General features: G+C 35.4%; 2 protein-coding genes across 3 annotated transcripts; both read right to left on the bottom strand.

Annotated features, from left to right (window-relative positions):
- Positions 1-20,091: 20,091 nt before the first annotated feature.
- LOC123530598 (uncharacterized) lies at positions 20,092-25,717 on the bottom strand. The gene is made up of 3 exons (XM_045311379.2): positions 25,104-25,717; positions 22,986-23,117; positions 20,092-21,398 (listed from the first exon to the last, which is right to left on the bottom strand). Exons 1-3 carry the CDS (start codon positions 25,561-25,563, stop codon positions 21,214-21,216), a joined length of 777 nt encoding a protein of 258 aa, XP_045167314.2. The 5' UTR covers positions 25,564-25,717; the 3' UTR covers positions 20,092-21,213.
- A 14,647-nt stretch (positions 25,718-40,364) lies between these two features.
- LOC123530144 (uncharacterized) lies at positions 40,365-44,945 on the bottom strand. 2 transcript variants are annotated; one of them, XM_053522196.1, is made up of 3 exons: positions 43,972-44,945; positions 43,153-43,260; positions 40,365-42,746 (listed from the first exon to the last, which is right to left on the bottom strand). In XM_053522196.1, exons 1-3 carry the CDS (start codon positions 44,354-44,356, stop codon positions 42,568-42,570), a joined length of 672 nt encoding a protein of 223 aa, XP_053378171.1. In that variant the 5' UTR covers positions 44,357-44,945; the 3' UTR covers positions 40,365-42,567. The 2 variants fall into 2 exon arrangements, with proteins under 2 accessions (XP_053378171.1, XP_053378170.1); XM_053522195.1 differs by having other exon boundaries at positions 43,891-44,941.
- Positions 44,946-61,558: the final 16,613 nt, after the last annotated feature.

Genomic DNA, 61,558 nt, shown 5'->3' with positions numbered 1-61,558 from the left:
TCGTCCCAGAAGTATATACATGTAATATTTACTTTCCTTCAATAGCAGGGTTTTTCATCATGAATTTATATAAATAACATTGACAATAAAATAACACATTAAGCAAGAAAACATCTGCAAAGTCACAGAGAAAAAAAAAACAAATAAACGCATCAATATGTGTTATACAAACCTTGTGCACATGTACCATAAAACAACTGAAATTATACAAAGCCGATTTTAATATGCACGTTTTCTTTATTTGAACATTCTGACCAGACGGAGTAATTTGTTGCACCATTTACACGAAAACTTCTTGACCCGACACTACCAAAACCTTCTCTGCGGTTATAAAAACCGAATCACAAAGGATTATGAAATTCGTCACTTACAATTTTGCTATATAGGTAACATATCCGCCGCTTAAAATATTCAAAAAGTTTACAGTTAACATTACCACTAAATCAAGTACACAGTAGGCCGAAATTAAAACAACATATTTGTAAATCCGTATTAGCATATACCCCTTAGCGTTGATGAACCTTACATGTCAATAATCTTTGTAAAAGTTATTCTAGCCAAAATCAAAACTTTAAGCAATATGAAATGTCTCATTTTGTGGAAACAGTATGTTTATAAATTCTAGGACATTCCCGTTATACGTGTCAAAATTTCAAACTAAAAATATTCATTTTGACAAAACACTACGGAACATAAAAAAGTAATAAATCTTTACCTTTCAGAAATTGCTACCTTTTCCGCTGAGTATTACGTTGAGTAATCATTTCCAGATGCAAATGATGTCCAAAAACTGAATACTCGTCTCAGAAGGGTTTGTCAAGTTTCTTACGAGAATAAACAAATAATCAAAATACTTGTGATGCTGTCAAATATTCAACCTCGACTGAAGAATATCAGTTAACAATCACTTATAAAGTGCACTGAAAACATGAGAAAATCGTGAATTGCAAGCAGAAAACGCGGTAAAATAACTACCGGGAACTGGAGACAAAAATAGTTAGCAGACGATGAAAAAACATGAAAAATTTAATGTCTTTTGGACACGGGCGAATGTCTCTATCTTATGCGCACATTTAACAAATGTCTTAGTCAGCTGAATGTTCCAATACGGAAGGCCCAACGACAGTTTTGTTTTTTTCTGGGTTTTGAGCTTGATTCTCAAAATGTGCTTGACAGAATTTCTTTAGATAAAGTAAAGGATATATTAAAGCGTACTGACCATATCCTAAATAAATGTAGCAAACGGTTCACGTTGAGAGAGATGCAGAGCTTGATCGGTACACTGAATTTCGCATCCCGGAAAACTCTTTTGCAGACGGCTTATTAATTCCATTTTCGGTCTGAGCAAGCCTTGTCAACATTTACGTATACATAATGGCGTAAGACAGGATTTGCTCATGTAGAATTAATTTTTACCAGGAGTTTAACGGTGTTGCAATTTTTCATGATAGGTTTTGAGTGTCAAATGATGAAGTTTCTTTGTTCACAGACAGTGTGGCAGGTGAAGACTTAGGTTTTGGTATGTAATTCTCTGGTTAGTGTGCACTATATGCGGAGTGACCACAGGAATGGTTTTTAGAAGGCTTTACGCAGGATATTACTAGATTAGAATTGTTCCAATTACTCTGTGCTTTTAATTTGGGGCAAGGAATTAAGGAATAAAAAGATTTGTTTTAGCTGTGATAATTTGACAGTAGTGCACATTTTAAATAGCATAACCTCGAAATCAGATAACGTGATGGTCCTTGCACGTAATTTAACAATCAAATGTATGAAGGAGGATATTGTAATTAAGGCTCAACATATAAGTGGTGTTCGTGACGTTTTATGAAATGCGTTATCTCGTTTACAAATTTCGGATGTTGGCACTGGAGGCAGACCCAGAACCAAGTATGGTCCCAAGCCGTCTTTTGAAAGTATTCAAGCACGAGTTAATTGTCTCATAAGAAATAGCTTGGCTGAGAATACACGCATTTCTTATAGTAACACAGTGAGACATTTTAATAGGTTAGGGACGAATACAGTTTGAGTCATCAGCGGCCGGTTCCATTGTCTCCTGTTGTGTTGTGTATTTCTTTCTGCTTTGAATCTGACTATGCGCCAACAACAATTAAATTTTATGTCGCTGGAATAAGCTTTGAATATAAAATTCATAACTGGCCAGATCCATGTTTTATTGTCAGAAAAATGCTGTAAGGTTGCAAGTGACTGCGTTCTAGGAAAGATTCCTGTGCTCCGATAACCCTATCTATATTAGTACGTGCCATGGGTCTTCCTCCACTATCAAAGCAGGAAAGTCGCCATATTACCTATAATTGTGTCGGTGCGGCGTTAAACTAAACAAAAAATATTAGTACGTATCTGCCAAGCGTTGCCGCATATTTGTCATTCTGACTATAAGAGCAAGTTATTTCAAGCCGTATAGACTCTTGCATATTTTGCTCTCCTCCGAGTAAGTGAGTTAGTAGCAGCAACCGCACAGCGTCGAAGACGAGGCTATCAGCGTGATCAAATATTGGTTGTAACATTCGCGCAAAACGACATGTCGGATTATATGAGCTCAAAGTTCGCATTCGATTACGGGATGTTGTTTTTTTTTTGTTTTTTGCATACGAGGTTCTCCGTGACACGAGCTCAATTTTCGGGGGTTTATCTAAGGCATTTATGTTTATGGATTCCACATGCGTGAAGTATCGCTCACACAGTTTTCGTATTGTTAGAGCTAGCGAACTGGCAGTGCAAGGTGTATCCAAGGTAAATATAAAACATCGGTCGTTGGTCTTCGTGGGCTTGCAAAACCTATATTTAATTATAATTAAGCATCCGTACATGTCATACAGGGGGACCTCCAGGATTAGTGTAAATGGCCCAAATTAGCGCTTATTTTAACTTTGCTGTAAATGAAATTACTTTACAGAGGTATATGGATCATTGGTGACTGTATTCTTTATTGGGCTGGTAAAGGAGCATCTGAACGAGGCAAGAGCAATGTGAGAACATGAGCATTCACTGGAACGGAATTTCGAGAATGCAAATTCAGCACCTTCATGGATGCATACAGTACGGTTTTATTCAAGGCAAGAATCCAAGTATTATCATTCTTCATCTGGGAGGAAATGATATTACTAGTTCCAAGATATGTAAAATTACAAGACAGTTGACAAGCAATTTTGATTATTTATTTAGATATTTTCGGGAAGCGTTAGTTGTCTGGATATACATTTTGCATTTGGATTTTACTGCTCGGACGGAACGCATTTATCGCCAGTTGGAAATGACATGTACCTATTAACACTTTTTGAGGCTATCGCTACGTTTCAGGGTAAGCCGGGCGTGAGATTAATTGGAGATGATAGTTGAATCTAGCCAACCTTTGGAGGACAAACCGCTTTAAATGTCGACAATAGTTTAAGGACAGTTTGCTGTGGCGGAAAATTCTAGTCAGCTGTTGGTCGATTCGTCATTTGTCCCATAGTTTAAGGAAAGTCTCGATAACCAAGGGAAATGATTTAGTCGGTATTTATTCTTTTATGATTTGGATGGGTTACTTCCCCTGATCTTGGTTCACTTAGGTGAAGTATCCGGAGTGGGAAGGAAATTCCATATAGCATCTTCAAATTCAATGGTAGCAATTAGAGGCCAGGGTTCGCTCGATCAGGTATGCTAGGAGGTTATCCCGTGTATTCTCTAATTGTTGGCAGACATTTTAGGGCTTGTTTATGACTCTAGCGATTATAACAGTTATTTTCATGTACGTCTATGATTCTAGCGTTCATAGATATATACGTTTATGGTTATTGCGATCATAATCATATAACAGTTATTTTCATGTTCGTCCATGATTATAGCGACCATAGACATATGCGTTTATGATTATTGCGATCATAAACAAATATATGTAATGCCGCGCGTTTATGGCCGTTGCGACCATAAACAGAATGTTTAGCGATCACATGCGTTTATTTTCATGTGCGTCTATGATTAAAGCGATGATAGACGTAGGCGTTTATGGTTATTGCGACCATAAACAACACAATGTCTGCAAGGTATAGATGGGCATGACCTTTCGATCTTCGGTTGGCTTTGAGTTTTCATAAATCTCTACTCGGCAAAATCTGAAAACCGAGAGAGATGTCTGCTATCAAATTTTTGTACATATATTTCTGTTCGTTTATTTGAATTCCCGTTACAAAAATATTTAATTCTTGTCATTTTGTATGAAAATATACATAATAACAATAATAAAATTATGAAAATTGTTTATTGTTCATTGGCACTTATTTGTAATAAAATAAGTGTTATTGCAGTTTTCTTATGGTTGTAATGACGAAAAAATATACCTTAATGTCATTTCTCCGTGTAATATGTCCGGCTTACGGACTAATGACATCATATTTAGAAAGCCGGCCACGTTGCCATTTTTCTAAGGATTAAATGTAACTCAGGAAACACTTCATTGTTTAATAAGCAGTCCATCGTATATGATGCAATTACCTGCTGTAAATATTTGTATTTTATTGAAACGTGTATATATTGACTAAATTGAATGTGGATCTCTGTGCTATTTAGAGCATCCAAACCAGCAGTGGAAATAACCAGAGTGCACACACGCCAGATAAACATACAAAATAGCATTTTATGAATGTGCATCAAATCTTGAAATGAGTGTATTAGTGTAAGACAGATAAAAATCTTGATTGTTTTTTCATTTACGCTAGTTTCTTTTTTCTCTTCTTCCCTTTTAATTGTAAGCAATTAACAAACTGAAATTAATCTGCGTATGAACTAGACGAATACGTGTAACAAGTGATACCCGAGTATTTTTCTGTTTCTTTGCAATGTACGGACTGATTTCGCCAAAACTAATGACTTACGGCAGTGGACAATATATCACTTCACTAGGTAATGGTATTTCATACTTTTACATGCGAAACATTAGCGTAACTATGAAGTGTCGATTTAAAAAAAATGTTGACAATTGAAAATATCAGATAATACCATTAAAACATCTAGAAATTTGCGAATCTACTTAATCCTGGTCAGATGTCTGAAAATAATCATTGTATTATACCATATGATAGAAAATATATTAGTTTATGATAAAACTCTATACTCAGCAGAAGTTCTAACGCCACACCAACAATTTTAGATATATCTCTCTAACCTTTGGACATATTTCAACACAATATGACAACTATGTAGATAAGTAATTCATGAAACAATTGCGTAAAATGGTAAATTCATTGAAGCGTGAAAAATTTAAACACTACAATCCCCATAATGAAACGTCACATAATCCGATTGTAAGTACCATAAATAACCCCGGGCAATTACTGTTCGAAGAGGCCGAAAACGGTTCCGTACCGTGATACAGGCCCTGTATTGCACCATGCTTACGACATGATGTAATTCGTCGACGGCGCGCTGGAATTTTGCAATAAGGTTCGTAAATGTTTTGACGTCTCCTTGGAATATTCATGCTACCTGGAAAAAACTTCGTGTCTATGCATACTCAAAATTATTGTAGCATACACCAACTTCAAGACATAGACTAGTTTTCGAATATTATTTCATATTAAACATGTTGTTTAAGCGTGTACCTCTCGGTTTGGTCTACCACTCTGGACCGATCCGTCGGCGCGCACTCTCTCATCTAACGTCATCCGGCATACATGCGGAAACAGCAAACTTTTCATTGTGGACTGATCACACAGATTTCATATACACATATTTTGGACCGTTTAGGGTGACCAGTAGATATTTAAATATTAAAAGCAATTAATGCACGTGCACGGTGGAAATCAATGAATGGGAGGTTATTTGTTTAAAAAAAATATCGGTTACCTGTAGGACGATACGTAGATACTTAACATACGACATATAAATATATTACCGGCTATAGCAAAATAAATATTCAAACTTATGATTTTCCCTTTGAGTCCCATTCTAAAAAAATAAAATTTAAGAGTATACTTCCCGGAAGCACAAAGCACCTCTTCCCATGTGTTGTAATCGAGCGCCATGTACAAAACCGAAACTCATTTGCATATGAACTGGACTTAAACACGATTTGTAATAACGTTTTGAAACAATAAGGGTTTTCATTTTTTTGTTTTACATGCCATGCCTTTTTGTTTCCATTACGTGTGTAAGATATTCACCTGGAGGGGATTACTTTTATTTACACTGTCCCATGTCTTTGGAACATGGTGGGGGTAAGAGTGAGGTTAGGTGCACCATAAACCGGTTTAAGCTTCCCAGTGGTGTTTTTGCCACTGACCGTTCCAAGGCGGTGCCCCACTGTGTTCCTTTGTTTGTTCGTTTCGTCTTATGTGTTGGCTTTGTGTGCGTGTGTGTTGTTCGTTTTTTCCTTGTGTGTTGGCTTTGGGTGTGTGTGTGTGTGTGTGTGTATGTGTGTGTGTGTGGTGCGCGCGTCTGCGTGCTGGGGGTTTCGTTTTGGGGGGGGGGGGGGCTACGTTTTTGGTGCGTGGCATTCCCTGTTTGATATTTTTCTTTGTTTTTTTTTACTTGTATATAAATTAGTCAAGTTATTTATAATCTACTGCAGTAAGTTGAAAATGTTCAGTAAATCGGTATGTTACTTGCAATACTACTGGAGAATACATGTACATCACAAATCAGACGTTAACGCCCAGCTCATATGAAATTTAGTTTCGGCTTTGTAGATCGCGCTCGACTACAACACAGATAAGAAGAAGAGAACAGAGCAACTAAAGGTAAATGAAACATGTAAACATTTTTCATAAGTTTTACATATAAGATCAATAATATCCGATTTTATTATTAATGGTTTAAACACACATTCAGGGGCCTCCGTGGCCAAGTGGTTAATATCGCTGGGTCTATTTACTTGCCCTTCATCGATGTTGGTTCAAGCCTCACTCGTGGCGTTAAATTCTTCATGTAAGGACGTCATGCAGCCTGATTACGGAAGGTCAGTAGTTCTACCCAGGTGCCCGCTCGTGATGAAATAATGCACGTAGGGGCACCTGGGGTCTTCCTCCACCATCAAAGCTGGAAAGTAGCCATATGACCTATAAATGTGTCAGTGCGACGTTAAACCCAACAAAATAAAATAAATCACTCTGGGCGTTGAATTCTTCATGCGAGGAAGCCATCCAGCTGGCTTACGGAAGGTCGGTGGTTCTACCAAGCTGCCAGCCCGTGATGAAATAATGCACGGACTAGCAATTGGGGTCTTCCTTCACCATTAAAGCTGGAAAGTTACCATACGATCTATAATTTGTCGGTATGACGTTAAATACAACAAAATAAATAGCATGCACACTTTCATATAACACTGTCCGTTCTCATGGCATGTGTGAACTCTCAACTCCGGATGTGTCGGAGTTTGGCAGAGATCTGTACCAATTTCACTCAATATTTTCAAAAAAATAAAATGTTTCAATATATTTCCTGGGGAGGACCCTAAAATGTTGGAATAACTTTTGGCCTAACCCATTTGTATGTATTTGATTTAATGCTTGTATTAAATGTGATGTATACATGTGTGCATATATATATACAATAAAATATGATTAAACTAAACTTAAGGCGTGCGCTAGATTTTCTATATATGAAATGGGCGAATTTTTTCCCAATAACAGAATTTCTTCCAACTTGCAGTTTTCAAGGACAGAAAAACTCTTTTTAAATACCGGTGACCTATGACTTTTATTGCATATTTTTGTTACTTAGATAATTGTACATCTGTATCAAAAGTTGAAGAAATTCTGTTACTGGGAAAAATTTCGCCCATCTCATACAGAAACTCTAGCGACCGCGTTTTTAATAATAAAATTTGTGACTAGATATGTGCTTTTTTTTCAATACCTATATATGTTTTGACTAATGCTGCCGAAAAGTCGATAAGGGAGTTAACAATTAATGTCCTTATAATGTTCCTTCCTCCATAATTTATGTTTGTTCTGAATGTTCATTTAAAAAATATTTCATCAATGTCGAAATTTCTTTATAATTTATCAAATGTCGTATGTGCAAGTAGCTGTATCGACAAAACGTTTAGCTGTCAATCTCGGGGTTGTTGGTTCGAGGCCTGCGTCTGAAAAAATTGTTTTTATCAAATTTTGTCTGCAAACTTTACAGGTAGATTTACACTTATTTGTTTAAACTGTATGGTCCATTTCTTGAAAGAAATTCATTTTTGATCAAGATAATCGTTGTAGAAAATGTTTAATAAAAATCTTCAAGTATCTAAGATTAAAAAAAACATGGTACTTGTGAAAGTTAGTACTACAAGAGAAATCAATCAAATGCTACAAGAATAAAAGCAATATTGATAATATAACATTTCACTGATTTTAAAATGAAAGCCAATGGTCTAAGGTAATTTTGAACTCGTGGTACCGTGCTTGGAAGTCAGACACCATCACAACTACACCACCATATCATTGATACAGGTTATTGTAGTAATATAGGTCGTAACCAAATGAAAACCCGCTAAAATATTGGCGAAGATTAATGAGTGCCAGGTCAGTACTTACAAACATCACGTGATAGTGAGAGGAAATAACACCGAACATGATAATCACGCCATAATACGTAAGTAATTTATTTCTAGGAAAACAACGATTTTATACAGAAGTAGAATAAAAAAATATTTTTGGAACATCAAATATGTATGATAGATGATTTCTGCCATTTTGCGTTTTCGACCCATGACCCCGCCGAACGAAAACACGAGAATTAACATGTTAAAATGACGAGGGCGCGGGGCGAAACTCGCTATTTAGAGGGGGCGGAGCGAAAACACGATAATTAGCGAGGTCGCGAGGCGAAAAGTCGACATTTAGTTACTGCAATGGCGGGGGCGCGGTGCGAAATCTCGATTTTTGAAGAGCGCTAATTATCGTGTTTTCACCCCGGGCCCTCGGCATTTTAGTTACTAAATCTCGAGTTTTCGCCAAGCGACCCCGACAATTAGCGAGTTTTGCTCAACGCCCTCGCCATTGTTATGCTTAAATTTCGCCTTTTCGCCCCGCAACCTCGATAATTAGCGGGTTGTCGCCCCGCGACCCCGCCGTTTTATTTCTCTAATTTCGACTTTTCGCAACGCGACTTTTTGCATTTTTCTTTTGTAAGTGTTACATGTTGCAATTATCTGCGTGGCTGAACTGTGCCATTTCGACTTTTCGCCACGCGGGGCGAAAACTCGCTTTTTACCGGGGGCGCGGAGCGAAAACACGATAATCAGCACTGCGAAAAGTTACCGCCATTAGAGTTGCTAAATGTCCACTCCCCACTCCCCTCGAACCCGTTAAATATCGAGTTTTCGCTCCGCGCATCCGCCATCTTAACTTGTTAAATCTCGTGTTTTCGCTCGACGGGGTCGTGGGGCGAAATCGCAAAATGGCACAAATCAGCCACCATAAATATGCGACATAAAGTTGAATATAGGAAACGTTTAATTTTGTAAAATCTCACACCACGATGTGTGGGATAGTCGCCTTAAGAGTTAATAGATTAAAACAAAATCCGATGGGTTAAGGACATCTTTTCATATTGCATTCTTAACACGGAGGTCACATTATAGTCTTTTATCTTGACAAGTTAATGCATTGCTTAAGACATGCGATACGAAAAATGTATTAATCTTACGATTAAACAGTGACAAAATGGCAACTGCAAAATTTGTGCAATGTGAATGTTCTGTCGTAATTTCACTTTTTTAAGTCGACTTATTTAATATCATATCTTTTTTTGCAGCTGTAAAACAAGGAGTGATCTTTGCATTATTTTATACCTGTGTAAATTCACCTATTTTGATACTTCAAAGTTAATGACGATAAACGATGAATATTTCTTCCTAAAGTGAATTCCTTGAAATATACAACGTACTTTTCTTTCCAGTGTAGATATACGATATGTAACACAGTCACCACATGGTTGTCATTGTATCACAATAACAGAGGCTGTAGTAGACTTTGATTTTCAACGTTCCTGCATTTTAGCGTGGATAAAAGATATAAAAAGGCAGCTATCTAAAAACATGAAATAATAACGCTAAATGTTAGGGAAAAACCTTTATTTCTTTGAATAAACTAATTAAAAACTTGCTCCTTCGTAACTAGAAATTAGCTGGTCTGTTCCAAATGAGTCAGTCGTAGCCGTATTAGAAATGGGACTTCCGCACTTTGATCTACGGGAATAGAGAATCTAAGGAAGTTATAGACCATCTGGGAGTTCGAACACTCATGCAACACTGTATCGGTATCATAAACACAATTTAGCAAATGTATATTCCGTTGTTGCGTAATTCTCGTAAGTGCAAATAGTTTACATGACATAACCCTTAGGATCAAAAATTGGAATAACGCCAGGGTTTTAAAATGATTGCGGCGTGTTTTATCAAAAATATAAAAAATAGTTTACTTGTAATTCCTACTAACTTTACTTAAACCGTACTGTTGATGAATACAAAGACAAGCGTCTACAGTCTTTTACGAAAATTATTTTAAGCAAGACGTTTTCAGCATCAGAACAGCAGACGATCCGGTTAAGTACCCGATATATACTTAAAAAATCCGGACAATAAAATTCAATCCAGTTTCAAAGAATTTCATCGCAGTTAAATACCCGGATCTGATAGACCATATTTAGAGACTCTCAAAATCTTGAAAATCGCTGATATCTTGTTTCCGTACTCGGCTACAACCATACAATAATCTATATGTTTATTTTTTACTTAGTTAAAATTTGTTTGCAGTGAAGATAACATTTCAAAAGCATGAGTATATATACAACTGAAAAATTGTCATTATTAAGATTTTTTCGGCGAACACCGTCTAAGAACGAATTCGTTACCTATGCCACGTGACTTCAGTTTGCAAATCAAACTACTTGATAACGCATTATAGATAATTTATCAAAATGGAAGATTTATGCAACACTCTGCCTGATTGGACGAGAGTGTCAATTTCTTTCACTCTGTTGATTGTTCTACGCTGAGTGAAATGTAGACAAAGCGTTTATCCTAAACGACGCTGTTCACAGCTTTAAAGCTAACTTTGGCTCAGTATATTTAGCAAGAATATTGATATATCTCAAAATGATAAGTAAGTTTAATAAATATGATAAAAACCTGTTCAAATACCAACATATATCAAATTAAAGAAAGAGCTGAATACGGTCTGCGTATCACATGAATAAGGGTGTGATAAGAGTCTTTTATGTAGAGAAGTGCTTTTTAAAAGATTTTCCTTGTTACAATTGTCGTCTGTATATGAAAAGGTTTCTTGCTTTTGTGACTTATTCAGATTGTATATTAAAATGAGTACTTGTTTGCTTTGATATATTTGTTATAAATTATTTAACTGATTTATTATATATGAATATTTTTCTTTAGTATGGTATGCAAATATTGAACTCAGTTGAAATCTGTTTTATTATGTATATGCTATATAATGACTGAATCTTATTACACTGAAATCAAGGTACGCTGCATACAGTTTATCTATGTGATATGTCTACGGTCAAACTTTGCTTATGAAACAGAAATATTGAAATAATTACAATTGTATGTTTTGCTTGACCTTCACTTTTTTATAGGTGTGACGTCATTGTCCAAAGATTCATGAATAGCGAATATGCATTTGTGAAAGCGGGATCAGTTGGCCTATTTTAGAAATAAATAAAAATAATAAATAAAAAAATCCTTTAATTGATTTTTTCTCATGTATTCTAATCAAACTTGATTTGTAGCATCTTTATTAGGCCCGCAGCCAACTTTGTTCAGCTGGGACATTTGACCCCTTTTAGGGGCTGCTAGAGCTAAAACTAGAAATGCCTTTATACAGCGTCTCATGAACAGCTTGGTGAATCTTTGTAATACTTAGTCTGGAGCATCATTATAAGGTCCTCTTCCAAATTTATTTATATAGGAACTTGGGCCCTATTAGGGACCACTATAGCTAAAAGTAGATATGCCTTTCTTCGCATTAACCACTAAAATGTAATGGATTTTTATCAAACTCGATTGTGTAACAATATCGTAAGGTCTCCTGCTATTTTGTTACAAATGGGGATAGGGACCAATTTAGCTAAAAATATAAACACGTTTAATGACCTCTTCTCATGAACCGCTTCATGAATCTTCATCAAACTACTGCTGTAATTATTCGTCTAAGGATAAACGAAACAAAATTGCAACCCTACGAAACCTTTGCGAAAAATTAAAAGAGAACCATTTAAATTGTTAAAGTGCGCGGTGTTTAGTTTTGCAATTTGAAAAATGTTAGATGAAAGATGAATGTTAGATGAAAAGTTCATAAACTTCTTTCCTTATTACAATTCGCCGACCATCATTTTTAAAGATATTTCTTGTTTCGAAATGCAAAGTGTTTAAACCTGTCTTTCAGTTTCTTTTGTCTGTGTGAAATACAATATTAACATAATCTAATTTGGCGTTCAAGCCTCAAACATCACAGCCTTCAAATTAGACATAAACAATAACCTGAATTCTGATATTCTTCTAGATTTAGGGTCTTCCTTACTCAGAAATTGGTAAACGCTTACTAACGTTACGTTGATACAGTGTATATACTATATGAATAGTTCCCATTTTTATAAGATTGTCATGCCTTTTCATACTTACTTATAAATGGATGTGATATAGAAAGAAAGATAACAGCCTAGATAATAGTAGATTTTTTTTTTTGCTATGTATCATTTGTAGCCCTGTGCTCATTTTGCTTTAAATGCTCCTGCGTCCTTTCCTGAATGTCTTTTTTCTTCGACCCTTTCTTTTGCATCTCCGTTTCTTCAAAGTTGACTTTCTTCTCTACCTTAAGCTCCCGAGTTAACGAAAAATGTTTTTTAATTAATGTAATTGTCTGCAAAGTCCATAAATTGTTACAATCAAACAATACCTACTTAACCATATGCGTACACAATCTGCACCATAACAATGTCTTTTCATGTATCTAACAAATCTTTCTGGGGTAATTTATCAGAAACCTTTTTATTTTGCTCAGAAGCAATTATATTTGTATTTTCACTTAAATGAACAACAAAGTGTTGTTTATTTATAATAACGTTGACTACCCTGGACATTTAAAGCTCTGAGATATGTGTAATAGAGTTCCGCTTAGGCCGATGCTTGGGGGGACGGGGGGGGGGGGGGATGCGCATGAGAGGTGTTGCGCGTTTCATTACCTCTCATGAACGGACTCAATCAAACCGAGTCTGCTGTTATTCTTTTTGGTGCATTCTTTGCTTCCAAGGGATCTTTTTACAGATTTTATTATTTGTAAATATTTGTTACATTTGAAAGAAAAAAAGAATGAGTTATGTTGTATCGTGTTAGCTCCATTTGATAAAATCATGCCACCGAGATATGAATTATGTCAATTATATTCACAATTAATGAAAACTGCTTTGGACACTTTAAAAACAATAATGAGCAATGTTTTCCTTCTCTTGTTGGGAGTTATTATATGGTTAGTCATTCTATAATAAACTTATTGTCCAACAGAAAAAAACCCACATTATTTACGTATTCCAAATACATATATATAATTTATGTAACACAAATTTTAAGGTAAACAAGAGCAAATTTGCTTTGCCGGTTTAAAAAACAACAACTGCACTTTTCTCTTTAAAAGTTTTGATTAAACAGCTTGTAATAAGAAACACATGCATTTTGTATTTTGAAATAAAAACGTAGACTCTTATAGTCCTAGAGTCACTAAGACATTGACCTTCGACTTCTTGAAAAATAAAGGGCCATTTACTGACTATATATAATAAGGTTAATGTGAAATTTGATGTCTGTAGGCACAAGCATTATCCGTATCATTTATGTCACGGTTACTGTAATCTGCACGGAAAATCTCAAAAATTAAAGTAAAAATCCTAGAGAGTTTTAGAGAATCCTAAATGTGAAAAAGGTTAACAGAACTAAGGCCAAGCTTGAAGATTTGTATGAATACTTTAAAGAAATGAATTTTGTACAAGACGCCGATGATAATGATAATGTTGATGCTGTATTTGTTGATGTAAACAATGTATTGAATCAACCAATTACTTTGTTTGAAATTGACAAGGCAGTTAGGAATCTTCAGATCAATAAATCCAGTGGTACTGATTGTATGTTGAATGAACATATCAAGTATTCTTTTCCAAAGTTAAAATATGTGTTGCTTAAATTATTCAATATCATTTTTAATACCGGAATTGTTCCAAACTCCTGGACTGTAGGGAAAATTATACCAATTTTTAAAAATAAGGGAGATAGTTCTAATCCATGCAATTACAGACCAATAACACTGTTAAGCTGTTTGCGGAAAGTTTTTACACTTATTTTAAACACTAGGTTAGAAACATTTACAGCAGAAAACAATATAATAAATCAATTTCAAGCAGGATTCAGAAAAAACTACTCGACAGTTGATAACATGTTTGTTTTAAATACTATAATAGAATTATTGAGACATAGTAAAAAGACCTTTTTTGTGCCTTTTTAGATTTAAAAGGGGCCTTTGATACAGTGTGGCGAAACGGCCTGTGGGCAAAACTTATTCTAAACAATATAAATGGAAATCTTTTACGTATTATTATGAATATGTACAACAAAAGCGAAGTCGTGTATTTTTTCTAATCGTATGACATCTGATTACTTCCCTTGCAATGTTGGTGTAAGGCAAGGAGAAAACTTGTCTCCCCTGTTATTTTCACTCTATTTGAACGACTTGCCTGAATTTATATTAAACAGCAACCTAGTACATGGTGTTAGATGTGACAAACACATATTAGATAATAACCTTGTAAATTTTGTTAAACTATTTGTACTTTTATACGCAGATGACACTGTGATTTTATCTGAATCTGCTTCAGATTTACAATCAGCACTCAATGTTTATGCGACTTACTGTGAACAATATAAATTAGTTTTAAACACGAGTAAGACTAAAATCCTTGTATTCTCTAGAGGAAGACAAAGGCATTATAATTTCACCTATAATGGCGAAAACATAGAAATAGTATCACAGTTTAAATATCTTGGTGTTTTATTCAACAGATCTGGTTCTTTTTATAATACGAAAAAAGAAATTGCGAAACAAGCAACAAAGGCTATGTATAGTCTTATTAAAAAGCCAAGTCCCTTTGTCTACCTATCGATACCCAAATCGATCTATTTAGTAGCATTGTTAAACCTATATTGTTGTATGGTTGTGAAATATGGGGATATGGAAATATTGAAGTTATAGAACGTGTTCAACTTAAGTTTTTAAAAACTGTTTTAAAGGTTAAATCTAGTACGCCAAATAGTATTGTGTATGGTGAAACAGGTGTAAAACCTATTGCAATTGATATTAAGACAAGAATTATTTCATTCTGGGCAAAAACTGCATCATGCAACGATGTAAAACTCACCAAGGATATGTATTTATTACTGTTCGGACATTATAAGTATTCAAACCCAGTTGCAAACAATTCAAGAAAATTTCTTTGGATTAGAATTGTTCAGAATATATTTATAAGCTGTGGAATGTCGAACATTTTTGAGTCCCAGTCTTTTCCGAATTTTAAATGGTTGGTTAAGTCTGTCAAGCAAAAGCTATTTGATCTTTTTTTGAACGATTGGCATTCAAATTTAGAAAATTCATCTAGCTGTAGGACATATAAACTTTTCAAACATGAATTTTGTTTTGAAAAATATCGTACCTGTACAGATCATAGATATCTTAATTATATCATAAAATTCAGAACAAAAAAAACATAAACTTCCTGTTGAGACAGGAAGCTGGAATAGAACTCCATATGATGAGAGAAAATGTACCCTATGTAATTCAAATATTGGTGACGAATTTCATTACTTACTTGAATGTTCTATATTAAATACGCTAAGGAAAAAATATATCAAACAGCAATTCATTCGTTGTCCAAATATTATTACATTCTGTAGAATTATCAATACAGATACAAATAATTATGTTCTTTATAGAAAGTTTTGTCTATTTGTAAAAGAGATTATACAGATGTTTCAACATTGACATTTCATATGTACAAATATTCAGATTCGGGTCCTACTCCCGCTTTGTAACGATTTACTATTTTTAAAACAGTGAATAACACATGCCTCACTATGTATTTGTATAATTTGGTGCCTCATATTGTCATGTATACCATGAAATGAGAGAAATAAATATTGTATTGTATTGTAAAAAAAAAATCTAACCTTATAAGTAAAGAGGTCATTTACTGACAACAGATAATAAGGTTATGATGTTTGACGGGCGTATCAATTGATCGAGGACCGTTTTAGTCCCGAGCACACTATGACGATAGCCTGTGACATACTGACCCCTAAAACAATCCTAAAACAATAAAGAGTATCTACTAAACAGAGGCAACCATCCTGAGAAATGTGATAATCCAAGAGCACAGAATTCGCTTTCTCCACTTATTCATTTGAATCTATTTTCAGTTTTGAGATCACTCTGACCTTGAACATCGATTTACTAATGCTAAAAGCAGTAGGTGTTATTTAATGACAAGACACTTAACTTTGAAGTTGGACTACTGTAGCCCAGAGCATTGTCTAGTTATTGATTTAAACTCGTTACAGTCTCAAGGTCGGTCATTGCTACCATGACCTTTAACCTACTGAACCAAAAAAAACACAGGGGTTATATACTGACCAAAAGCAATTATTCTATGAAAAAGAAAATGTGATAACTCCATAGGTCGCCAAACACGACAAAAATGAAAATGTTGCAGGCTTGGTTTGACGGTAATGGAAAATGCACGCTACCGTTTATGCTATCTAGTGCTTTGTTGAGCAGAAGTCAACATATCAAGCCGACCAGGCCATTGCATTATTTAGTTACTGGTGTTTCTTGACGGACCGGCAAATGAACCGACAAAACAAAAATCCCACAAGTCTTCTTCCAGGGGAAGTTTATGTATATGTTATATCAACATATTTTCAAAATTTAAAAAATGTTTCAATTGACTACTGATATCAGTTTTTGCCTGGTCAAGCACCTTCGTAGGAGTCAAGATGAAGTAATGAGAGGTTTATTTATGACCATTAGTTTTTCAATATCCTGGAAAATCCTCGATTTCTTATCTGTCAAAATTTAAAGTAAATAATCATTTTTTTCAATATAATCTGATGGTGTTTGTAGAATAAAATATATATTTTCCTGTCATTGACATAATATCTTAAATCAAACAAAATTGTTTCATTCTTAGTACAATACTTCTTAGAACGAAAAATTCAATAATTCTCGAAAATGAAATTGATTAAGCCATATTAAATATGATTGACGTACACTTGTATGCAAGAATGAGACGTAAATAAAGATTATTGAGTTTAATCGCTCAAGATTAAACTGTTTATCTAGCACAAAAGAATAATTAAGTTTGTTAACTGGTTTTTAATTAGATGACGTAATATAATGAGAAGACGAGCACGCGCTTAGAGCGCCATCTATTATGAAAAGATAGCACACGCTTGGAGCGTCCTCTTTCTCGCTGGCTTCCAACGAAAGTAGACACGCTTTTGGTGCTATGTCAAAAATTTTAATTTAAGTCTCTAAAAAACACCACCCACCCTCCCCCTCTTATTTTCAATAGTTTGTTGTCCTCTTTTTTGTATATTTTCAGCTCCAACTCCAATTTGCCATGGCTGTGGATGCGTCATGGAAATGCATACTTCCTGAGAAGATACATACATGTACTTATGGAAGAAATGGAAACAATATATACAGACTATACACTATATAGTTTAATTGTTTTGCTACCGTTGCCGGAGCAAAAAGCTAAATCTTAAACTCGAAGTGTGGAAGTGCTTTTACATAAGAACAATAGCTGCAAGAATTATGACATTCGTTGGCCTTTTTAAACGCATAAAAATTCGCTCTGCTACCGTTGCCGGAGCAGAAGTTTTACATAAAAAGACTTACGAATTATCATCAATGCATTTATTTATAAATTTATCAAAAATTAATATATATTCACAGCCATGACCAATATATGCCACTGTCTAAAAAATAAATTTCATCAAACTTTATTATCTGTAGTTTGTTTCTTTTGTTGCTGGATAAATAAAACTACACAAGATCACAAAGCATGACAGGTATGTGAGGTAATTTCGTGATCTGTCTTTCTATTGAAAGTTGAGTTTGATTCGGAGGGGATTACTTTTATTTACACTGTCCCTTGTCTTTGGAACATGGTGGGGGGTAAGAGCGAGGTTGAGTGCGTACCATAAACCGGTTTAAGCTCCCCAGTGGTGTTTTTGCCACTGACCGTTCCAAGGTGGTGCCCCACTGTGTTCCTTTGTTTGTTCCTTTTGTCCTCGTGTGTTGGCTTTGTGTGCGAGTGAGTGTGTGTTTGTGGTGTGCACGTCTGTGTGCTGTGGGTTTCTTCGGGGAGGCTGCGTATTTGGTACGTGGCATTCCCTGTTTGATATTTGTCTTTGTTTTGTTTTTTTTACCAGCCCAAGCCTGTGATTCGTACGTTGGTGTGAATTGTTAGTAAAAGCAAATAAAGGCATAGTCGTTTTATTTTACAAGATTGTAGACTGATTTATTATCAAAATGTTTTATCTATAGTTATTTATGCACAAATCAAAACTTCTAACGCCACACCGTCACTCCCTCAAGTTTTAAAAAATATCATTTATTTTACTACATTATATAAGATGTAGTACATCTGTGATATTTCTTAGACGTTTAGACAAACATCTTGTAAAAGATGTCCAAAAAATCGAGCAAGGACCTCTGCTAAGTTTTTAAAAAGTCACAAATATACAGATGCAGGGTTTATTTTCATTCAACGACCAAACATCTCATTTATAACGGATGCAGAGTTTTGACGTATCAAAAGAAATTCAAATCTTTATTTCAAAATGTCAAGATAAAATCTTAGTTTTTATCATTTATTTAAGTGTCTTATAACAAAATTCGCTCCTTTGAAAAATGTAAAACTATAAGTTTCTTACATTTTAAAACTGAGTACACAAAACGATGCTGAAGCATCACTCGATTTTATTGATTTTATTTTTTCAACATATACTTTTCTACATATGTTAGAAAATTTATAGATGTATTCTAATATTTATAAGGACATTGTCAAAATATGTCGGAGGAAGTTAGAAGATTCGATAAGCACACATGTATATTGAACTGTCTTGTTTTAATGTAGATATATCATCTGTTTTTTGGTTCCTTTTTAGCAATCTTAATGAAGCCTTTAATGTGTTATGAATTTTAGTTTTAAGGTACTGCTGCGTTAATTTTGTAATGTATATGCTAGTGATGGCTAATAATTAGTAATATTATAATGACATTGGCATATGAAAAAATTACTGGAGTGGCTTTAGAATAGTTTGCACCTATGTAGCACAGTCATGACAGAAAAAGTCTTAACTGCTAACATAAACTACAAAAATAAGAAAATGCAATTTAAGCAGATGATACGTGATAAATTACTTCAGCATAACTGCAGGTAATCATTTTTACAGTGGATGAATACTAAATCTGCAACAAACTGCGAATCTTTACCTTTTGGTTTTAGTATTTTATACATTTCGAAAATGAACTTATCAGATAATGAGATTTATACCAAGTTTAAGGTACGAAAAACATGATCAAGGTTATCAGATAGAAAGAAAAAAATGAAGTTTTCATATTTTCTAGGTTATCTTTATGTTATTTGCTCTAAGTGGTTGTAAATATTTTAGAAGACATGAACTTAGCCTGATTATAATGTCATATCTGACTTTCCTTAACCGTAACACGGTTACCTTAAGCCATTGTGCTCTTATCTTTTGTTGCGTCATTTAATTTTATTAAACGTCAATGAAGATATTCGTATCCGAATTGCATTCCTAAAGCAAATTACTTGTTGCTTTTTTTCCTGGACAAGTACGTATAACGTACCAACTAAGGAATGTGGTTTTGAAATTGCATTACAATAAAGACTCAGAAAACCGGATCCTGTCCGGACCAAGTCAAACTTTTTCTTATTTTAAGAATATGTAGATTATTAAATTCAAAACGGAGATATGTAACTGTGAGGTTTTAAAGCACTGAACTCTCCGAAAGTGTGATCCCTTTATTCAGTTCGGAATTCATTCTATACATCAATAAATGCACAATTGTTTTGTAGAGAAATATACATGTTTTATATGCTGCCCAATGTTAATGTAAGACAACTCTCTTTCTATAATTTGATGTTGTTTGGTTTGTTTTCAAAATATGGAGCTATCAAAATGGTAATAAAGAAATTTCTTTAAGTCTGCTACGTATGGATTTATGTAACATAACGTGACGTCTACGGTTTGGAATGTTACAATGAAAACATGTTTATTTCTCTAATTTCATATTTATCAGGTTTTACTGTTTCCGTGCATCTTTTGTTATCAATAATCAACGCATTTCCAATAAAACATGCCTGCCGTTTTGACATGCCCGCATGAAACATTCACCCTGCATGTGCTCGTGGCTCTAACAAGATCCGTGATTGAGTCTTTCAACATTTTTAAGTACCTTTTTATGTATAAAGTTTAACAGTCCTGTGTGAAACATTTAGAATAAAATATTTACAGATGAGATTAGTGCATGAGGAAATCGGGTTAATCGTCCTTTTCGTCACGCCTCAATGATTTTGACACCGATGTCGAATTTTCTACTTTTAAGTTGTCGGTAACGATGAATTTGAAGAGTAAATAATGTCAAAATTGTTTGCATAGATGGAACTGACAAAACATTAAATCGTACCCATTAAAGTTTTCTTAAGTTTGCACAGTTTTAATTCAGTTCTGTTTTAAAAAGGTAAAAGACCAGTATGTGACATCATTTTTATTTGAAATTTTAAGTGTTCAAAAACAGAATTATTATCCGATTAATCTTATCAGTTTTCGAACCAGCATATTTACACTTGTTGTAACACGATTACGGCATAAACTTGATAAAGTACAACAAATGTGTGATTGGTCAATATATAGGCCTAATTATTATATGACCACTTAATAACTCATAAGCTTAAGATAAAAATTAACAAACATTTAAATATGCAATTAACGATGTTCGTAAATTTTTGAAATAACATCATTTGCCGGTGCAAAAGTTCTTTTTATACAAACCCGTATATCAAACGTTCGGTGATTGTCTGTTATTTTTTCTACAGTTGAGGTAATTCTTCCAAATTTTTAATCACATATTAAGTTCTATTATACTTTCTTTCCATAATTTGTTCCCAAGATTCCGTGTTTTGCATATTACGTCGTTGATTTCTTAACCTGCGTCTTTGTGCACGTGACAATGATCTGTGCCGAGCTCCTTCGAGAATGATACGCTGGCGTGAGACAGGTTCTAAGGATACATTGTTCGTAATATCAGTATCAACTGCAAACAAAAGTAATCAACAATATTAGAACTACACAAAATCTGTTTTAAAATAACAACAAATTACGTTCCCGTTACCATTTCTGTCCATGCGCAAATGAGGATGCGATTCATCAATCTGTAGATAGTTGTTATTACCAAGAACGCTTAAAACATTAAACCTTATATCAATATTAACACGGAAAACAACAGTTGGTATCAAAACTTAACTCCATATTTTCAAGTCAACTATAATTTTTATAATTATTTTTATCAAAGTAATACAGTATTACATATACTCCAAGTGCATTTAGTTTCAATTTCCTGTGGTATTTCTACTAGTCCTACCTACTTATCTACCTATCTATCTATCCATCTATCAATCTAGGTGGCTAACATCGGGTCTGCTTTGCAGATTGTCATAGTGTCGAATTTCGAGCTGTCAAAATAATTCTCGCAAATGGCGAAATGGCTTTTATTTCATAACTTTATCATATAACTTTTGGGGTTAAGCGTAAATGATTTGCAATGTTTTGTACATTTATATTTTAACCATTTTGTTTTCTGTTGATTTACTTGCTGATCTGAAATTCGTACAGAAAGCAAGCTCCAGAAATCTGAAATGCACTGTTGAACATTCAGACGTGTCATTTACGTATAACAAGGTCAATGTTTGAACGGAGAAAATTCAGGAGATCGTATTAGTCACACAGGTAATCACATAATTCAAACAAGTTGGTGCTAACTGATGTGAAGAGTTTCCTAGACAATTTGCTTTTAATACTAAAGTGTCATTTATGAATACCACAAAGTTTGTTTAGGGACAAGGATTCAAACAAATGCAAGAGTGAGAGTTTTGTACACCTGCAGGCCATATAACGAACTTTCAGATATTTGGAGACTTCATTGTAACATTCAAATGACTGAAATCAGATTATGCATAAAGATGAATAAGACTACAATTAAGACTCTACACTGTATTGTTGTATTATTGATATGGCATAGTTTTTAAAGGTGAACCAATGTTTTCAAAAAGAAAACTTATAGATAAGGAAAATCTGCCCTCTAGTCAGCTACGGTTCTTGAAAGATCATGTATCCTTTGGACTTTCAGATACATGATCATTCAGTCTGTCTTTGAATGCAATGTTACACTGGTCTAAATTTCTTTCGTATGCCAACTCCACGATGTCAAACACTCTGTAACCTTGGTCTGAATTCCTTCATGTATCACGACGTCCGCGTTAATCAACCTCTTACCTTTGTCTGAATTCCTTCATGTATCACGACGTCCGCGTTAATCAACCTCTTACCTTTGTCTAAATTCCTTTCGATGCCCACACAATAGTATTACGACGTCATATTTATCATTCCCGGACCTTAATCTGAATTTAATGCCCAAATAAAAAGTTATGACGAACTTGGAAATTACTCATGTTGATTCGAATTCTTCTTGGAAGCCCAAACAATCAAACGGCTACATCCTGTTTTGATCTATATTTCTTCCCGGACACGGTAACAAACGTATGACAACCTCTTATTACGGTAGGAATTTATGCTCAGCTCATCCTTAACCGTAAGGCGACGTCAATGACAGTCAATCTCTTACCTTGGTCTGAATGTCTTCCCGGATGTCTTAACTGTAATGAAACGTCCGTGTCAATCACCCTCTGCGTACAAACACATGCAATAGGCCAATCTGTCAGCCATTTGTCTAGACCGTCCTCAGTCACCTGGATGTCTGAATATTAAACAGAAGCAGAATATGTTGTATGCTTTATTTTAGTATATAGAGCCGACTTGTATCAGGCAATGAAAAACTGGTTTCTTCAATTGTAATTGTCGATATAGAGCATTTTATCCTACCACTGCGCATTTATCAGGCCGATATCAGCTTGGGGTTTATTCAGTCAATAGAGGTTTATACGTTCAATGCAACTTACGGACTATCTTTTTCAAGTATTTGTACTATAGGCTGTGTAAACTGGGTCAAGAGTTAAAAGCTCAAATATTTTATCGTTTCATGAGAACAGCCACGGTAAAAAAAATTAGTACACACTTTTCTAGTACCTCAATACGGAATGGTACGGTGACAGCTTTTGTCTGGATGAATAGACTAAGACTTTGTGTATAGTGGCTTTTTCACATCCAGTTTTAAGCAGTCGTTTATTGTAATTATTCGTGGTGGAAGGAATTTCATGTACCTCACATTGTCTTGTACGGAAATAGCGTAAGTTAGAGACTGCGGGCATTTTAATTCATCCCAGGCTTGGTTTTCGGCTGTATTTTATCCGAGTCAAAACCACTTTGCTTGTTTTGTACACGAATGCCCTGTGGTTTATGATACACAGAAGGCAAAGTATGAGGTGAGGGTTAATGCTTTTATTGTAATCAATCCTGTGTAACTGAATCAAACAACACAGATTTTATTGACTGCGTGATAAATAGAATATTGTGTTACTGCCTTTCGGCAAGCTTTTCTCCAACTTCGCGGAGAAAGACAGTAACCTAATATTCCCTACATATGTTTGTGATAATTATTTGGTTGCATACCATCGCACCACCAACTCCTTCAAGGCTTTTTCAAACATGCAAATGTATTTCAAGGTTGCGTAAAGATAAGCTGTCTAAATATCATTACATGCGCAAAGACTTAAGGCTGATGTTAGTAATTGTTTGGTAAATAAGGAGACAGAAAATCTCTGCATAAAGGAGTCCATATTAAAATGAAGTGTCTGAAATATAACAAGCAAGTTTAGTATATTTTATTCCCCGCCGAATATGTTGTTCTGTGAATGAGGGGACAAATGTTCGAAAGATGTAACAATTAAAGGACAATTACTCTGCATTTACTGAAAAGATCAAGAAACAATTTGCGCGTGCGTCACCGCCCTATAGAATTTGTATTAAGATTTATGGAGTACCAGCAAGAGGTGTTTTGTTAAAGGGGAATTTATAATTTTGAAAACAATTAAAAGGCAATAACTCTGGTTACTGTAGCGATGCTGACAATAGTGCCCGCATGCATTACAGCCCTACAGTGATAATTACAAAAGTGTTGATACATCAAGTGATCCAAACGTGTTGGGGTCTAGTTTTTATCCTAGAATATATCTAAAAACAAGCATATTAATGAAAACATTTCGATGTGGTCAAATGACAAAGAAATGGTAGGAGTGTCACTTTAAATTTCTTAAAAATCTTTCGGTTCATATTTTGTTAATACTGATTTATTTTAGCTCGATTTGACGAATGCTTGACGTTCATCTCGAATCGCACATATCTGATCCTGGTAGGGTTCAAACCATAGACCTCAAAGTTTACCGACCGACACCTTAACCACAAGACCATGGCTGATCTGCCTTGTCACTTCGTATAATCAGGTCAGAAGAAATCAAGTACAAAATCCTTTATACTCGTACGATGCTAACTAACTGAACTTTCTAAGGATACTTGGATAGTTTATTAAAATAGGGGTTTAATCAAACATATTTTGTTCCGAGCAATAACCTTGGGCGATAATATATTTTACCCTTTGTAGATATTTTTTGCACAAAGCAAAAGAAAGTTTATGTCATAAAATACAACAGTAATTTAAAACGTACCTTATCTTATAGCTGCCAAATGTATTAAGCGATCATCGTATTAAGCAAATATCAACAACCAATCTTTTAAAAGATAACGAAAATAAAAATTCGAATGTTTTAGATCAGAAAAGTCAACATACCAATTTTAACAAGATCACAATGTGTGCGCATTCCAAGAATAAATGCTGAAGCAAACTCAAGTCCAACGAAGGCAAAGTTACAGGTTGGATTCTCACAAACAGCATATTTAATAAATTGTGGAACTCTTGTTCTTTCTTCGTCCCATTCCTCTCTCCACGGACAAAGCGAGTGTTCACATTGCCCTAAGCAATTCCTGCTTCGTGATCGTTTCTGTCGCGAATGTCCGTCATTTTGTATATGCACTGCTTTTAAGTATTCAAACAGAGATGAAAAATTCGAAAGAACGGGGTCATAATATTCATTATGAGTTTTTCCGTTCGTTGCATTTGCTAATTTCACCGGCTCAGTGTTCTTCAAAGAATGTTTGTATTCTAGCGCATTTATATCCACGATGCTGAAAATGCTTAGTCCGTAAAATAGCATTACATATATGATGCTTATATTTAATATTCCCCGCATCGTATTAATAAATTACTATCTATATTCTTTCAAAAATAATTTCATACATTATAGTTAATAGACATGTGATTTAAATCGTTCATATAAGACAAAAATAAGTGAATACATGTCAAATTAGCTATGCAATGAAATGTTGGTATGTGTTATCAAGTCAGCAATAGATAATACAGCCATTCATGTATACACTTTCTTTATCACAAACAGGTCAATTGCAATACAATTTATACCCTCATATAAACAAAGAAATATTATTTTTTTAAATATGATCAACTTTCCTTAATGATTCGCTTTCAAGTCTTGTAAAAACTTATTTCTTTTTCTGAAGTTGGTTTATTGTGGGTTTAATTCATGTCGAAATGATTTAATCGACTTTTTCCTTTTCCGACTTAAACACTCTTCCTAAATTGTTCTGTACACGGTCGGACAGCTGGGTACCAAAGTGAGCTTATATGTCTCCCGTCAGTTCGATAAAAAATCAACAAGTGTTCTCCCTTTAATCGCAATGGATACGAAGAAAGAGTTCCAATTCTACCTTGTAATTCGGTATTAAAAGGAGAGTAGTATGATAAACGTATTCACATAAGGCAACTTTGTATGTTTATTGTATGAAATGTTAATCGTTTAATTTGCTGTACCTGTTAATTTCAGTCTCATTGTTATACGCTCTTCTCCATGAAATACTAGTACGTTACTCATTTTGCGTACACCCCAACCTGAGAAATCAACCACTGAATACGTTTGTGTATTTGTTTGATAATATATCATTTAATTACTTTATCTATCTGGAATTATAACGTCATATAAGCGACAGCAACGCATACATGTCTTTAGCTACCTTGTTAACTGTTATCTTAATCAAAATGCACAAATGGGCCAAGAGATCAGTTTGTCATATAAGATATATACAGTCAAATTGTCTATCAAGCTAGTTTGTTGCCGATGTTTGGTTTTAAATACGACCGAAATGATGTTCTCATACCGCGTAAACTAATCAATTGTTCTGCTAACCTAATTTGTCTGGCTATTAAACTTAACATTTACGCTGCCAAATATCTACAAATGGACTTTCATTCAGTTTGGGCAGTACCATTTATTATTTGTGGGGATGTTCACTGAAATTTCACTGACTTAATAGCAAACAGTGCAGACCGTGCAGGCTGATCTTTGTCTGCACTGGTCGCAGAACCAAAATCACTTGCAGCCAGCAGGCTAAAGGTTAAAATGGGAGCTTAATAATCTGTGCAGTGCCGGTGTAATGAAGTATTTCGACCCCCATAGAATAATGACCCCCCGGTCATTATTCTATAGAAAAAGTGACCCTCCGGTCATAGTATTATGACTTCCAGATCATAGTACTATGACTCCTCCACGTGAAGTAAACTGAACCTCATGAAGAATATTGATTCCCATAAAAAAACGACCCCCGGTCATTTGGACAAATTTAGTGATAACTCATGTATCTAAGGCCTATACAAGAAAATAACAATTCACAATACGTTCACAAAACACATCAGTGTCAATAATCCCTGCAAACTTCGGTATGAAGTAATTCTTCAGAAGAAAACTGCACACGAAACTGCTAGCATAGAACTTAGTATTAATAGAAGTTGCAATACTTAGCAGTGGCAGTAAAGTACGGTAGCGGCAACAATAGAAAGTAGTAGTAGTAGTAGTAGTAGTAGTAGTGGCAGTGGTAGTGGCAGTTGCAGTTGCAGTTGTAATAGCAACAGCAGCAGCAGCAACATCAGCAGCAGAGGAATAAGTGACAGCAACAACAGCAGCAGGAGAAGAGGTAGATGTACAAGACGTATTAGTGGAAGCAGGTATAGTAGTATCAGTAGTAGCAGTTGTAGTAGTAGTAGTAGTAGTAGTAGTAGTAGTAGTAGAAGAAGTAGTAGTAGAAGAAGAAGAAGTACATGTAGTAATAGCAATAGAAGTACCGGCACCAGTAGTGGTAGTACAATCAAAATGTTAACTATTGGCAATGGATGGTATTAGAGTTGTAGATCTAGTAAAATTGTCCGTTAGGTTTGGTGGGGACCACTTTTTAATATATATTATAGTCGAAAGTCTTTTTAGGGGCCGGTGTTTTACACGGAAAGAGTAACTTTTTTTAAATAGAATTATGTGCGGGAATCGATATTGTATGAGAGTTCGAATGTAGTAATTTCGGCAGTGAGTATTTTACATGGAAGGAGTCACTTTTTCTATAGAATAATAATAATTCTATGAGATTCGAAGGGAGTCATCTTTAGGGAGTCAGTATTTTACTTGGAGGGGTCGGTTTTTCTATAGAATAATGACCGGGGGTCGTTATTCTATAGAGTTTTCAAAGGGAGTCAGTTTTTTATAAGGGGAGTCAATATTTTACAGGAAAGGAGTCACATTTTCTATAGAATAATGACAGGGGGGTCGTTATTCTATGGGGGTCGAAATACTTCATTACACCGGATGTTTAGTTTACAAGTAGGAAAGATAACTTAAATGCAGACAGTTGTTCCGGCATGGTTAGACTCCTACTGTGTCAGACCACTTACTACTGGTGTACAAATTGAAAAATAAGATAATGTTTCAGTAAACAAGCCATGTTATGTTTAACCTTTTTGTGTACACAAAACATCAAAAATAAGTTTATTAGGCACACCCGCAGCACGCATTACAAATAAATATTTCATTTCTATGAACATATATAAATTAAATAGAATCAGGCAAACATGATGTAATAGCTAAAATTAGTTGCGGAATGTTTCTTCCAAAATCTTAAATCTTAGCTAGGCTTCAACCGTGCTACTGTTTGTTGACATGCAGTGACATATTTGTTATCGCCTGTTGTCTAGAAGAGTGAAAGTCAATTGTACAAGTATGTAACAAGTGAAAGAAGTATTGCCATGCAATACAAAGGCCTCTACTGGAAAGCACCTAATTTCACTACTGCAGTATAACATAATGAACTGATATCTGTCAATGATGTATAAACAATATTGTACCATATATACAGTATGTTATAACAAAACAACTGGATTAAAATTTGCATATACAAAACCCTACAGTTGTTGATTGTTTCATAACATCTATAAATAAAAACAAGAGTGCCAGAATGTCACAATATACACCCGTCACAGAAAATTTCTTCACACTAGCACCTGTATTTTCATATGGATTTTTTGGCAATATATATTAATGATACCGTATAAGTACTTATTTCTGCGGGCTTAATATTCAGCGATTTTTTTCAATAATGAGGTGGTATTAAATTTCTGCGTACCTTTTTTCTGCGGTATCTTCCTTCTCACGTTGATGGAATTTATTTCTGATTGTTTCATTGATTTCAATTAGACAGGTACTTATGTTGTAGTGATTTTGACAGTTATGTTAGCTTCCGGTTTGAAAAAAAGAGTTGACGGATACTGATGTAACATCGTCATCATCACATAATGTTAAGTGTTAACAGTCATTTTATGAATACGATCATGCAAAATAGATACAAAAATGTCTGAATCTATATATTGCAAACATTCTGTGCATTGTAATGGTATGATATTTTTTATTAATAACACCTTTTTAAAGTCCCATCAAATAACGTTAAACATGGCCATTGCTAGACGGATCGGTTGACAATAGGCACAAAGGATACAATGGATTGTGTTTGCAAAGGATACAATGAATTGTAAGCAAATTGAAACTGACAGTTGACTGCTAAATGGTGAACGAAAATCAAAAGAAAAATCTGTGTTTTTATTATGGTTTATTCAACAGCAAAAACAATAATAAAACGGTTCTATTACATTACCGTTACTACTCAATTTTCAACTTTCTTCGTCGGCATTCGACAAAAGCCGATAACGGTATCAGACATTGTCTTATACTTAACCGGGTTATAATCGTCGTATCACACTATCTCAGGACAAAATTTTCTGCGGATTTTAAATCTGCGGTCTTTATGTCTTCCACAGAAAACGCAGAAATAAAGTTCCCGCAGAAAAAAGTATTTATACGGTATAACTTATTTATAGTAACAACAAAGGGAAGTTAATCCAAAAAGAACAAAAATCTATATGATATAAGTCCACATTAAACTCTTTACCAGGTAGAGATAGGTCAAATATCACCTAAAAATTGGATGTAACATGCATGATGTACCATAGGAAAGTGGTCTCGATATTTCCCTACGGCAAGTAATAAAAAAGTTACAATATAAGCTATTTATAGTAACAGCAACAAAGGGAAGTAATTCTAAAAACAAGGGTGCCTCATGGTGGTGAACATTTGTGCCAAGTTAGATCAAAATCCCTTCATGCATGAAGAAGAAATGCTCCGGAAAAAGTCATTCTTGTATCTGACATTTGCCCTCTAAGTGTGACCTTGACCTTAGACCTAGGGACCTGGCACTTAACACTTGTGCCGAGTAATATCAGAAACCCTTTAGGGATTATTGAGTTACAGACTGGACAGGAAAAAAGCCCTTTAAACCTTTGACTTCCAAGTGTGACCTTGACCTTTTAGCTAAGGGCCCGGGTTTTGCACATGACACGTTTTCTCATCTAGAGGAATATTTGTGCCAACTGATATTTAAATCTTGTTTTGCATGACAAAGTTATAGACCGTACAGGAAAAAATCCTATTGAATAGATCTTTTATCTCCAAGTGTGACCTTGACCTTGAAGCTAGAGTTCTGGGTGTTGCGCATGACACGGCGTCTCATCATTGGGAACATTTATGCCAAGTAATATTGTAATTTCTTGATGGATGAGTTCTGTACCGGACACGAAACAGACCCTGTTCATGCCATGTTAAAGGGATTGGACTCCAGACCTTTCCATAACAAACAAGAGTGCAAGAATGTCACAATATACGCCCGTCACAGCAAATTTCTTTACTCTAGCACCTGTATTTGCAAATGGAATTTTAACTTTGTGGTTGTTTAGTAATAACTAAGTGTTTTGTTTTTCTAAGTCCGCAAAAAAATTCCTTAACAGGTAGAGATACCTTAAAATACACCTAAAATTGGAAAGTAACATCTATGTTGTACCACAGAAAAGTGGTCTTGGTTTTTCCCTACGGTCAATTATAAAAAAGTTACAATATAAGTTATTTATAGTAACAACTAAGGGAAGTTAATCTTAAAAAAAAAAAAAAAAAAAAAAAAAATCAAAAAAAAAAATTGTAAGTCCTCACAAAAATCTTTACCAGGTAGAGACTGGTCAAAATACACCTCAAAATTGGATGTAGCATGCATATTGTACTACAGAAAAGTGGTCTCGATTTTTCCCTATGACTAGTAATGAAAAAGTTACAATATAAGCTATTTATAGTAACAACAAAGGGAAGTAATTCGAAAGAAGGGAACTGCGCATGACACTTCGTCTCATCTCATGGTGTATAATTGTGTCAAGTTACATCAAAATCCCTCAATGCATGAAGAAGAAATGCTTCGGACAGTCATTCTTGTATCTGACCTTTGGCCTCTAAGTGTGACCTTGACCTTAGACCTAGGGACCTGGTTCTTGTGCATGACACTACGTCTCGTGGTGGTGAACATTTGTGCCAAGTTATATCAAAATCCCTCTATGCATGAAGAAGACATGCTCCGGACAAGGTTTTCATTCTTGTATCCTTTGACCTCTAAGTGTGACCTTGACCTTAGACCTAGAGACCTGGTTCTTGCGCATGACACTCCGCCTCATGGTGGTAAACATTTGTGCCAACTTATATCAAAATCCCTCTATGCATGAAGAAGAAATACTCCGGACAAAAATTTCATTCTTGTATCCTTTGACCTCTAAGTGTGACCTTGACCTTAGACCTAGGGACCTGGTTCTTGCGCATGACACTCCTTCTCATGATGATGAACAATTGTGCCAACTTTCATCAAAATCCCTCTATGCATGAAGAAGATATGCTCCGGACAAAGTCATTCTTGAATTTGACCTTTGACCTCTAAGTGTGACCTTGACCTTAGACCTAGGGAACTGGTTTTTGCGCATGACACTCCGTCTCATGATGGTGAACAACTGTGCCAAGTTTCATCAAAATCCCTTCATGCATGTAGAAGATATGCTCCGGACAAGGTCTGTGGACGCCGCCCGCCCGCCCGCCCGCCAGGTGCGTTCCCATAATACGTCCCGTTTTTCAAACGGGCGTATAAAAAGGATTTTTCTTAGGTATCTGGAACGTGATGCTATATTTCTTAAGAATGCTTTCAAAGTTAATTACTGACAGACTATATGTTACGGAAAGACACGAGAATTAATTGTTTTTACTATTTTTAACGATGAAAATCGAAAAGCGTTTGTAACGCTTTACTCGAGGTAAACTGCCTCGATTATAAATAGTTATGGATATTTAACACGCATTGAACACTATAAATCCTCCATAACGCTGCTGGTAGCGGCAGAGGAAATCTTCTTTATCGCCGCGGCAATCCGGGTTCGATTCCCGACGCGGTCATCTTTTTTTTCTTGATTTGGCATTTTTAAAAAAGTTTAGAAACAAAATCTCATATTCTAATGTTCATAATATGACCAAACTTCAGTATGAAAGAAAAATATTTTTAGCCAAAATCTGGAGGTCAGTGCCTTTCATATTTGCTTGCCAAGTGTGACCTTGACCTTTGAGCCAGGGGCTGAAAATTGTGAATGGCATATTGTCCTATTATGGGGTACATTTGTGCCAAGTGATATTAAAATCCCTTCATGGATAGCAGAGTTATGGACCGGACAGGAAAAATCCGTGTTGACCTTTGAGCTGCAATTGTGACCTTGACCTTTAAGCTATGGGTTCTGGAAAACTTGTGCCAAGTAATATTAAAATCCCTTAACGAATGAAAGAGTTATGGACCAGACACGAAACAGACCCTGTTCATGCCATGTTAACATTTGATTGCAAGGTGTGACATTGACCATTGAGCTAGGGGTCTGAAAGTTGTGCATGACACATCGTCTGATTATGAGGTACATTTGTGCCAAATAATATTAAAATTACTTCATGGATGGCAGACTTATGGACAGGACAGGAAAAAAGCCCTGTTGACTTTTGACCACCAATTGTGACCTTGGCATCTGTTATGCGCACGACACGTCGTCTCATCATGAAGAACATTTGTCCCACGTAATAATAAAATCCAGGACAGGACACGAAATTGCGGACGGACGGAATGACGGACGGAAAAGCGCCGAAACTGGTTTTCAACCAGTAAGGGACTAATAAAGGTATTTTTAGCTTTCAAAACATTTAATGTTCCGGTAAGATATCTGAGCAAAATGCGGATCTGTGGTCACGTTTCAAAGCAATCTATCACACCTAAAGGTAAGTATTAGACATAACTTTCAGTACACTGTAGGTGGATTCCGGATTTTTCAAATATCAGTGCGCCCCCTAAACCGTTAAGAACAAAGTATTTATTGACTTTTCGATAATATCGCAACCTGTGCACTTCAGTGCGACCTTCGTTTAGATTTTATCAACAATCTATACTTTAATTTCCGGGATTGTTTCCTGCTCATTGAATATCAAGGGTGCCTTAACTCCTAATATGTATGTAAACTTATTGTCTACTTGTTCTGAGATATCGACTAAACTATAATATACTGTAACCAATACTCTTTAGTTATAATTTTTCAGACCATACTGTACTTATTGGCAAACTGCTTCTTAATGGTGCGTTCTTCATGTTTCCCCAAAAATTCAGTAAGAACCCGGTTCTTATTTCATAATTTTTAACTGACAGGTTTAATTGGGAAGGCCATGATCAGACCACAATCAAGTGATAAAGGCAATTTATTTATCAGACTCATTTATTTGTGGTGTACTTTACAGGAATGCAGTGGCATACTGATATTATGAAGTGTGAAAATATTTAATTAAACATTTCACTATAAGAGCTAGCTAGGGAACAAATGACCTTTTAATTCTTTGCTCAACATAATCCTTTGAAACAAACTGATAACAGTCCGTCATTTTGCTAGACATTCACATCTGTTTTGGCTCCAAATTACAGACAAAATAAATGATGGAATTCACACTCAGCTTACCTCTGAAGACACAAATTTGTTTGACAACAGCAGTTTCATGGTTAATTAGGAAGGTCAGATTTCTTCACCCCCACATATTTGCCAATAAGTAGGTAAGACGTTCTGATAACCGGGCTATGCCCGGTTATCAGAACCTCTTACCTATACAAAACAGCCTGTAGGGTAAAAAGTTATGGATACGTTTTGCTATCTCACAGTTATTTGTCCTTGTCCTCATTTAGATTCGAGTAGATTAGCCACTAGACTGATAATAAAGAAGTTGTCACAAAATGTAGGCTTTTGTAATTTTTCTTTTATTCCGTGTAATACTGACAAATGCCAGTCTATTTTAGAGGTTTTCTCAGGGAACTGATTGTAATTTTATCATGATATTGGACATAGGATATAGACTGGCTACTTTCACAATTTTAAAAACAAAAATTAAAAAACCAAAAAAAAAAAAAAAAAAAAAAAAAAAAACAGCAATATATCATAGTCTAGGAACTAGTCTAAGGTTCAAGTAAAGTTGTATTTTTTCTGCGACTGTAGCTGACTTTGAAAACAGATAATTGAAGTATTAGATTTAACGATTAGCAATTTATTACTGGCACATTTCATAAGTAGCTACTTATTTGCTCGGTATCAACGTTGCTTAACCTTACCGAAACGAAAAGTAAGATTGCTGACGAAAAAACAGTTCAGTCCATATAGATAAATTCACTGAAGATTTGAACGAGCTTCAACCGGTGGCTATCAACATTACCGAAACGAATTGTAAGATTGATCACGGTCCCTAGTGTTAAATATGTTTATTTAATAAAAAATCCCATTCTACAAACTAGAAAACATTATAAGCTTTACATAAATAAAATAATGATAACATTAATTATGAAGAAAATATGAAATCATTCTACTATATATATATACATATAGATAATTAAATGCCATTACCATAAACTATTTTATTTCTTAAAGCAAAAGCAAAGTATGTATATTAAGCAAGATTTCTAATCTGACTTGCATTATTACACTCAAATAATTGTACCAATTTAATTATACTGGGATATCTCCAATACTTTTTATGTATGCACTTCTTTCTAATATCTCTATATATCATTTATAGGATATTCAATTTTTAATCTGTGTGAAGAAACTCTTAATCTTGACAAAGTTTTTGAATATTTATCAATATTTATGACATTTAAATAGTTTTACATATAGTTCTATAAAAAATACCCTTGATGAATCTTCTAATCGACTATGCCAATTTTGAATAAAATTATCTTTACTTCTTTGTTTAAAAACAAATAGAAAGGCATTTACATCACGAACATTTTGTTGTAACCATACCTCTAAAAATCTAGTGAACATAGTAATACTTTAACAGAAGAACACCAATCAACAATTGGCAAACTTTATATACATGTTTTCTATCATTAATATGTAACAACTTTATCCAACATTTAATACATTATACGATTGCAGTGTTTGATAGGTCACTCTTCCTATTTCTCCATATATATAATCATTTGGTGTCGTTTTCTTTTCTCCTAATACCTTCTTGCAAAACTGTAAATGCATTCTTACAATATTTTGACAATCACCAAAACCAATAACTTTACTATAAGAATTTAAAGGCACTGACCTCCAGATTTAGCTAAAAATAATCTTTCTTTCAAATTAAGTTTGGCCATATTATGAATATTAGAATATGTGTTTTTGTTTCTAAAATATTTTAAACAAGAGCTGTCTCCATAGGATGACACATGCCCCCGATGGCGCTTTGAATGAATAGTTATGGCCGATGTTAGAGTTTAGGACCTTTGACCTACAGAGCTGGGTCTTGCGCGCGACACGTCGTATTACTGTGTCACACATTCATGCGTAGTTATTTTAAAATCCATGCATGAATGACAAAGATATGGACCGGACACGCCCATCAATGCACTATCATGAAAAATGACATTTAACGTCTAAGTGTGACCTTGACCTTTGAGCTACGGACCTGGTCTTGCGCATGACAGTCGTCTTACTGTGGTACACATTCATGCCAAGTATTTGAAAATCCATCATGGATGACAAAGATATGGACCGACACGCCCATCAATGCACTATCCTTTAAGTCTAAGTGTGACCTTGACCTTGAGCACGGACCTGGTCTTGCGCGCGACACGTCGTCTTACTGTTGTACACATTCATGCCAAGTTATTTGAAAATCCATCCATGGATGACAAAGATATGGACCGGACACGCCCATCAATGCACTATCCTTTAAAGTCTAAGTGTGACCTTGACCTTTGAGCTACGGACCTGGGTCTTGCGCGCGACACGTCGTCTTACTGTGGTACACATTCATGCGTAGTTATTTGAAAATCCATCCATCGATAACAAAGATATGGACCGGACACGCCCATCAATGCACTATCCTTTAAAGTCTAAGTGTGACCTTGACCTTTGAGCTACGGACCTGGGTCTTGCGCGCGACACATCGTCTTACTGTGGTACACATTCATGCCAAGTTATTTGAAAATCCATCCATCGATGACAAAGATATGGACCGGACACGAAAATTGCGGACAGACCGACGGACCGACAGACTGACAGACGGACAGACGGTTCAAAAACTATATGCCTCCCTTCGGGGGCATAAAAATCCAAATCAAGAAAAAAAGATGACCGCGTTAGGAATCGAACACCGGACCGCCTGCGGCAATAAAGACATTGTACCGTCGTCGTAACCAATAACGCTATAGCGGAATTAGTGAATTATGACTTCAAAATATAGATATTTATAATCGAGACAGTTTACCTAGAGTAAAGAGTTACAAACGCTTTTCGATTTTCATCATAAAAAAGCAGTAAAAACAGCAAATTCGCATGTGTTTCCGTAACATATAGTGTATCAGTAATTAAGTTTTAAAGCCTTCTTAAGAAATATAACATTTATTTCCAGATATCTAAAAAAATATGTTTTTGTAGTTCGAACGATCTATAGGCAAGTCCCTTTAAAATTGGCGACACTAATTTGTACTTAGCAGTTATATAAGTAAACTTTTACAGATATTTGTTCAATTAAAAATTGCTTTCTGTGCCATTCCAGCTAAAGTGACTGTAGCTGCATTAAAAGGCCCGCCAATAGAAAATACAATTCCCAGCTAGGTAAACTTATTGATAATTTCTATCTCACTGTTACTATAATAAAACGGAAGGTTTGCGGTTACCCTTTCGCCTCTCTTAATTATCATAATCTTTGTTTTTGATGTATTTACTTTAAGCTTTCATGTATTACAATTATCTGTTAATAAATTCAAACTGTCTTGTAATTCATTAGCAGAGTTCGCAAAAATAACAATATCATCTGCATAGAGTATAATGGTCATTAATATACATTGAAAATAAAAAGGAAGACAAACATTCCCCTTGACGAACACGTAGTGTACATGTAAATTTTTCACTAACTTTGCTCAAGTTATTTAATGTCTAGAATTTTACCATGTAAACCTAGTTTGACATGTTTATACCATAAATTATCTTTAACTATGTAATCAAACGCTTTACTAAAATCGACGAACAAACAGTAGAGTTGTTTCCCTTGGTTTAACATATGTGATATCAAACCATGTAAAACACAACTATTATCAACAGTACTCACATGAGCTCTAAATCCAGCTTGCGCTTCAATACATACATTATACAATTCAGTCAAATTTCGCAATCTATTATTAATTATACGTGTGAATAATTTACCGACACAACATAGTTATTCCTCTATAGTTATCTTTTCAGACGTTAGTTTTCCGCACTATGTTTACATATGATATTTATTAATCGGAATGCGAAGAGAATCTCATTTTACTAGTAAAAAAAACAACTTTGTTTGAAGGGTAGTGTCTGAGAACCAATAAAACTCGCCTTTCATTTTCATTTTTGTTTATTTATAGAATTGGGCCATGAATATTAATGAAAGAAGTTGGGACAAATTTTCCAATTATGCGACACAGTACATATTTTTAATTATGTCAGTTTACTTTGTATTTGTCTTAACAACAAAAGAAACGTATTTACCACATATATTAATTGGTATATAATAGATATTTCTACCTCAAGTGTGTATCATAAACTGAGGACCAAGTACAGGCAATCACTTTGGCATGTAGTAGAAACAATATGCATGTATTTGTTACTTACCACAGGTATTTACTGGTATATAATAAATATTTCTACCTCAAGTAAGTATCATAAACTGAGATCAAGTAATGACAATCGCTCTTGCATGTAACATCAAAAATGCTTCCAGTTGCATTGCTGACATAAGATGCGAATTTTACTTTAGCGTAAGTGGTCTTAACTTGTACACCCACATTCATTCTCATCCTAACCGGAATAGTGTGTATTTGACGAAACATTTCACTTTAATACTACCAAGCCATTTCGCACATATCTTTTTTCGGTTACATTTAATACTTACCAAGTATGTGTACTTTGATGCAATGCATTTTAATAAAGACGCATAAATAAATTGAAGCTAGCATTAACATGATTGCTCTTGCTTTGATGTATAAAGTGTAGTTTGGAGTGCTCTTTGCTTGTTTCCTTGGATACAGGCAGTGCAACAGAGAGAAGTTTGACCTGGTGAGCTATTATGATGACATAGTCCTGCAAGTACTATATATATAAGTAGAGAGAATTTATACGAACTAATCACCACCACAATTTACTGGACCATTTACCACAAAGCGCCTAGCAGTAAAAACGGGCGTGCACATTTCACAACAAGTCCGCTAACCCAGTAAGATTAGTTTCGATGCTTCTATATATATACACACCCTTGATTTCTATGAGGGGCTTTTATTTACCACCCATGTGAATATTTTTTCCACTTAAAAATAGTTATTCAGAAAGTTTATATTGTCAAAATATTTATACACTAAATTAACGGTATAACATTGAAGTCTAGAAGCGCTTTAATCATTTTGAAAATGTATAGCTACTGTATTATTATGCATTTACTAAACCTTTTCGAGTGGAATCACTTCTTACGTTCCTGGTCATATGGGATATTGGAGTCCATTCGCGCGTAAATAGATAATAGGAGGCGTGAGGGGTGTTGCATATTTCAATACAGATTTTGTTTTTTTTTGTACAGACTCAATGAAACAGAATATTTTGGTTTCATTCTCAGGACAGGATTTTCTCTCAATTTTAGTCTCCTACTGGTTGAAAACCAGTTTCAAGAACTATAGGACTGCGCTGTTTCGTCCGCCTCTCAATCTGTCTGCAATTTTGTGTAGGGTTCGTAACTCATTCATCAAGGGATTTTGATATTACTATTACATATTAGCACGAATATTTCCCATCATGAGACGTGTCTTGCGCAAGACCTGGACCCCAAGCTCAAAGTTACACTTAAAGGTCAAAAGTCAATAGGGTTTTTAATCTGTCCGGTCGGTAACTCAAACATCTATAATGGGATTCAGAGGTCTAATTTTCATATGGTATTAACACGGTCTGTTTCGTGTCCTGTCTACTCTGCCATCCATTGAGACATTATAATGTTACTTGGTACAAATATTTCCCATAATCAGACGACGTACGTCATGCGCAGTACGAAGTCCCCTTACTCAAAGGTCCAGGTTTCACTTGGGTGTCAAAGGTCAATATTATTTTTTCCCGTCCGGTCCATAACCCTGTCATCCGTGAAGAGATTATCATCTAATTTGGCACAAATGTGTACCATATTGCGACATGTACTGTGCAACAGCCAGACTCCTAGTCTCTAGGTGAACGTCACATTTAGAAGTCAAATATTAATAGGATTTTCCTGTCCGTCGCACAACTTTGTAATATTGTTACGACTTGGTGAGTTGTGGAGACGGGTAGGCTAGGCGTACTGAAGAACTCTGGGTAAACTTTACTCAGGTAGTCGAAAAGGCAATTAGGGTATGGCATTGATTCGGTGTACCGTAAAACTAACTAAACCAGAGAAACTACAAGACTCAGGATAACAATTAATGATGTTTATTAATGTTAATATATAATACAGGTGAAGTCAACACATTAAACAAATGCATCTCACTGATATCAAATATAATCACAAGTTTCCTTCTTCTTGATAATAAGTGTATTCAGTTATTGGTGGTTAAACCCTGTCATTATAAGTACAAGCTTATCAAATAAGATTAAGACCGTTCCGGCTTTCCATAGTTTATAGGTAGCGAAGCGAGTTACAATGAATTTAAAATGTATCACAAATCAATACTACGCTCTCTCACAAGTATAAAAATGTAAAATACACATCTGTTTTTAGATTAATCTATTTATGGCTGATCCGGCGTTCCATAGCTTGTAAACATTGACGCGGATATAAAGACAATATTCAGCAACAGAAAATCCCTCTATAAGATATGACAATTTATAATCTCAGTACTTAAGACGGATGCTTTAATTTACTTTACTTTAAATAAGTAATGAAGATGTAAATATATCTGTGCAAATAATACACTGACTGTAGGTAGAAATTGCTTGTTAAAATGTTACTAAATATTGTTATAGACCTATAGCTTTTAATTACTATAAATTCTGATTGCAGAATAACTTCCTTACATCTATGTTCAGACTAGTGTTCATTTAAGTGAAACATTATTAAAACAAGCCAAACGTGGTTTTAGGTCTGAAAGCTTGAGCTGAAGTGAATGCTGATGGCCAAAATCGGGCCCTTTTATAGTTTTCTGGAGAAAAAGACACCCCCCCCCCCCCCCCCCCCCCCCCCCCCAAAAAAAAAAAAAAATACCAAAACAGTTAAAATGGGTTATTTTGGGTAAAATGACCAAATCGTTAGTGACCTAAAACGTTAAACTCTATGCTGAACACTGCCGTATCATAAAAATGGCGATTTAATGAAATGTAAAGATGAAATGAACATCAAAATATGCACTATTGTGTTAACTGTAATGTGTTCAAGAGATTTAAACATCTTTGTGGATTATTGTAGATTACAGTGATATGAATTTTACTTAGCAACGGAAGTAAACAATCCCAGAATGCAATTCAAACAAAAGCATATCCTGTTTGAAAAATGTGGCAATTCTCGAGAGTATAATGGTAAAATGTCCAAATCACAGACTAAATAAAAGGAAGATACCTATCTTGAACAGACAATACAGATGTTTGGAACAAATTTGTAGCAGCTGTAGTGATTCACACGCTGAGAAAATGATGAAGTGTCCAAAAATAACATCAACAGATGTCAGAAGATAAGTAAACACGTTTTTGGATAAGATTTAAACGAGCATGGGGATGTATAATATGCGCTTGGTCGGTCATATTATCTAGATCAACAAATATGTGTACAATTCTGTGCTTCGTTACTTGCTACATAAAAGAAGATTACAGGTTTAAACACAGTTAGAGTCATTGACTAGAAGAACACGTATATAAGTAAGCACCTTCCTCCACCCCCACCCCCACCCCATTACTCAGGTTGTTACAATATATATAAAGGATTTTAAATATTACTTGACAAAAATGTTCCTCATAATAAGACAATGTGTTCTGCGCAACACCCAGTTCTCTTGTTCAAAGCACATGTGTACTATGACCCCAGTTAAAACATTGTTAGTGTATTTTCTCAAGAATTACTCCCCTTTAATATGATAAAGTATTTCACTATGTTTTTCTCTTGTTTTCCCACCAACTAAAATTGAATGTTAATAAAAATATTTTTTTTTATATTTACAAATGTTATAAGAAGTCAACATCTGTGGATTATATATGCAAATTTCAATCGAAACACTGTGCGTTATAACATATAGTTTGTAAAGCACGATATTGTGTAGATAGATCATCAGTACAACAGATGCAATAATTAGACACCTTCTAGTAAGGGACTTTGTATTACATGGCAATATTTCGTTCACTTCTCATCGGTCGCGCTGCTTTTGGAAGAATTACACAAGACTGTTTCTAACCTGCTGCTTTGTAATTTAGATATTTGAGGCAAACAAATATTTGTCTACACAAAAGTTTCATCATTGTTACATATTCAAAAACATACTAGATCTTTGTGGGTATTACACAGAAATGGAAATGTATGAGAAGAGAAGCAAAAACAGCTGATTACATACCATCATCCGCAAAGTTACTGTGGGGTAGGTCCTTTTGCAATAAAAATAGATAGAAACAACCCTTAATTTCAGACACTGTATCTTTGATGGTACATCTGTGGATTACTGCACAAGTCAGATGCTTTTCATTAGATAATGTTTTGCGGAGACCCTCGAAAAGTTGTAATTAGTTTCAAATTAACATTAGTATTGTAGCTGGTAAATGATGTAGACATCAAATCCGCACTTTGCCGCAGAAATGTGCAAATGAGTCTCCAAATACCTTATGTTCATTGTAAATAATTGTGTTATTTTTACTAACTATTGTGAAATCATTTAAAAACTGTTATATAACTCGTAGGTGTTTTTTCCTTTTGATGTCAGCCCCGACACATTAAAGTATGCATTGAGAATTTATAACTTTTCTGTCAACAAACAGCTCTAGTGTCCGGTTATACATTATGTTCAGTGTACTCGCACAAAGTTAAACATTTACAATGAACATATTCAAAAGAACCAAAGATAATTTACGAAACAGTGTTTTAGTTAAGACATCTATACCACATACCAAAATAATATTCTCATTCGTCTTCGATTACTTCTTTTTCATATCGTTCTCCTCTGTATTTTTTTTCATTTAAAAAATAGATATCTGTTTCGATGTTATCATCAATTTATTACATGTCAGTTTGAATGACAATGGGGAAGTAAAAGACGCACTGAATGTTATACAGAAATGTGATTTCGTACTATTGTAGTTACAAGAAACAAGTGTTACTTTTCACATTAGTCGATGATCGTCGTAAAGGAACACTTCCAGTACAACTATAAAATATTTGAAAGTATGCAAGGTCATATCCACTGAATGTCCCTATTCATGATGCAAATAAAAATCACTTTTTATACTGTGGAAGGAATTGGAAAGGTCTCAAAACTGGTGGTATAACTTTGAAATATTTATAACGTTGCAACTTGTTATGACCTCGTCGATTCTTGTCTTTGTGGTGTTTGTGTCGTCTGCTTTTGGCATTAAAAACGTGATTCTTTAACTTTTTTCTATTGACATGACTATCTGGAAAAAAACACGAAAATATTTAGAATAATCATTTGTCGTTTTACTGAAACCATGCTGCAGTTTTCAAAACAAGTTTCTGCTGTTCTTTCTCATATATAAGTTTGCGCGGCCTTTCCTGAATATACATAGCATTTCTGATTGTTTTGTCTACAGTAACTTATTTTGTTTATTATGTTATTAAAACAAGCTGCTTAGTTGTAAATAAGTTAGATAACGAGCATATTTTATCACGTCTTATGATTACTGATGATAACGCCTATTGAGCTTTCTCTAGGAAATAATAATAAATAAAACAAAGTTGCTTAACACCACAGCAACAGAATGTTAAATGAATTTATAAATTACGAATTATTTTGTAATGTAATTCGAGTATGCTGTAGGTCTTAATGCAGAACAAACTAACCTTTCGTACGTATATGTGGCACTGTAGAACTAAGTTTCTTTGTGCAAACACAAGCAACAGGCCAGTCTTTCATGTATGTATATTTGTTATCTTTGAATATAGGATAATCTGCAATGAAAAAAAAAATAAATAACAATTTTGATCGATAATTGCGCAACTGGCAAAATCGTTAGTATACATGTCTACTCATGAGTAAAACCAAATAATTATGTAGAAATTTAACCTAAGCCCTCTTTACCAAAGGGAAGCGTTTTCTTACCATTTTTAGAATATAAACTGTTGATTCTTCCTAGCCCTATCATAGACATTTCAACACAATTTGATGGAATCTTTGTATATAACACGTTGTGTTGTTCAATTTTCTGATACTAGATTTCTACATTTTTATTGAGTAGTTTAAAGCTGAGTTCAAAGTATTAAGGTTGTATGGTCCATTACTGCAGTCATTAGCGGAAGCTTTGGTAGAAGCATCGACCGTTCGTTAGCCAGCTCAACGGCTTCGTCAAAACATTTTACTCCCCAGTCACAGTTCCAAACCATCAACGGTGAAGAGCAAGTAACTCAAAGTCGGCAACCTTAACCACCCGACCACGAATGCCCGAAGTATCTTTATCAATAAATTTCATTTTATAAATTTCTACAGGTTTTTATTTTCTTAAACATAATCGTCTGTTTGGTGTCCGGTCAGAAAATGTCATATTTTCCTTGATTTGTCCTATACGATTATAAAAAGTATACCTATTTTAAATGGTTCACACGCAGTAAACACGTTCAGAATCTTTGACGAGATTAAGGCTGTAAAATTAAAGTGGCATTTACTGTTGCATATTGCCCGCGGTATAGATGATGGAATTCTGTCGTTATCTATATCCCAAACCTCTGTCCATGGACACAAAGAGCGTTTACACAAACCCAAGCAGTTCTTCTTTGTCGAGTGTCTTTTCTGTCGTTTATGTTTAAGCTGTATTTCCATTCCACCCAGCTTATTTAATATTAAGTAATTTCTTAAAACAGTTCTTTCGTTAGATAGTTTTGTAATGGAATCCGTTAATACTATTTCACTATTCGTTGGTCTGATTAAACTTGAATAAACACTTAATCCTTCGATTATCATGATCAACAAAGTATAGACTTTGGTACAGAACATATTCGTATGATTGGCAAACACACACTTTTCTACATTTACGTAATATCCTGTACTCATTTATGCATTTAAAAAACCACTACAACTGTTCATTTGTATTTAGCTTCAAACATAAATCGTCGAAAATCACATGATTTTTTTTGTTAGGCAATACTAAATACTGCAGCTGCGGTAAAAAGAACAATGTCGACGAAAAGTCTTGACTAACAGAGCCCGAAGTAATGTCCAATGTGTATTGCATTTATTTATCTAAGAGTTTAGAAACGACGTCGCCGATTTAGAAAATTTTCTCCTCGTCTTACACAGTCGAATGTTGGTTAATAAGAAACTAGAATATATTTGTCTCGGCCTTTAGATAAAATTATGTAATCTAGATAAGAATCCGGATCATATTTTTTGTTGTATCCCATTAAGCTTGCCATATCCTTGACCCTTATAAGGCAATTGAGAAAAAAGTTCCTCGAATAAACTAGTTCTAAGTCTAACGATATTATTAAGTTTTACATTACGCTGTCGAAGTCGAATAATGATATTTCAGTATTTATTAATCCAGTTGCATAACCTGCACGATACACTTCAAAATGCGCTTAAAATCAATTTATGACATACCAGCGGTATGTTATTCGTGATAGATTTGGAATGTGGGTATACTCCCTTGACCCACATACTCAGGTATACTACATAAACTACATTGTCGCAAATTCCTTGTAAGAAAAAAAGATTAATGTAAACGAAGGGGTGTCCTAGAAATAAGGCTCGTCCTAGAAAAAAACTGTCCTATAAAAACTTTTTTTTTGTGAAACATAGCTTTCATAACTAAAAATAGTTAATGACGTTATGGCTCGTTCGCTGTATCGAAGCATTTGAAATTAAATTAAATAACTCACCAACCTAGTTATGAAATATGAAAACTTAAAAAAATAATAATAAGGAAAACGCTGTGTAGAATATGTGCAAGATTTCATATAGAATGTTCAATTATCCATCAAAACAAAACATCTCAGAAATTTTACTACTAAAGATGCTGCGTGTGTTAACTACTTCATACCACGTTTACAAAACTCAACGTTTTAAACGGAGTTTGAGAAAACTTCGTTTAAACAAAAGCGAAAAGTCGCTTAAGTACATAATAGAAATAACAAAGTATTTATCATGTCCTGCATGTAGCTTGTGCAAATGCGGTTTTACAATGATAAATTATTCAAAATTATGTTCATGACTGGCAAAAATGAAATTAACCATTAGTGTTAATTAAATGCTAGAAGATTATTCAAATCATTTGGCGGGATGAGGACGTTACAAAACTAGGGTTCTCAGATCGTTCGGCACGACTTTTATGTCGTGTTATTGGTACTGTTTAGTTTCTCAACATGATCTTTCGGCCTGGGTGGTTCCAATACTCCCGCTTTCATAGCCTTGGGTATTGTATAATCACCCCTTGGATATGGTGCCTGCTTTTTAATTTTGTCTTTTGACAGTTCCTGTGATACGCAGGCTCCATAACCTCAGATCCCCTTCCTAAATTCCAGTTTGTTAAGTTCTGCCCATTGTATTCCCGTTTGGGGCAAACCCATTATTTTATCTGGGGACCAAACGCCGCTCTTCATGGAATTATACGCCTCAACACGTGTATCATTGAAGGTTCCATGTTCACCGCCGTTTGAATACATCTGCGGATGTCTCTAAATTGCTTTTTGTACTTTTAACATGTGTAAATGTTGAGTTCTGCTCAACCCGGGGCTAGAGGGCGTGGACGGTAGCATGTATTTCCACTACCGTCCATGAACAGGCTCAATCAAACCGAGCCTGCAACATTTTCGTTTTGTCGTGTTGAGCGACCTGTGAAGTTTCCACTTTTCTCTATTTTACCCCGTGCTATATCGGTCGAAGTACAAAAATGTATGTTTCTAAAACTGACTCAGTGTTGTTGTTTTTTCTGGTCCTTTGGGGTCATGGAGTACATTCATTATTACTATAATAGCATTTCGATAAAAACAAGGATGAATATCAAACATGGAAAGCCACGTTCTAAACACGCAGTCTCCCCAAACGTAAACCCAGCACGCAGACGCGCACACGACATACATACTCGCACAAAGCAAACACACAAGGATAAAACAAACAAACAATAAAGGAACATAGTGGATAAAATAGAAAAAGTGGATTTGGTTTGGTTTGTTTTGGGTTTAACGCCGTTTTTCAACAGTATTTCAGTCATGTAACGGCGGGCAGTTAACCTAACCAGTGTTCCTGGATTCTGTACAAACCTGTTCTCCGCAAGAAAAAGTCGCTCAACACAACAAAAACGAATATGTTGCAGGCTCGGTTTGATTGAGCCTGTTCATGGACGGTAGTGGAAATGCATGCTACCGTCAACGCCCTCTAGCCCCGGGTTGAGCAGAACTCAACATTTACACATGCTTAAAGTACAAAAAACAATTTAGAGGCATCCGCAGATGTGTTCATACGGCGGTGCACATGGAACCTTTAATGCTACACTAGTGTGTAATTCCATGAAAAGCGGCGTATGGTCCCCAGTTAAAATAATAGGTTTGCCATAAACGAGAAAAAAATGAGCAGAACTAAACAAACTGGAATTTAGAAAGGGGATCTGAGGTTATGGAGCCTGCATATCACAGGAACTGCCAAAAGACAAAATTAAAAAGCAGGCACCATATCCAAGGGGTGATTAAACAAAACCCAAAGCTTTGATAGCGGGAGCCGTTTCTAAGGAGTGGATGGGTGTGGCACAATTCATAGCCTCTCATGAAAACACTAATCAAGCCGAGTCTTCTGTTGTTTCGCTTGGTTTCGTTCTGTGCTTCGACAGGATTTTTTACAGATTGTATTAAAAACCAACATGCGATTTCTCGCCGAATGCGTATATCTAGAACCGGATGACGCCGAAAGTGGAAAGCGCAATGACTTGTTTAAGATCATCAGCTCTTCACTTTTGTTCCTCTTGGAGTATGCTGGGCACTTGCGGCAGCTAGCTTGTACTACGTACAATACAAGGAACACCATTATATCAACCTTTATTACGTGACTCGTTATGTGAATCGGCTGTACAAAGTATTGACCTTAATTTTGCTTGGCCAAAATAAATTACAAACGTATTTGCCATGTTCGCAACATGCCAAGCAATAGTCAAAACCTTTTCCCCTAAGGCTATGCTGGTCAATAGTCTAAACTTCACCCTTGATCTTTCACACTAATGCAATGCTGTTAAAACTGGCGGAAATTAAACAATACAAAACCCCATCGAACATGCATTTGTTTGAAACGGGCTCGGTGCCAGTATCAAAGAGTTCGATTTTGTATTAAAACTAACAAGGCTTAGTAACGGAAAATGACGATAAGCGTTCAGTACCAGTTTTTAAAGTGTTCTTTAATTTTGTACTAGAACTTACAAGTTGCAAATTATGTTGGATCTTAGATCGAAATCACTCCTTCCTCGCCTAATGGAAGTGATTATTCACACATATCGGATAAAGAATGATAATTATGTCTCCCCCAGGAGACATATTGTTTTTGCCCTGTCCGTCCGTCCGTCTGTCCGTCCGTCCGTCCGTACGTCACACTTCATTTCCGAGCAATAACTGGAGAACCATTTGACCTAGAACCTTCAAACTTTATAGGATTGTAGGGCTGCTGGAGTAGACGACCCCTATTGTTTTTGGGGTCACTCTGTCAAAGGTCAAGGTCACAGGGGCCTGAACATTGAAAACCATTTCCGATCAATAACTAGAGAACCACTTGACCCAGAATGTTGAAACTTCATAGGATGATTGGTCATGAAGAGTAGATGACCCCTATAGATTTTGGGGTCACTCCGTCAAAGGTCAAGGTCACAGGGGCCTGAACATTGAAAACCATTTCCGATCAATAACTAGAGAACCACTTGACCCAGAATGTTGAAACTTCATAGGATGATTGTACATGCACAGTAGATGACCTATATCGATTTTGGGGTCACTCCATTAAAGGTCAAGGTCACAGGGGCCTGAACATTGAAAACCATTTCCGGTCAGTAACTTGAGAACCACTTGACCCAGAATGTTGAAACTTAATAGGATGATTGGTCATGCAGAGTAGATGACCCCTAACGATTTTGGGGTCACTCTGTGAAAGGTCAAGGCCACAGGGGCCTGAACATTGATAACCATTTCCGGTCAGTAACTTGAGAACCACTTGACCCAGAATGATGAAACTTCATAGGATGATTGGTCATGCATAGTAGATGACCCCTAACGATTTTGGGGTCACTCTGTTAAAGGTCAAGGCCACAGGGGCCTGAACATGGAAAACCATTTCCAATCAATAACTTGAGAACCTCTCAACCCAGAATGTTGAAACTTCATAGGATGATTGTTCATACAGAATAAATGACCCCTATTGTTTTTGGGGTCACTCCGTTAAAGGTCAAGGTCACAGGGGCCTGAACATTGATAACCAGATCCGATCAATAACTTGAGAACCACTTGACCCAGAATGTTGAAACTTCATAGGATGATTGAACATGCAGAGTAGATGACCCCTATTGATTTTGAGTCACTCAATTAAAGGTCAAGGTCACAGTGGCCTGTTCATGTAAAATCATTTTTTGGAAATAACTTGAGAACCACTTGACTTACAATGTTGAAACTTAATAGGATGATTGGACATGCAGAGTAGATGACCCCTATTTATTTTGAGGTCACTTGATCAAAGGTCAAGGTCACAGGAGCATGAACAGTGACTTGAGAACCACTAGGCCAAGAGTGTTGAAATTTAGCGGTATGACTGGACATGCCAAGTAGATGATCCCTATTGCAGCCACCCATCAGTGTCTCTTTAACTTTCGCTCCTGACCCCTATTGACTTCTTGCCTATAGGACTCTGCATTTGGTGAGACATGCGCTTTTTTACAAAAGCATTTTCTAGTTCATCCATGGTTCGACCAAAGCACTTCTTATGATAGGTTTACCTAACAATACAAAATGTCTACCAATAAACGACAGTAAATAACAAATAGAGACTAATTCAAATAATACAAGTATGTAAGTCAGAACGAACTGGGACATCAAAGCCGGTTTTAAGTGCTTAATTTTCTTCATGACCGCAGTTACGTACTGTTTTGGAAATATACACATTATGGGCGTGTATATACGTAACTTTTGAAATTAATACATTTTAAATACGATTTATGTTATCAATCTTAGCATTATCTACAACATTAGGCCAGGGAAAATGAATTTTAAGATTCTCGTCCGGATTTTTGACAAATTGTGAAGATTAATACTTACTTAAAATTTGACAATTTGAAATTATCTAGATTGATGTATATATAATATAAGTGTATCTGGTTGTGACTTTTTTAACTGCCTATGTCATTAAAACTTTTCTTAATATACATAAAAATAATTTTTTGTCTTACTCATAATTTGATGGTTAAGTTAATCAGGTTTTTCTCTTGGTTGATATTATCTTGTAAAAAGTACATGCCCCAATTTACTGTCATTGTACGGCGAAGTTACTGGACTAAGTAAACTTTCATATATCTTTGGGTTTGGGTTGCGAGACTTGATAGGTCTGTGGGAGTTATTATGGAAACTACAATACATCATCTAGAAACACAAGAAAAAATAAGATTGAAGGAGTATAAATCTTGTGTGCGTGTGTGCGTGCGTGTGTGGGAGGATGGAGGGATTAGGGACAAATTTTATGTTTGACAGATTGAATGTCACCTATAGAGTTATTTTCGACAACAGAAACGATACGTTTTGGCTCAGCGGGAAGAAATGAGTCCAATCAGTGATGTGGAAACTTTTACGTTTCGTTCCAAACGTATTTTTCCTTGCATTTCTAGGAAATTGATCTTTTGCCACTAAATTTAGCATAGATGTGTATGTAAGATTTCCCGATGTTTTGAAAAATGCTCCATGTAGTAACAAAATGACAAAAATGAAAACAATCACTCACCGAGTACACAAGTGGAAACAATCATGGTGCAGTTGATCTCATGTAGAAAATTCATATTGTGTTTGACATGAAAATATCAAATGTTTGTCAATTATATGCATTTGTGAACAAAACTAACTCTAATGCTGTGATAACTCATCAAAATCTGTGAAACAAATAGGGCGTAGTGTCCCAGGCTTTGCACGTGAAAATGGGTCGTCAGACGTAAATACCTATGTTGTAAACGAATGAAACTGAAATCAAGACAACAGATATTTCATTCTAATCAATAAAAATCGATAACTCCGAAATAAAGATAAGAAACTGTATCTTCTTTCTATAAGTTTTTGATATCGAAAACAAGTTGTCAGTGTCGATTTATCTGTTACTTTACTTTTAATAAGACGTAATGTCGTGTTAAAAATTTATTACCAGATACAGTCAAAATGTAATATTGTTTAACTGTCTTTGCAGCATCATAATTGGTCAAACATATTCTTGAAACTGGTGATTTCATGAAAGTATAACAGTATCCGGATATAAAGTTCTGTGTACCCGGAATAAGTTCTATTACTTATGACCAATAAAAAGCTGGGGGCGGGGGTTTTACACAGGGGCTTAATTCTTTCTTGTTCTTAAGGTAAATTTTGTTGCGAACAATCGAATAACCAATAGATAACTTTTGAATTATACAAAGACGTTGCTTAAGACAGCTATGTGGTAATATCAACAGAAGCTGTGTCACCATTTAACTTGTGTAACACTTTCAAGTTCATGATAAGCAATACAACACGGCATTATTGTATGTAGAGTTAATGCACGTTTTTTAATGAATCAACTTCTGCAGGGATTGGTTGGTGCACGATTCCGTAATGCTCAGTCTCCTAGATAGCCCGAGTTATTCTGCAGATGTTGTTAAACGAAAAAAAAACACGTTATTTTTGCATAACAACAAAAGTGCTGAAAATATCGAAATATCGGACGTCATTGATGCATTTCCGGCGCTTAGTGTCTGTGCGTATTGTGTACATGTTGGTTTAAACATATTTTATTAGCGAGATAGTTTACAAAATATATATACAATCAACAAAATCGCTTAGGATAGGATCGAAAGCCTAAGGCTTATATAGATCTTTTCCTGTATGAAACAGTTACACATTCAGGGTAGTACATGAGATTACTAATAGTCAATTTTTCATAAATGTCATGAAGTAATAATGGTTATTATAACTGTAGAAAAGTGAAAATAATAAGTGTGAGACACAAAGACTTGACGAGAATGGGCAGATGGTTGATTTCAAGTATTATTCAAAACGTTTAGAAGACTCAATGAACCTATAGACTAATTTAAATATTGTAGTGTTTGTATCATCTGTTGGGTAGGAATTGCCATAGAGGCCATGTGTACATGTTGATCAGACATAAATACGTGTAACATTTCTTTACGTCATGTTCTGAATTATATAATAACTGGGACTCTCACAGTTTCGATAGAACCATATTCTTGAAAACCTAAGCTTTATTCGGGATCCTTCACACGAGGTACAGGTGTGATGTGCCTGCATAAGAAAAGATAAAAGGTTAGGGTAGCACAGAGCACAGAGCACCAAAAACACAGCAATAGAGCCATGCATCACAAAGCAGGCCCGCAACAAAAAGAAACATGAGATTCACCAAGCGGGACAATATACGCTCGAAGGGTTATATAAGAAGACAGAAGCGAATTGTTTTGGTGGGAGATGGAGGATGGGGGGGGGGGGGGGGGGGGGAGATGTGTGATGTGTGCGGTGATGGTCACAGAAAACTAAAAGCAATAACCTATATGAAAAGAATATGTGGGGGTATGTAATGCAGATTGTTGCAGTCTGCACCTGCCTATATTAAGTTTCAAGTCAATACCTATTATAAGTCTAGTGGTAGAGCGCCCGCTTCGAGTGTGGGAGGTCCTTGTTCGATCCCTGGCCGTGTCATACCAAATCTGAAGTCAATACCATGAATGGTGAATAAGTTATGCTCCGGACACTCAATATGACAGACATATTTGATCTTGAGCTAAATTTGTGACATTGACCTTAAACCTACAGATCAGGTTCATGTTTTCTGCACATCACCTCATTATTACCTACCTACAAACCAGCTTTGAAATCAATATCTTAAATGGTTATTTAGCTAAGCTCCGGACATGAAACATGATGGACAATTTTGAACTTTTAGCTCAATTTGTGACCTTGACCTTTGACCTACAGAGCTGCACATCGTCTCATCGCCATCTACCTATATGCAAAGTCAATACCTTTAATGGTTATAAGGGGCCTCCGCGGCCGAGTGGTTAAGGTCGCTGACTTTAAATCACTTGCCCCTCATCGATGTGGGTTCGAGCTTTACTCGGGGCGTTGAATTCTTCATGTCACCTCTACACAAGAAATGGATAACTGCATTGACTTAAAGAAGGACTTATTCACTTTTCGCGCTAAGGTGACGATGTGAGGAAGCCATGCATCTGGCTTACGGAAGGTCGGTCGTTCTACCCAGATGCCCGCGAGTGATGAAATAATGCACGGAGGACGTTTTTTCCAAAACAGGCGTATAACTGGCGGAAATATATAGCAAACAAAAAGGAAAAAAACTGCACAGTGGGGCACCGCACCTTGGAACGGTCAGTGACCTATATAAAAAGAAACTGGAAGGTTTAAACGCATTGGCCAACCTCGCACTTTACCCTATTTTCAACAAGTTTAGACTCAACAGTGTAAATAAAATCACTCTCCGCTGAGAAAGGCTCTAACATTAGTGACAAAATACCGGATCATATAAAGTAAACATATAAATAGGGCCAATCTAAGGTATAATTACACCAATGTACGCAACAACTTGTCTGAAGTCAGAGAACCAAGAGCTTACCTTTAAGGGCACGACTTAGCAAGATGCAACACAAATTCCACAATTCTACATGCAGACGCTGTTGCTATTTTAAATGTAAAAATATCGTTAAAAGAAATCAATACACACATTCCTCATGTCAAAACATGTAATCGCCATTTAGTTTGTATCTCATCTTAGAACATGTTGCTTTGCATACAGCCCCGTCTCGAACAAAGTCTGACAGACATAATTAAAATTTATTTTTTATATCAATCCCAGTGTACTCCCGATCTCTGATCAACGTCAGATAGAATTTTGGATTTAAAAGCTGTCTTCCAATGTAGAAATTACGTTTGAAGTGCAACATAGAATAAACATTTTTATTCGAAGTCGTACGTATCAAACTTCTCACATCCTTATGTTCAAAAGCCTGATTTTGATGTAGAACATTTGATGTGACCTGGCATGCGGAAGGTTGATGGTTGACCATGAACTCAATTTTTGCTAAATGATATCTTATTTTCCATGTCTGCTCATGAGTTGCATTTTTATATAAATTAATCAATAGATCTTATTTATTTGGCAAAAAATGTTCTACTGTTCTGGGTCAATGCGATCTTGACCTTTGACCTACTGACCTCAAAATCAATAGGGGTCATCCGCTGGCCATGCTCCCTATCAACTTTCATGACCCTTGGATCAAACGTTCTAGAGTTATCATCTGGAAACCATTTAACTGTTCCGGGTCACTGTGACCTTGACCTTTGACCTATTGAATTCAAAATCAATAGAAATCATCTGCTGGTCATCCAACCTCCCTGTGAACTTTCATGATCCTAGGTCCAAGCGTTCTTGAGTTATCATCCGGAAACCGACATCAGCAAAACAATATACCCCACCTTTTTCGGAGGGGGCATAAATATTATAAGATTCTTTCACTGGTTGTAGGTGCAGATGGGAATTACTGGCCTCGAGGGTAACTGTTTAGGCGGTAACGAGGCTCCTGCCGAGTAACCGCCTAAACAGTTATCCGAGAGCCGGATATTCCCATCTACACCTATAGCCAGTGACAGAATCGTTTTCTTGCATACCGATATCAATAATAATAAAAATAAAATCAATCGAACGGCTTTCGTTCTAGAACTGTTTCTTATAGCAGCGTATTTAAACAAAGCGCGGGAAACCAACGTCCGTAAACAGGAAAGACGTAATGTTGTTTCAAAGACATATAACAATGTTTAGTTCCGGTTTTGTTTTATCAGTTTCAGCTTAACATTATGAATTTTTGATAAAATAACGTGTTTTGAATTGAGAAATATACTATGAGGATTGTTCAATGAAAATTTTATTTGGTCCACTCGAAGTATTCACCTCCAACAGATATGCAAATTTTCAGTCTTCTAATCCAATCCTTGAAGGCATTTTCGTAGTCTTTTCTAGGTATACTATGAAGACACTGGAATATTGCAGAACCGAGGTGTTTGCGCTGCACAAATTTTCGACCAGAAAGGTATTTTTTTTAGCCTTGGGAACTAAAAGAAGTCACACGGGGTAAGGTCAGGCGAATAAGGAGGGTGAGAGAGCACAACAACCTTTTCCTGCTTTAGAAAGTCTTGTACAATAGACGCCATGTGCGATGACGCATTTTCATGTAGCAATCTGACATTGGCCAAACCAGTTGCGGGTCTTCGATTTTTGAAATATTTCTTCAGTTTTCGAAGAACTTTAGTCCTGTAAAACTTCGCATTTACGGATTTGCCTTTAGGTACAGCAACCTGAATAGCAGGACCCTGAGTTGTGAAGAATATGGCATACATTACCTTCTTGACATTCATGGTCCGCTTTGCAATGCATAGTCTTTTGCCAGACTTTGTTGCCCATATTTTGTTCTGAATCTTTCGTTTGAGCTCAAAAAAGTGAGGGGCCTCCGTGGCCGAGTGGTTAGAGTCGTTGACTTCAAACCATTTGCCCCTCATCGATGTGGGTTCGAAACCTCATTTGGGGCGTAGAATTCTTCACGTGAGGAAGCCATCCAGCTGGCTTACGGAAGGTCGGTGGTTCTACCCAGGTGCCCGCTCGTGATGAAATAGTGCACGGAGGGGCACCTGGGGTCTTCCTCCACCATTAAAGCTGGAAAGTCGCCATATGACCTAAAATCGTGTCGGTGCGACGTTAAACCCAACAAAATAAATAAATAAATCAAAAAAGTGAACCCATGTCTCGTCACCAGTGACGACATTTGCGAAAGACCGTGCATTGTAATTTGGAAACTGTTTAAGCAACAATTTTGCGCATTGCACGCGTGCCTTTTTCTGCCCATCTGTCAACAGTTGGGGAATCCATCTAGCACAGATCTTTCTCATTTTCAAATTATGTTTCAGAATTGTATGAGCTGCTTCTAATGAGATGCCAACCATACTAGCTACTTGTCTAGCGGTGTATCTTGCATCAGTAGCAACTATTTCTTTCACTCTAGCAACCATCTTGGCAGACGTTGCTGTTTTCGGCCGACGGCCATGTGGTACATCTTCTGTTGAAACTAACCAACATTTGAATTTCTTAAACTAACGAATAACTGTCGAAAAAGACATTTCATTATGCCCATAAACAGAAATAATTCATCAAAAATGTCTTTACACCTTATGCCAAGAATACAACGATTCTTAATATAGGACAGTATTTCAACGGCGTACGCTGACCTTCCAACCATTCTTGTATTAGTATACACGAGTAGGCAATGTTTAGCGAGCGATAGACACAGCTAAAGTGAACCGAATTTAATGGGTGAGGTATCAATGTAAAGCTAACATGTTTATCTACCCAATAACCTTAATTTCGCATTATTGAGCGAGATAACCTTCTAGATGCATTCCTATTTGAACAATCCTCGTAACAGGAACAAAGAGGAACTGTTTTTTATTCCGTATTTTTTTTAAATAAAATATAAATTACTACATAAATCTTCTACATATATATAGTTCGTAATTCGTCATTTAAAGCACGAGAGTCATCTTACTCCCCGGGATGTAAGGTGGATTTTTAAAAAATAATTTGTAAAAATACTGGAAATCCCCGTCTGGTATGCAAGAAAACACTTTTCTTATCGAGTTTAACGTCAGCTCTGTAAGCTCAAAAAGGGAGAGCGCAGATCTACGGATCGCGGGTCGTGAGTTGGATCCACGGACGAGGCGTAAGTTCTCCGTGACGACTGGACGAGTGAAGAACATTGTGTCTGAACCATTAGTCCTCCACCTTTGATTCATGTATGAAGGTGGCAGCTACGTGCGGAGAAAAGGCGAATATCGGTACAGAATCCAGGGACATAGGTCGCAACATAATTGAAATATTGCTGAAAAACGGCGCTAAACCCAAAAACAAACAAACTAAAACCCAATTATGGGGCTGACCATTTGGTATCCCCGGGAGGGGTCTGGGATTTTTTTTTTACTTACTGGTTTTGCTTGAAAAGAGTATTCAGTCTTCAACATGTTGCAAAAATAATTCTGACTCCAAAATAGTTGAAAAAGAAATTCTGACTTCAAATCAGATTTTTAAAAAAGAAAATTTCAATTTTTCTAGAAGACATATGTTTTGCTTTGAAATTGCTTTTAGATTTGATATTTCATTATTACATATAAAAAAATAAGTTTAGTATATATATCATAACATCACACATTTTCTTCTTAATAAGGAAGAGCAGGATTTCCATCAACATTTAAATATTGAACACTGCTGAAGAAGAGTGCTAGATCGATTTGAAAGTATTAAAGCTGTTTTTTGACTGCAATATTTTTATACTGATACTTTCAGTACTTGAACCTAAGGGTAAGAGCAGGGAGATGGGGGAGGGGAGCACCATCTTTTGAGTATATATATATTTACTTCTTATTTATAAGACCATACTGATAAGTTTATCTTCAAAGCTCACTAGACAGCAGTTGACTTTTAAAATATTCAAAATCATTCATGGTACCACTTCCTACAAGCCCGCCCGCTTAGCTCAATAGGGAGGGCGCAGATATACGGATCGCGGGGTCGTGAAAACGATCCCCGGGTGGGGCGTATATTCTCCCTGATGATTTGATAAAAACATTGTGTCTGAAATCGTTCGTCCTTCAACTCTGATTCATGTGAAGAAGTTTGCAGTTATTTGCCGGGAACAGGTTTTTACTGGTACAGAATCCAGGAACACTGGTTAAGTTTACTGTCTGAAAACGGCTGTTAAACCCAAAACAAACAAACAAAACTTCCTACAAGGATCTTGCACCGTAATTTCTACTCAAAATATCTTTTTTCCAAGGTTTGTTGACATTATATAACTTAGGCCACACAAAATTGAAAAGTTGTTCATCGGATTTTATTCCAAAAAAAAAATGGAGAGGCGAGCCAAAAAAGAATGTTGTTTTTTTTTTTAAACAAAGCACGAGCGAGCGAAGAGCGAAGAAATATATATATCGAATATTGGTAAACATTTGACAGCAAAACTTTAGACAAACACTTCAGTCCATTCAACTAGACAATAAGATAAAAATAAAAGCTAAAAACAACCGAAAGGAGAGAATACATGTCCTTCCCAGACACAAAATGTGACTGGAACAATTCGGGGGATTTGAATTGGCTAACTTTGATTATTCAAAATACAATGCTGTAACCTATAAAGATGGGAGTTATTATGACCAGAATATATTTAAAGTACAAATACCTTAAATTACCACTGAAATACCTATTGAAATGTAAAATACAATAACCTGATAGAATAGAAAGTGTGTGGCTAGAAAAATGTTAATGTATTGCCTTATGCTGTAACGTTACAATGCATCAGGTGATGTGACTAGAATTAATGTAAAATACAATGGTGGAACCTTAAACATAGGAGAGGACCTAATGTGACTAGCATAGTTGTAAAATATAATGGCACGACCTAAAACACAAGTTTGGACTAGCACACTTTCTTACATCTAATGATAACAACACATAGTCACTGCTCTTCAAAGTTCACAAAATATTGTCATTTCCAATATATCTCTAGTTCTTTGATTTCCTGAAGCCAAATTAAAGTCATATTAAATTGTAAATTATTAATATATTTGTTTATGTTTTCTTCATATTTCCACAGTTTTGACCAGTCAAGTATACTGTTCCAAACGTATTACGCACTCAAATGTTTGAACAAATGTTATTGTAGTTGTGCAGTCTGTAACTTTGACCATATTTCACACATCTTGCAAAATCTAACTTGAAAAACCGGTAATTTAGTATAAGTTTACAATCAAAACTAGCGTTACAGACGCCATTTTTACTGGTATATCTAAAACCCACGCCATACCGTCAACCACAGATTTTAACATCAATTTTTGCGACGGTGCGGGCGCATGCAAAAAAAATAAATATTTTTTTTTACATTTCAGAAAAGATACATTTATTTGGTGAGGCCTTAAAATCAACAACCATAATTTTCAGAGTTGAATTTCCCTTAGAATACAGGATTTGGCATGCACAAATTGCAAAATTTTATCCCACTCCCCCACCTCATACAGAAATATTTACAGAAATATTACAATACATTCTCGAAATGAGATTTTATTGAGAACAGCTCTCAAACACATAGACCAAATAATGTGAATAACAATATTAATAGTTTTTGAACACTTTATAAAAAAATAATTTAAGATACAACTTTTTCTTCTGTTAAAAAAGTAAAACACTTGAGAAACTTCAAAGTACCAAACTATTGCAAGATGGGGTTCCCCATCGAATAGTCTCCCTAACCCTCCTACACCCTGGTATACATACACACATATATAATACTGTGTATACACTATCTGAGTCAGGGGTGCACCCAACGCACCACTGTCCCTAAAAACTGCAAGCATACATTTTTAAAGCCTAGATTCAGATCTCAGAGCATTTTCTACTCGCTACGCTCGCAAATCTGGTATTAGTAGTATTATATTAAGCTGAAGTCCAGGAGGGAGCAAAAAAAACAGACCACTGTCTTTTACTTAAACAAGATATTTAACTTCTTTTACCTTTCTCTACCCATCAGACTGTCTGTACCTAGTATAAGGTCTAGACAGTTATCACCTTTGTTTTACCTAAAAACAATTATAATTCAAATATGTGTGAACTTTGCTTGCATTAACATCAGATAAGCCACACAAGTCCAGAGGCCAGGCTAATGATGTTCACATGTATAATTATCATATCACAAAAATAAAATCGGAGAGTACATCTCCAAATACACATCGAATTGCACAAGAGCTGTTCTGCATTTCAATATTTTCCATGGGAGCATGCTCCCGAACCCCCATAATTTGTCCCGATCAACATTCAGTTTTGGCTGGCTTTGTCCCATGGTACTCGTTTATCTTTAACGTATCAATTATATAGGAAATGTATATGGACATTAAAAGCAAATTTTTTATCATTTTTGCTTAGAGAAGTATAGTACTTAGGAAATGTAATTTTGGCCAAATTGCATTCAGTCAAAGAGACTTGCATTTAGCTATTTCATGTCTACTTAATTAAGCAAAAAAATAGTTATTCAGTACAGAAAGTCTTGATGTGTCATGTGGGTGCCGTAAAAAGCTTTCCCGTACTGGTATTATTATATTACTATTATACAGAATATCTGGTCGCTTTGGATCATGGAGTCTATTCAGTATCTCTGTTGAATTCCACCTAAGCTGTTGCTAGGGAACGTGAGGGGTTGCACTTTTTCCATTACCTCTCAAGAACAGATTGAATCAAAACAGGCCTGCTGTTATATTGCTTGGTTGTGTTCTGTGCTTCCGAAAGACCTTCTTACGGGTTTAATTGCTATGTACCGGACCTTCTGTTCTGTGGAAAGTTGTTTCTCAACAAACGTGTCCTGGCTGTAGCTTTTTCATTTCTGTTTAAAACAATTGATGAAAAAAAGAATTACACTAAGCTGACCACTGGTTATAGTACTATGTAGATAAATTGGAGAATATATACAGTGTCTATAATTTTTAAAATCTGAAGCGTGTGAATATAATAATGTGGTGCCCACTTATATAACAGTTTCAACCAAGCCAAGATACGGGCGTTTATTCTGCTCAGTAAAACATTTGCATTAAAAAATTTTGATGGTGAAAGACAGAATTGTAAAATTCTTGTTTCACTTACTTCAACAAAGCTAATATGAAAGTGTTTCCGATGCCCCTTGTCAAGCAAAATTGATTAGCATCGCTTTCATGGAAAAAAGACTCGAGACAACTTGGGATATGGCATGTCAAACGTTGCTATATTATATATGTATGTTATTATTATTGTATGTTTGTTATTGTTATTCAATGTCGTGTCATTCATATTCTAAAATTTGCTATTGTTATTGTATATGTCGTTATTCATATGGTATGTTCGATATTCTTATGGTAAAAGTCATTATTGTTATTCTATGTTTCGTTATTGTTGTTGTATCTTTGATATTGTTATTCAATGTCGTGTCATTCATATTCTAAGTCTTAATTGTGTTATTGTATATGTCGTTATTCTTATTGTATGTTCGATATTCTTATGGTAAAAGTCATTATTTTTATTCTATATTTCGTTATTCTTATTGTATCTTTGATATTGTTATTTAATGTCGTGTCATTCATATTCTAAGTTTTACCAGTGTTATTCTACATGTCGTTATTCTTATTGTATGTTCGATATTCTTATTGTAAAAGACGTTATTGTTGTTGTATATACATTATTGTTTTTGTAAGCTTGATATTCTTATTGTATATGCGATTTCCCACGATATAAATAGCACAGCGACGCTATATAAATACAATCACATAACATAGAATAAGAATGACACGTTTTGTAAATAGAATCGTCAGATATTGAACAACAATGATGAATTTTACCATAAGAATATCGAAAATACAATAAGAATAACGACATATACAACAACAATGGTAATACTTAGAATATGAATGACACGATATTGAATAACAATATCAAAGATACAATAAGAATAACGAAATATAGAATAACAATAATGACGTTTACCATAAGAATATCGAGCATACAATAAGAATAACGATACTTAGAATATGAATGACAAGACATTGAATAACAATAACAAACACACAATAATAATAACATACATATATAATTCAGCAACGTTTGACATGCCATATTTAGAGAGAAGGAAGAAAAATGTAGAAAGACTGTGCTTGTTGTATGATGATATTGTGCTTATTCACACAGGGAGTGGGAAAATAATGATTCAGGTAAAACAACAGGTGATATTTGAATGCGTATATTGAATTTATCCTTGAACTTATGGTTTTAATATTCAATATAGTTTAAAAAGGTCGACTTCAGTTCAAGGCTTTTAACTGGGCAATTTTTAGCCTTACCAGTTGGGAATTGTTTGGCGATAACATCCTATTGGAAGAAAAAGAGTAATTTCATTGAAGAAATGAGAACTATAGCAAATCTACA

Source organism: Mercenaria mercenaria, chromosome 13 (genome assembly GCF_021730395.1).
Source record: "Mercenaria mercenaria strain notata chromosome 13, MADL_Memer_1, whole genome shotgun sequence".
Taxonomy (NCBI): Eukaryota; Metazoa; Mollusca; class Bivalvia; order Venerida; family Veneridae; genus Mercenaria; species Mercenaria mercenaria.
This window is presented reverse-complemented; position numbering and strand designations above follow the sequence as displayed.

Coding starts and splice junctions, on each gene's coding strand:
- LOC123530598 (XM_045311379.2), bottom strand. CDS start 25,563: ATGCGGGGAATATTAAATATAAGCATCATATATGTAATGCTATTTTAC. Junction 23,118..25,103: donor TTGTGATCTTGTTAAAATTG/GTATGTTGACTT, acceptor TTTAATATTCAG/ACATCCAGGTGACTGAGGAC. Junction 21,399..22,985: donor GGGAAGACATTCAGACCAAG/GTAAGAGATTGA, acceptor TTTTGTTTGCAG/TTGATACTGATATTACGAAC.
- LOC123530144 (XM_053522195.1), bottom strand. CDS start 44,356: ATGAGTACAGGATATTACGTAAATGTAGAAAAGTGTGTGTTTGCCAAT. Junction 43,261..43,890: donor GTGTGAACCATTTAAAATAG/GTATACTTTTTA, acceptor TTTTCATTGCAG/ATTATCCTATATTCAAAGAT. Junction 42,747..43,152: donor GCCACATATACGTACGAAAG/GTTAGTTTGTTC, acceptor GTTTTTTTCCAG/ATAGTCATGTCAATAGAAAA.